The 60,937-nt window shown below is 37.9% G+C and overlaps 1 protein-coding gene across 1 annotated transcript; it reads right to left on the bottom strand.

Annotated features, from left to right (window-relative positions):
* Positions 1-932: 932 nt before the first annotated feature.
* LOC104457516 (phosphatidylinositol 3,4,5-trisphosphate-dependent Rac exchanger 2 protein-like) lies at positions 933-59,537 on the bottom strand (the record flags this gene model as incomplete). Its single annotated transcript, XM_010087708.1, has 18 exons — positions 933-1,123; positions 3,194-3,260; positions 16,650-16,764; positions 21,433-21,576; positions 23,812-23,914; positions 26,619-26,836; positions 30,432-30,473; positions 33,337-33,465; positions 34,883-34,973; positions 35,308-35,390; positions 37,372-37,466; positions 40,190-40,369; positions 46,885-47,092; positions 47,437-47,659; positions 51,483-51,644; positions 54,998-55,182; positions 56,029-56,146; positions 59,401-59,537. Coding segments are annotated over 18 exons (2,491 nt in total), but the record flags the coding sequence as incomplete, so codon positions are not given.
* Between the last annotated feature and the right edge of the window lie 1,400 nt (positions 59,538-60,937).

The following is a 60,937-nucleotide window of genomic DNA, read 5'->3' as shown; positions in this document are numbered from 1 at the left end:
TTTTTTTTTTTCTTTTCTTTTTTTTTCCTCCTCAAAGCTCTTTCAAAGAAAGGACATTACTTAAAATGAGGAAAAAGTAATGCTCATTCTAACACAATGCACTGGTAACCAAGTCTGCTAAAATAAGGATTTGCACAGATATTTTAACATGCTGCTACCTGTAATCTACAGTTTGGAGAGCAGATATTCAGCATCAGATTGCTTGTTGTTTGCTGTTTTGTTTGTTGGGGAGTTTTTTCCCCCTCTCCAATTGCAGTCTTTGCTGTTTTGGTATAATATATAAAAAAACCTGTAATCTGCCCAGATGGAACATAAACATATTGCTGCTGTTGATGAGTATCATTAAGTACTAGAGAGCTCTATAATGATGCTATTGTCATATAAAAATATATATGTAGCTATTAAAATCTCTTAGCATTGATGACAAAGATCAGTTGATCATGGCTCAGTTCATTTTTTCATATTATATTAATCACACCAACTATTCTACAGGCTGAACTTCCAGTTATCATAAAGTACACCTGCAAAAACACATATCTCTTCTGTTTCATTTTTTTCCTTGAAACAAGCTCTGCTAAGATTCCCTCTAGCATACAAAGCAAATTTCAGCATTTCTTGCCAGTAGTAAGAGTTTAATATGGTGTGTGTTATTCACCTAGAAACCTTCCTTTTTCTGCTTTAGCAATTACGATTTCTGCCTTTTGCTGACTTGAATGAGTCCATTACAACTGCACAAAACAGAACCATACTGCTCATTTCTGTCAATCATTGCCTACACAATTCTAGAATTTCACCACAAATCTTTCAAATGTGCTAGATATTTAGTCTAAGATATTAGACATTTAGTGTAAGATCTCTCTATAAATAACAAGCAGCAGTCTCCAGCCTGCAATGACTGACTGTAACAAACAGAGGAAAAGAAATTGTCATACCGGTGAACTCCGCTGTTGCACATAATGATGTGACAAGCTCCAAGCCTGCTACAGAGTTCAGATGACACTGAAAGCAATCCAACTCCGGAAGCACTGCACGCAGTGTATGCACAGGCAGCAGTGCGCTTGGATCGGATGAAGGACCCTATGAGTCGGTAAAGTTCATCCAAGCAATTGAGAGGCCTCATCAGCTGCAAGACAGGAAAAGAGAGAGAGAGATTTAAATATTTGCTACTGAGAGCACATGAAATGTTCTTTTAGAGCAGGTCATCACAGACGCAGATGGAACAGCAGGGCTGGCTGAGAAAGCTGAAGCCAAACTCATTATAACATAAATACAGAGCACATACACTTCTGTTACATGACCTATGACAACTTTCTAAAACTTTTACATTCTTACTGTCACTGACTATTTCATTCCCAGTCCCACCTACAGAAGTGTTTTTCACTTCAGTAAACTGAACAGAACCATCAGCGTCATTTCCATTAATGGTATTGGCAAAGAAGGGAAGCTGTGAATGGCAACCTACAACTGTACATACATACAGGAGGGATGCCAAGACTGATTAATTTACTTGCTGAGAAAATCAGCTTACAATTAAGACAACACTGTTCTTTATTTATGCAAATTTCTAGTTTCTAATACTGACTAACAACATGGAAAAAAAATTAATGGAAGTGGCAAAAACACGCTACAGAACAAGAACAGTTTGTAGCAAGACTTAAAATAACATCAGCATCACTGTATGGAAAATAAATGAGCCACTTGGTAAAGAACACAGCTGCAAGTGGAGGGCTACTCTCAGAAGAGGAACCTTCAAGACCAGCATAGGAATGAAAAGCACCATCTTATGGTGCTTTGTGTAAAGGAGACGTTCACAAGACAGTTTTGCCAACTTCATAATTCCATTTTCCACATTCTCTTTATTCCAGGAACACTTAAGGATTCCAACAAAATCCCCTATTACCCAAAGAATCAATCTTTTAAGACAGATTCATTCCCTAAAGACAGTTTTAACTAATTAGGGAAACGGCAGCCTCACTTGCTCTTATATGAAGGTCACTTTAGGTCAAGTAATCAAATTATAACAGCCAGCATATTTAAACCTGGGCACAAACAGATTTAACTTGGTTTAGGTCCTGTTGGTTTAACTTGCATCCATTTAAATTGATTTTAGCTGGTACCATTTACTAATGCAGAGCTATGGAGAATACAGCAAAAGGCACAGCCACAAACAGATCATGCACTCATTCTTAGCTTGCTTCAACTGCAAAAAAAATGCATTAGCTTAACCTAGCATCCCTTGATCAGATCTTATGATCTTATGATCTCATAAGCCCTTATGAGATGCTTATATCTTGCCCTTGACCTTTTCACTGAAATAGATAGGGAACAGGTTTAGGGGTAACAAGCACTCCACGCATAGATAAATGTTTCCTGCTGCATCTGTGACTGCTTAGAAAGTTGATGACTCCGCAGGCAAGGAGAGCCACAGGCCCATGTCCTCCACCCCTCTCATGCCATTCAGCATGGATCTAAGAAACAGGAACCATCAGTCTTAACACCCATGCTGGATGATACCGACACAAAATTTTAGTCTTTCACGGGGCTCAGCTGATGATCACTGTACGTCTCAAGCCACAGTAGCTCAATCACTTCTGAAGTCACTGTAGGCAATACCCAGGGAACTTCTTTTCCCCCCCATTAGGCTGCCATATGGGCATTAACACTCCAACAATAGGAGAGAGCATTAAATGAATTTTCATAGCCCCTTCGATCCCTCATTCACAGAGGTTTAAGGACAGATGAAGGCATTTGAAGAAAGCCTAAATGAGTGGGTTCAGAAGAAAGACTTCTGAGCAGGCTGATGAAGGAGTATTTAATTTGGAACAGCACTTCCAACTTTCAGAATGAAGAATTTCTGCCTGAACTTGCTCTCCCCCTACGTGATCCTGGGGCAACTGCGTTGCTCTAAAAGCACAATGAAAAAGGAGAGCCATGGTTCCCCTTCTCGGCCACACTGACACCCTCCAGCCACACCTTTTGTTACAGAACCACATGGTACCACATACCCCTAAAACACAGGTTGGACGAAATGCTATAAGAGTTCCTCCTTCCCTGCCCACTGCCCCCTCACCCCCACCACCCCAGCTTTAAATAATTCAATTTTTGATGGAATTAAGAAAACCTCAGAAAAGGATTACAATAACACAGTGTGTAACACGCAAAGTTTAATTAGGCACTTTACATTTTTATTTACCTTATCTATATAAGCCGCTTTAGATGTTGAATTTGGAGGCAAGTTTGACTTGTCCAGGTAGAATGCCCTGAAAGAATAAACAGGAATAAGGCAAAAACTGTTAATTGTTTAAACTCCTGAACAAAATGTATGTAAGTGGCTATTCTTATACACCATTTTAAGGTTGGATTTTTTTTTTTTTATTTCATGATGAAAGAGGATTAAGGAATATTACATGGGGAAATAGGCACTAACACCCCTTTAAAGTAATAAGGAACTTTTTTTTGGTCTGGAGACAAAACATGTCCCTCAGCCCTTTGACAGTATGTTGCAAAAAAAATTTCTAGTTAGTAGAAAAACAGGATCTGAAAGTGATTTTCACAAAAGCTATCCATGAGAAGGTTTGTGGCAAGTGTCTAGATTTTAATAGTGACTTTGGGAAACTTGGCATATAAACAGTGCCTGAGCCTCATGCACTATGAGCTTGTTTATATTAGCTGCATATAACTGCGATAATATAAAACCAGAATCGCAAACATGAAACACCGTACTGACAGAGGAAACACACACAAGCTCACAATGTGAAAAGAAACAAAAAAGCAAAAACCCTACAGGGGGCAAATATGCATCATACCAACAAAACAGTATTTGCAGTGTGTGCATTCATGCATATGTGCACAAATAAAAAGCAAACTGCCTTTCTTTACAATTTATGAATGCTTCTTTCAAAAGGAATTAGTGCATGAAAGGGAAAGCCAAAGAAAACTGTCATTTACCTGCGGAGTACAAATGTGATAGATAAACGTGATACAGTAAGTATGCTATCTCTACTGTGTACAAAAGCTCATCAACACACATTCTCCCAGTTCCTTCTATAATCTTTCACTTATCAATGAATAGTACCAGAAAAATTTTCTTAAAAATGGACAAATGCAACATAAGCACACAGAAAGCATGCAACTCTTCTCCTTGTCTCCTCGAACTCAGGAACCCCAGAAGGACTTTTTGCTTTCTACTTTATAAGCAAATGAATTGTTTACCACAGATGAGCTATCATTAAACATTTCACAGGCAGAGGAAATATCTTACATATCTGTGTGATAAGATCACAGTTTCTTTGCCTCTGCAGCACCATTTAAGAAAAAAAAAAAAATGTCCCTGCCCATGGCAGGGGAGTTGGACTAGATGATCTTTGAAAGTCCCTTCCATCCCAAACCAGTCTGTTAATTTTATGATCACAAAACTCAATCCGCTGGTTGAAAAGCTCCTAAAACCTGCTGGGGCAGCTGTAAATAAAAACACCCTGTAGTGTTCAATGCCTCCATGTGGCATCCAGTGAGAACTAGGCAACAGCTACCCCTGCAGCAATTCTGGTCAAGGTCAAAACAAAACAAAACAAAACAAGAAAAACCCCACTGAACCATGGAGCATATAGGAAAAAAACCTAGATATTCCAGTGGAAACTTCAAGGTTTCACTACGACTCAGCTCCAATGCCTGTGCACAAGGGGCAGACCTGATTAAAGGTCACAGCTGAGGCACGACCCAGGCTGGAACTACGGAGTATGGTAACCAAATTTCAACTGCAATAAAATACGAAAATAAACACTGAGAAGAATGCATCCTTGCATCTCAACTCTCAAATGACAGGTTCACCTGAATCCTCCAGTCATGAAAACATTGATTCATATAACATACATGGATATAAATCTCTCTCCCCCCTTTTTTTTCTGGTTTTATCCGTGAGTGAAGTCATTCACAGTTACATACTTGCAGGGCAGGTGTGCAGACTGCAAATTCCAATAGCCTTTTTTTCTTTAGCAATCTGGAATAACTGCACTGGTAAAAAAATCCAGCCACCTTTAATTCTAGTAGATTTTGCTTCCCATGGCTTTGCAGTTTTGAAAAGCATCCTCTCCCAAATTTAAGGTTTGAATTAATCCCCTTAGAAAGCACAGCAAAGCTAATCTAGTTCTGTTATTCCATTAAGCCTGTTGCACGATCCAGAATGTACTCTGTGTCAAAGGAAGCTGGAGCCTATTGGAAGGAAAAGAGGTTTGCAGAGAAAATTACTCATAAATCACTTTGAATGGCCACAGTACATAAAAGCTACCTCAGCAGCAACAGACCAACCTTTTTCTTTGTTAGCAAAGCTAAAAAACAAAGCATCAACCTGACATCCACAGGACATTATCAGACTGAAAGCCTATACTGATTTTACTGCCATGCCACAGGAAAATCTGCTGCATTCAGTGTCTGTTCAGCACTCCCATTTCTCTTTGGACTACTATTTCAGCAAATTCAGCTGCATTAAATGAAACCAGAAACCAAATATAGAAGAGTACACACATTAATGGAGGATATGGAAAATAATAAACTTGGGGTACAAAATGAAGCAACATGGACACTAGAATGGGATATACAATTAGAGGAATTACTCCATTAATTCAGTCAATTATTCATTAACCTAAAGAACAAACAAAAATCAACTATACACAACATTAATTTTAAATATCAAAATATCCTGTTACAAATGAAACTATTCCCCTCCCACACTCAGATAACACTCCCAGATGTTTCTCAAGTGCTTTATTTTTATTGCTTTTCATAAAAACTGTCTTCCGTATTTTACAGAACATGACAAACTGCGGACAGCATATAAATTTCCAAAGCACTTCACTTAATTACTAAATGCTTGTTAAGGTCCTTAATCATATTTTATGGGAAAAGTTAATGGCAATCTTGGCACAGTGCCCAATTTGGACAATATTTTCTAATCCATTTGAAATGAACAAGAATGAAATCACAGTTCTTTGTCTGCAAATGCGATGCTGGTTTTGCTTCCAAAACCCATACAATTTCTATAAGCTGTAGCAGAAAAGCCTTTATTTTAAAAAAAGATATAAAATCCAATAGGCACTAAAACTACAGGGGATTATTGTCATGTTCCACTTTGGAAGACATCCCCTATGTAACAATGTCAAACAATGGGACAAGTTATCTCAGGGAAAAGTTACACCAGAATGAGGCAACGAACATCTTAGGGTTCAAAAAGAAATATCTGTCTTCCCAGCACTTGAGTACAAAGGAGATGCAGAAGCACTGATGTTTTCTTAGTGAAGCATTTTACAGGGTACCCTCTAAAATTGAACTGGACATGTAAAATCCTGAAAATTTGAAATACTGAAAATTGAACACTAAGGACACTCCAAACCTGTAAAGGCACGCTTTCCTGGGTAACTTTGTACATGCACATAATTCAAGCAGAGCCAAGTTTTTAGTCTTACTCTCAGTTTGTTGTTCCAACCCCTCATAGTGTTATCCTAGATGTTGATCATCTTTTCTTTGAAATAAAAGGAGAGTAAAGAAGTGACTAGAGTGTGGGAGAAGGGAGAGGTCAGATAATCGGGTTATGGCCTTAAACAAAGGCAAGTTGGGAGTTCTGCTCTAGAAACATTTACTTTGGTGATTTTATAGCAGATAAGAATTTAGTCTTTTATATTTTCTTTACTGTTGCATACATATAAATAAATTTATACTGCCTTCAAGAAAAGGATGGAAACATATTTTAATTCTACCTGATTTTCAATCCCTGGTCACAAGATATTCAAGATCATGTAGGTAAGCATGGTAAACAACATGGCAAAGGATACATCTGTACAGAGGTGCACTCAGGAACTGTTAGAACTAGTGTCCCTAATTCTATTCTTCAGCTCAAACTACAAAGCACGTATTTATGACATAAACATTCAATTGTTCTGTAGTACAAAGTATTCATTGCAGAAATCCCTGGTCACAAGATATTCAAGATCATGTAGGTAAGCATGGTAAACAACATGGCAAAGGATACATCTGTACAGAGGTGCACATTCAATTGTTCTGTAGTACAAAGTATCCATTGCAGAAAACTATTTGCTGTCACAGCAAACAAATCTAAAAGTGTTTTACATGGTAAGTCTCAATAAATGATAAATTACCAAGTGTAACTACCCTCTCAGCCTACACCAAGACCTAACGATTTTAAATGATGTGTCCTAACATCTATGTCAGTGATACAATCCTATGTACAGTGTAATTAGTAGGCAGAGAAAGGTTTAATTAAAACAAGAGAAAATCTTCATGACAGTATCACGATTTTAAATTCTCAAAGAGCATACAGGGTAATATTCTGACCTTTCACAACTATTGTGCAAACCGAAGTGCAGAACAGAAAATTTTAACACCATGTGGCTTTGAATTTACCATGGGCAATTAATATTTGATGTATAAGCAACCCTCCTTTGTACTTGGCACTGGTGAGGCCGAACCTTGAATACTTTCGGCCCCGCACTACAAGGAAGACATTGAGGTGCTGGAGTGTGTCCAGAGAAGAGCAATGAAGCTGATGAAGGGTCTAGAGAACAAGACTTATGAGGAGGGGCTGAGGGAACTGGGATTGTTTAGTCTAGAGAAAAGGAAGGTGAGGGGAGACCTTATCACTCTCTACAGCTACCTAAAAGGACGTTGTAGCAAGGTGGATGTCAGTCTCTTCTCCCAAGTAACAAGTGATAGGATGAGAGGAAACAGCCTCAAGTTGCACCAGGGGAGGTTTAGATTGGGTATTAGGAAAAGTTTCTTCAGCGAAAGGGTTGTCAAGCACTAGAACAGGCTGCCCAGGGAAGTGACTGAGTCACCATCCCTGGAGGTATTTAAAAGACCTGTAGATGTGGCAGTTGGGGACATGGTTTAGCCGTGGATTTGGCAGTGCTACGTTAACAGTTGGACTTGATGATCTTAAGGGTCTTTTCAAAAACCTAAATGATTCTGTGATTCTAGGATTCCTGGCTTACTCTGGACACAAAGTGACAAAACAGCTTTTGTCAGTCTCTACTGTAACCGTAAGCAAACAGAACTGTGGGAAACAGTGTGGTCTATGGAGAGGAGGATGTGACTGTAAGGTAAGACAAGCAAAATACACAGAAAAAAGAGAATAATTAAATTTAGTTATACACAGAAACACAAGTGAGAAGAAATGTTAAGAAAACTTCAATAAATGAAACTTAAGGGCTTTCTTGGCAACTGTCTGCTTTAGTGAAGTAGACTCGGAGCATAGCTGGGACACAGACTTTCCACCCTGGAAAACCAAATTCCTAAGAAAGTTTCTGAAACAGAGGGGATAATTCTTCATAGTACTCCTTATTTTCTTGCAAGCCTGCAGCACCTGGCTAAACTACTGGTCTCCCACCAATTTAAACTCTCTCCAGTCTGTGAAGAAGGCATGTTGGGAAATTGGTGTTGCGATAAGTACAAGTATCTGACATGCAAACTGAGGAGCATGCTTGCAAAGGAACAGCCCTACTATCTCAGCACTGCACATTGCAGCCCTACTTTCAAACCTTCATAAGCACACAAAAGCAGGGGATCATAGAAATGTGAGCATGACAAAAAGTCATGAATGACAAAAGATGGAAAAAAATACCATTTGCTCTATGTAACACTGACCACTTTTCACACGCTACATTTTAACCCCTATTTTTCCAGGAATATACTCTCCAGCATCTCTACCTACTTCTAAGATCACTTGAAACCATCCTATTTGTCATGTGAAAGGGAAGTTATTGGGCCACAGACCAGTTACATCTGCCTTCCTGCTTCTCCCATCATTATCCTGTGTTGGTTTTGGCTGGGACAGAGTATTTTTCTTCATAGTAGCTAGTATGGGGCTATGTTTCAGATTTGTGCTGGGAACAGTGTTGATAACACAGGGATGTTTTAGCTGTTCCTGAGCAGTGCTCACACTGTGTCAAGGCCTTTTCTGCTCCTCACCCCACCAGCAAGTGGGCTGGGGATGCACAAGAAGCTGGGAGGGGACAGCTGACCCCAACTGACAAGGGATATTTCACACCATATGATGTCATGCTCAGTATATAAAGCTGGAAGAAGAAGAAGGAAATGGGTGACATTCAGAGTGATGATGTTTGTCTTCCCAAGTAACCTTTACACATGATGCACCCCTGCTCCCTGGAGATGGCTAAACCCCTGCCTGCCAATGGGAGGTAGAGAATGAATTCCTTGTTTTGCTTTGCTTATGTGTGCAGCTCTTGCTTTACCTATTAACCTGTCTTTATCTCAGTCCACAACTTTTCTCACTTTTACTCTTCCAATTCTCTGCCCCATCCCATGGGGTGGAATAAGCGAGTGGCTGTGTGGTGCTTATTGCCAGTTGGGGTTAAACCACAACACATCGAAACAGCCAAATCCACACTGAACCTATTAGTACTAAGTAATTGCTTCCATATTTGCCTTTCAGACAGTAGAAATCTCCTTTTTGGCTCCTGATATTCCAGACATGGAATATACTGTTAAAAAAGACAACATGCCAAATAGTCATTGGTGGTCTGTTGCAGCTACGAGCTGTACAAGCTGTAGGCGCTGTCTGGATTCCTATCAGTGACCAGGAGTGAAGGAAAAGACTCTACCTCTGAGCACTGCAGATACATGGTCTCTGCATTTGCAGAGGATAAAGAAAGCAGAATGAACCAGATGTCCACCTCAGTGAGCAAAAATCATACATAAACTATCAAGACACATAAATTTTCAACTTCAGAACACTATTTATAATAAATACTGATCAGACTTTGACAAAAGTCTAAAGAAAAAATGAACTTACATTCACAGAAAGACCACCGCACTGGAACAAAAAAAAAAAAAAAAAAGCTAAATTCAAGCCAGATGGCAATATCTTTTGGACCAACTAGACAAATTTAATTTACTTTGTCCAGGATCTCTCTATTCTCTCTCTGGTCTTGGTTAACTTAGATGCAATGAATCTTAATTTCTGTTCTGCCTAAAATGCTTCTCATTAAGCTCATCAGGTGACAAATTTAGCTATTATTACCTTGTTATGTCCTTCAGAGTGAATGCTTAATTTTCAATCTCTCCTCCATAAAGATTTTGCATCTACAAGGCATCAGATTTCCAATTTTTATAGTCATATAAACTACATGATAAAATTGTGTATATAGTATTGCAGTCCAGTTTTACTGTTGCTTTTTCAAACACATAGCAACGTATCAAATACCTGGTATTGAAAATAGGAAACCAGTTTTTCACCTACTTTATAAATATCCCACTGCACTGAAAAGAAAATATTTTCACAGAATCACTCTCTCAGGTTACTTTTTCCTAAATTTGATGACAATGACAGAAACTGTTAATGTCACAGAATTGGATAGATATGAGGGAAAGGAGAGTACGGCTACAATCACAGGACAACAGCAGCACATGGACAAACAGCATAAGCCTCTTAACCACATAAGCGATTTGGTTTGGAAAAGTATTCGACTGGTAACAGTGGGGGAGAGAATCTGCCAGTTTCAAGGTGGATTTTAATACATTTATTACAGGAATTGATATATGAACTGGTCTTTGTGATAACGCAGGTATTGCCTTGAGGGCCCATCAGTTTGTTCCAGAGACAGACAAGCTCTTTCTTTCATGTTAATTAGCTATCTTTAAGTTGATATGTCCTTTATGTCATTGTATCTCATTTATACCGAAGACAGTATTAGAGAATTTTAGTTCAGCCTGAAGCCATGAGTGCCATCACATCTATTTTCTGCATTGACTAAATTATACAGGATACAGAAAACATCAGCCTGCCAAGAAGACTTCAGCTTGAGATGCTGCTGTGCATGTATACATGTGTGTATAAATAAAAAAGATGGTGTATTCCTCAGACAGATTTTGTTCCATGCTTGCGTAAATTCTAGGGGCAGAAATAGTTTCCTCTTCTTGTCTTTTTAAAAATTAGAAGAAACAGGAAAGCCCAACAACATGAAAACCTCATGGATTATAACATCCCTGAATAAAGGATTAAATTTAATTTCCAACTGCTCTTTGGAGGGCTGCTTATGCCATAAAATAAACACAGGAGGCTTCAGACAGAGAAACTGTTTGAAGTTACATTGTAAATGAAACACTTTAAAATGACAAATATTACATTCAGCGTAATCAGATGCGCAATGTAATGAGGGTAGTTAGCTAAATCATTTGTCATTAGATTCACTGATTATAATTGCTTCCTTAGCATAAAAGACTTGCATTTACCTCCTAAAATGATATCCCAGAAAGCAGCAACACAGGAAAAGAAAAAAAAAACCCAAAAAACCAAAATGGCCTTTTCCCTTTACTGCTTGTTTTAACTTCTCTTCTATGACAGCTGTATAACAGGCTACAAAAGTAGCTGCCAATAACCCTGGACACAGCTGACTTCAAAGAATAGTTCCAAATCACACAGAATGGTAGGCAGGAAGGAAGGAACATTTTTTTCCAGACTTCCTTTGTCTACTGATGCACAGGCAAGTTAATTACTACACAGTGGTAATTAGCACCCGCACCAGCGGTGGGGATGGACAGCAATCCTCAGCTGTCTTTCCCACAGCATGATCCTATCTTTGGAGTGAAGAACTGGGTCATCATACAGTCAGGGGTGTCACAAGAAAGCACCATGCTGTGGATAAATTGAAAGTTATGGGAAAGTGGAGCTCTCCTAACCTCACCTTCATCCATTATTTTGCTTATTTCCCACTGAATATTCCCAATGCAAGCCACTATATCATTGGGAATCAAATTTTAAAGGTGTTCAGATGTCTAAATGCAAGCATAGGTACTAAAGAGGCATTTCAAATGCTTACTAATCTAAAAGCCAGTGATTTCAGTAATTTCTCATCAGGTAAAAATTAGCTGCATAGTTTTGGAATCCAAACAGGTATACTGATGTGTGGTTTTAGGCATCTACATTCCACCATAGTCTGCTTTTGCTGTTAACAATGTGCGTCAAAGCATACTGCAGACCCAGAAGCTGGAAGCATACTCGGTATAGCCACAGCCCTGCACCCCACTGATTGACCTGTGCCCCGAACATCCTCTCTGCCTTTGAAATACATCCTTCATGTGCACAAATGCGTCTAGGAAAACTCTTTAGAGCAGATGTGCCTGGACTTTTCTGATTAAGAAGCTAACCAAGAGCACCTGTAGAAAATTGCATTTTAATAGAATGCCATATGAGGAACACATTTTTTTTCCCAGAAAGAGAATTCACAGACACACACACAAACAAACAAACAAACAAAAACCCCAAACAAAAAAAACCAAAAACACACTAATCTGATCTGCCTGATATAAAATGTTAAAAATTCATAGCAAAAGGAAGACTGGAAGAGCAAGCTTCCTTCCTACTGTAAACTGAAAGGTCCATCCTGGGCCATCAAGTCCAAACCTCTGATAACTTGAACAAACATTATGTAAGTTCTAATTCCTACACTCATCAAGGCCCATTAAAAAAAAAAAAAAACAAAAAAAAAAAACACAAAACACTTACCTCTTGCAGGAAGATAATCTAAAACCTGATTTCTCTGAGGATAAAGCTAAATGTTTTATATTAAAATCACTATCAAGACCAAGGATTGGCTGAGTTATGACTATTAAGCTACTCTGTCTGTCAGGGCCTGTCCCAGCTTCCAACAGGCCTGCCTTGCAACCAATCTTTTGGTCACAGTAACGACCATAAGATTTATTTCTGTGCAAGGTAATAATAACTACCATACCCAATCTTACTCTGCAAGAAAGAGATCTTTACCAAATAGAAAAATCATATTCAAAGCACAGAACGTATTTTAACTAAATAATTCTTAAAGCAGTAATTGTTCAAAAATTGCAATTAAAGTTTACCCTCATGCTTTTGCAATTACATGACTCAAGATTTGCAAGAGAATACTTAAACCAACAAAGCAATCCAATGAAATATAGTGCACTTGTGAGTTTTCGTTATTGCTATCGGCATTTGTAGTAGTTATGGATCCAAACGCCATTGTGCCCTGCACTGTTGAAGCAAAACTGTCCCTGGTATCTGTAAAAGCAAAAGGACTGATTCAGGATGGAAAAATCCTATTTGAATGGCAAGGAGTACCAAAGGAGAAAGACAGGGAGAAGTGGGAGGAGGCAGAAGAACACAGAATGGGCTCATTTAACATCAGCCTCTGTACAGCTCAGATGCACAGGTTCTAAATTAGAAGACAACTGCTGAGCTATCACACACAGTAAAAAAGATCTTCAAAATCTCTGCTGACCTAACTACTTTCACTTGGTTGTACTGCATGTTTCTCATTAACAAACAACTTAATGAGGTTCAATTTACATTGCTGGCAACTACCAGCACCAGCTCTACTTGCAAACAAATTTGAGTATAACTTTTGTTTCCTTATCAGTGTCACAGAAACATAAGTGATGAACTATAAAAATAAGTGCAATCTGGCTGACTGAAAAAAAAAAAAAAATCCAGCACCATTAAGATTAATTACAGGCCAGATGCTGAAGATTTCCTTGCCGTTTCAGTAATTTCATAAATTAGGTATCCGGTTGGTTTGTTTTTAAATAACATCTTTATTTCGATAAAAGACTTCCTACATATTGCTGGGGTAGGGAATTTCCTCAGGAATTGCAGAAAAATTCAACTTCTGCTGGCCTTAGAATAAAAGTTCCCTTCTATCATTAATTAGATTCAAATAGCTAGGGTTAAGTCCATTACAAAAGACGGAGGAACTTTCTCTTTGCTCCACATAAGCATCAAATTCTATAACCACTCTTCAACTGTCATTCATGCATTCTCATAAAAGTTATAATCTTTTCATTACTATTTCATAGTTGAGGTAGTATTTGCAAAAGCCCCCAAGAAAGAACCATGAAAGACATAAGCTCTTATGATGCCTAATTCAGTGTCAAGGAGGACAATTTTGCACTTGGATTTATTGTATCACTTCTGATACTGTGGAAAAGCTGGTCACAGTTCCATAGTTATGAATGAATTTTGCAATAAAAGCAAGGATTCAGCTTCTTCACTTTATACGATGGATAAAGTTTATCCTTCCTGAAATCCACTGAAAATTTACTAATATATTTTTTTTATTCACTCAAGTAAATGATTTGTAAGTGAATTCTTTTAAGGCATACATCAGTATCAGATTTGTGACCCACAGGACATTGCATTCCGCAAAAACATTCTTTGTACTCAAACTTTAAGAAGACTTTACTGTAAGAAACAAAGAGGTAGCTGAGCAAAGGTAGTGATTTTAAAATTTTATTGTCCTGCTTGGGTACATCCCAAGTCAGGCCAACATGTCTGTTTCTAAGTGGAATCCCACACAACCAAAGGAGTCTCATCTGTTTGACATTATTAGAGGATTACAATTTAAATGTGTCAGGAATAAGAGAAGCTGAACTTGCATCAAGAGTTCTCATCAACGGATGGCTCAGCTGCAGTGTCACTGCCAACCAGGGGTTTCCTTCCCACTAATCCCCATCCTCTTCTCCCACCACTTTTTCCTTTGCTGTTGCTCCCATTTGCTTTCCACTGCTGTAGCAATGGAGAGATTACAGGATGGTCACAAAATGGTCCTTTGAGCAGCAAGCAATGCATTCCTTCTCTACAGAGAAAGAATGGTTTATAGATTGTGTCTTGAATGACTTATTTTATGACTGATTAGGTGGTGCTACGCAGAGGATTTCTTCCATGGGAAGAGTTTAAGATAGTATTATTGCACTTGATATGTCTCCAGGGAATATTCAGTTTCACTTTTTTGTCCTTCTTTAGAGCAATTATCCAAATGTTAATATCTTTTGCTGCTGTTGTTTCTTTATTAGATTCTCCTGACCAAACACCTACACAGGGTAGCAAACGGCAGAACAAGAACGAAGCATCTGCTTTTCTATTTTTCCTCTTCACATTATGTCAGTGATTCCTGAAGCTGTTTGTGCCTCATTTAAGAAATGGATAGAGTACAACAGAAAACAAACAAAAAAAATGAATTACTGAATGTTCTCATCAGACATTAGAAGGCTGGAAAAAAATCCAAAATTTTCCTATTCTTGTGACTAGACAGAGCTACCCATGGTAATTTTTGATGAATGATAACTTTTTCACAGTAACTTTTTGCAAAACTGGGCCTTGGAGGTTAGCAGCTGATCAGAGCTGTGTGTCACACCACCATGAGAGGAATGTACCTCATTAGAGCCACAGCATGAATGGACATCCCAACCCATGAGGTAAGCAAGGTCAGGGAACACTAGAGCATAAAGTCAGGAAGAATTTCTTTTAAGGATTTTCATGGGGGCTAAATTGGGCCTATTCACAGAAAAAAAACAGCGCAGAAAGTCTTCTCTTGTCCAACTGATAGAAATCTCTTTCCAACACCAGCTGACTTCATCTAGGCCAAATACCGGCATGACCAAAGCTTTCTGTCAAACTGATTTATAACATAAGCCTTGTCAAATAAATACCCAGGAAGAACATTCTTCCCAATAGGAAGTACTAATACAACAAGGTGGAAAACAGACTAAATAAATACTACATTTGTCATTAACATAGAAGTGCACTGACATAGATGTCACCAAAAAAATGGATATGCAGTACTCACTGAATACAACAGTCTTTAAAATCGCTTTTGCTGTAGTACTGCTTATATTAAAACAGAACGTAGAAATTCCACTGCTTTGATTACACATTAGAGAAATACTTTTGTAATATCCGTGAAGAAAACCTTCCAAAGACAGGAGTGGGCCAACAGGTGAAGGAATTGGAAAAAGAGACCCTCATTTATCCTCTTTCCCCTTCTCCACTGTCCTTAATATTTTTTTTTTTTTGACTCCTGTTCTCTGCTGCTTTTATAAGGTGCCTGACAGCTGTAGCAAAATGACAGTGTTTCCATCTGATTCAAGGATTTTAAAAGTGAATAGATGTGATTTTACTGCAGTTCTTTGCACTCTTTTCCTTCAACTCATGTGCAAATAAGTGTACTTAAACAGTTTTTCACAGATACAGTGAGATGCAAGAGCAGTCTATGTACACATCCTCATCTTTTTTACTTCACAACTACTAAATTATTTTGTATACCAAAAATTCTGTCTTCATGTGCAACTTCTTAATGAAATATTTACTGAAATACAAAGCTGCATAATCTTTACATATACTGGAAAGTATGCACTCTCTAATCCATACCCAAAGCTCGTGCAAGTATCCAAATATGTTTACATTCCTAGCAGTATGGGGGGAGGAGATGCTCAGCCTTGACAGTGACAACACTATTTTTTAAGTCCTATTCTGTAGAAATTAGGTAAATACGGTCTGAAAAATCTGACCATAATGTTTAGCAATTCTGATACTCTGTTTGTGATCAACTAGACATTTCCTTTTCTATATGCATTAGTAAAACAACTTGGAGGCAATTACAGACATAGTTTTCATGGGAAAACTATTTTTTTAAAAAGTAACTGAGCAGTGCAGAAATCAAAAGAGTCAGAACCATGAATCTTGTATCTTATTTAATCATGCACCAAAAAACAACCACTGTACAATGCACTTCAGTTTAAAGATGTGTCACAGAAACTGAGTTGAAAAGCAGAACTTGGTAAACTAATCTCAGAAATACTGGTTTATTACCCACCGTAGTTTCTGGTTATACTGCTTGACTTTTTCTAGTGAGGCTGCATTAACCTGAGCTTGAAATTCTTCTACTGAGACACTGTCTCTGTAGTAATATCCTTCCATGCTCTCCAGTGCTGTGAAAACAGAAAGGAGAATGAAACAGAGAAAAATCAGTATTAAATATTTAGTATTCACCTTCTTTGTAGCTTTGTTCACAGACTAGTGAATTACTTTTTAACCTTGAGGCTGTGACCCCACTGTGGATTGCTGAGCTGTTTCCATATGTCATCAAATCTGTACAGATCCCTCTTTAAGATTTCATTTACATGAAAAATTATATTTCTTGCCCTGTGGAAAATATGAAGGAGAGAGCTAGTCTGAGTTCTGTTGCTCTAATTAAAGTACTCCTGCCCTCTGAATGTAAATGTGGTTTTAACTCTGTTATATTCTGGAAGAAAAAAATAGAATGATCTGGGGTGGAGGAAAGAAACAATTAATGTACCAGCTACTTTCACAGAGGGAGACCTAACAACTTATGAAGCCTGATTTTGGGAGATGTGGAGCACTTGAACCTCTAGTTATTCCCACTGACACTCTGAATGCTTTTTTCTAGATCAAGTAAAGAAAACTTCTCTGTATCTCTGGAAATGCCCTATAAGCTCCTTTTCAGAGAGCTTTTCAGGTAAGTTTCTAAAGCCAAATACTTGACTACGTCCACCTTTGTTGTATTCACTTCATCAAAGCAAGGATGAATATCGCCACAAGAATTCAGGAACTAAATAAAGACTTCCATTAAAGGAAGGATCATTATGTCCTTCTCATATGATCATTGCACAGAAACTGAAAGGAGGAAAAAGTGAACGCACAACCACTGCATTATGGCATTCTCTTTCTAGCAATAATTTTCAAAAAAAAAGAAAGGAAAACAAAAACATTCTCCCAACCCTTTAACTTAGATACTCAGGGAAGTTTAATCTTTTCTTCAGCCAAGCCCATTCAAGTGTTTGAGAGGTTCTCAAGAAAATCTGGACTGGAAAAATCAAGATCTTAATATTAAGAGGTTAACCTTATTATAACATAAAACACAGGCTCTGGATGAAATAGGGTTTTTGGGGAGAAGCATTAAAGATTTTACAATTAGGAATATTGCCACTTTAATAATCCATACACATTTTAAGAATTCATCACCCTGCAATAAGCAGAGTTCTGATGCATACTGCCATCTTACAGCTTCAACTGCATACAGAATATTAGTTCTGCTTGTACTGCTTAATATGATCAGTTAAGAAATTCATTCATTGTGAAAGAACATGCAAATTGCACTCCCCTTCCATGTTTTCAGAGTTTGTAATTCTACTTCTGTGGAAAAAATATTAAATTTCAACAGTCAGACTTGTTTCTTAACTTCCTTGGTGCTAAGTCATACAGAAAGCCCACACAGAAATATCTGCTGAACTCCATTTATAATAGCATGCCAGTGCAAACAGAGCTGATAGTCCGTACTGCCTATTTTACTGGCATAAAGTTGTTTTTATCCAATTAGATTATCCAACTGGGAAACTCAGTCACCTGTCAGGACTGGCTGGAGCACACAGTTCTGCCTCTACAGGCACTGCGCGGGCCATGCTCAGGGGCGCTGGCAGAGTGTGCTTTGGCTCTCCCCTTTTGAAGGGTGTAACTTTTTTTTACCCAATATATTAGAAAGCTCTTTGGCAAGGAAGCTTTCCTTACAAACATGTCTTCTATGGTATTCTTGAATCCTAGTTAGGATATTATGATCTGAATGCACAGAAAATTGAATGGGAAAAAAACCTGGAGGGATAAGTAGGCTCAAAGGGTAGGAGCTAATGGGCAATGGTCTACCCAGGGGCCCGTTACAAGCAGGATACCACAGGGATTTATATTGTTCAACATCTTTATCTCTGACCTGAAGCAGGTAAGCCGAGTTTGCAGCTAATACTAAACTGGGAGAAGGAGTGGATATACTCAAGTGCAGGGCCACCTAAACAGGCTGGAGGAATGGTCCAGCAGGAACCTTGTGAAATTGAACAAGGACAAATGTCATGTCCTGCACCTGAGAAGGTAGAGCCTGAAGAGCAAGCTGAACACGAGCCTGCACTGTTTTCTGGCAACCAAGAAGGCCAAGAGCATCTTAAACTGTTTTAACATAAGCATGGACAGCAGACTGAAAGAAGTACTCGTCCTCACTTTACTCAACACTCACTAGATAGCATCTTGAATCCTGTGTCTAGTTTTGAGCCCCACAGTACACAAAAGCTGTTATCAACTGGAAAGAGTTGAGTAGAGGGCCACCAAGATGGTCACGGGGTGGACCACATGCTCTGTGAGGAGAGCCTGAGGGACCTGAGCTTGTTCAGCCTGTACAAGTGATGGCTTTGGGGGGGACCTACCAGCCAGGTGCCATTAGCTACCAGGAGGTCAACAAGAAGACAGAGCCAGGCTCTTCACAAAGGTGCATGCTGGCAGTACAAGAGGCAATGGACATAAATTAAAACAAGAGATGCTTCAGCTCAATACAAAGAAAACACTTTCACCACTAAGGCAGTCAAGTAGAGGAACAGGTTATCCAAGAGGTTGTGTAGTTTCTGTCCTTGGGTGTTTTCAAGATCCTATTTCATAAACATCTGAGCAACCTGGTCTGATGTCATACCTGATGCTGCTATGAGCAGGAGGTTGGACTAGAGACCTCCCTGCCAATCTGAATTATTCAAGGATTCAATGAAAAAATAAAAAATTAAAAAGTACTACATAATTAAGAGACTAAGTAGCAATTTTAAATAAATTGAATTTTAATTTTAAAGAAAGTGTCTTTTAATTAAGGTTATTTATTCCTGAGATCTCAATTCTAACTTAGGAAATAGAGAAACCTGAATGCCAAGAGAAATATCTTCACATTCTCAGACCCCAGTCCTGCAAATCAGAATCCTTTTGAATGTACACACTTAAGTACATGGTTGAAGAAAACTGTTTTTACAAGTGGAGAGATACATAATATAGCCTGGGTAAACATTTAAAAACACTTAAAAATTACTACAGTCCCAATCCTGCAAATATATAGACTCGTAATTTTAGGCACGGAGCTACGCAACACAGAATAAAGCAACACAGAGATAAACAGACTGATGTGCATCGCTTGTGTCTTTAATAAAGTATACTAAATCCATGATTTTCTAAACGTTCCATCTGAAGACATCACAAACCATTGTATTTTAGGCAGGAAACAGCTTAGCTCTGTCAAGCTTAGGAAGCAAGAATTCACTCCACAGAGGAACTTACAGAAGATTTCTACATTTGTAGCTAATAAATTTCAGTTAAAGATGGGGATCTACAGAGTTAGTGGGATGGCAGCTCAGCCAAGCCTCCTAGGAATGAACTGAAAAACAGAATCCAAATTCACTCATTAATGAGGGAAAAAAACACCAAAATAATGCTTTAAACACTACGATTTAACTTCTTATCCAGGACTTCTTAATCTTGGAGTCTAATTGTCTATTTTGCAGGGGGATCCTTGAAAATTAAAGAAATTTGGTATGATAAAAGAAGAAATCTTCTATATTACTGAAAATTATTGAGCAGATCTAACACTTGAATGAATCTTTGCTCTTTTCCTTTAGCTGACTACAAAGATGCTTATCCTAAGACTCAAATATTTTGGGCTTCTGGAAACAGAAAGGGAAAAAATTCCACAAACTAAACTCTGTAGCACACTGAGTCCCCTCCCAAATAAAATTTTAAGAAAGTATTTCCAGGATTTCAACTGAACCAAGGTATTTTCTGGTCTCTTTCATGTGCCTTTTTGTCTGTTCTACTGAAATGTGTCTCCTGCTCAGTGTTCTCATTTTCCCCTATGATTTAAATAAATCTGTTCAAAAGAAATCCACTGAAGTCTGTCTTTATTACTTTTTTTTAAAATCAGACTTCAGAGATCTTATTTTTTAAAAACTGTGTGTTTTAAGATTACTATAAATTCAGCTATTTCTTCATGTATCTTACTGCTTGCTATTTCCTTTTACATCCTCCTTATCTATCAGAGACCAAACCCTCCTCGAAACCTTCATTTCTATGCCTGACTATTCCACATAGACCCTGGAAGCCTTTCGCAAGGTACAGAGTACTTTCAGCTCCCTCTAAAATCAAAGGCGATTCAAGGCAATCAGCACCTGCATTAACCATTTCAGTGAATCAAGCTCCACGCTCCTGATGATGGTAAGGACACTGCAGCTAATGCAGGCTGCCTGCAATTTATGAACAGTCTAAGCATCAGCACCACCATTCATCACTTCTGTACTGTTTGCAGTGTCATAACTACAGAAGCCTGAAAATGTTATTTAAGTCTTCATAACATTTTAAAGAGAGAGAATTCTCAGGGGACAACAATTTACTCCTTAAATTTGAAGTAACAGGAAAAGATTACAATAGCATTTGGAATGTAAAACCCTTTTAAAAGCAAGTTTCATGGTCTGAATATTGTCCACTAATGTCTACAAAGAACAAAACAATATTGATGAAAGAACATTATTTTTTTGGAGTTGAAATCATAATAGCTATCAACTTAGAAATGTACACCCATACCTCTATTTTTTCTCACAAATCTCAGTGTTGCTTTAATTCACATTTTAATTCACAATTCTCAATAAATGTCCAAATTAAACAACATATTTAAAAATAAGCTTTATGCCCTTATCATTACAAAGTATTTAAATCAGAGGAAGTTAAATACTATACGAAAGAGTTAAATACTATATGAAAGAATTGGGGGAAAACATTAAAACTCAAGTTACCTTGTGAAAAAAGTACTGGATGGATTTTAAATCCGCCTCCATTCTTCAGCCTTTGAGGAAGCTGTTCAAAATGGTAACTGTCAAGGTAGAAGTAAACCTTCAGCGTTTGCCGGCTTCCTTCTGCTTGGTATGTGATTGGTACATCTAAGAATACAGTCATTGTTACTGTTTCATTAAAAGCAATGGCATGTCCTTTCCCAGACACTGTTGCGCTCAAAATTTGTACAGTTAGATAAAAATCACTGCAGACACAAAACTAATACATGCAGTAGTTTACACTATAGTCAGTGTTGCCATGGCCACTTTTGGCCTACCCTCTTTCAGAGAGCAGATAAACAGAAAAGCAGTGACTGTCATCCTTGCCAGCCTGTCAATGACAGCAAAAATACTAAGCAAAGAATGTAGTTGTCAACACCCTCCTTATATTCCCTGTGAGTCTGGAGAAACGTCTACGTACAGCACATAGTTTGAAATCACTGGAAGGATAGTTTCATCCACATTTCATATGCCTTGCTCAGGTGTGATATATATCACACATAAGGTCTGTGTGATATACAGAGTCAGCACCTCCTCAGATTTGTGTGGGATAGAGCACAAATAAATATACAATAGCTACCAGCATATTCATTTAGTTACTATTAAAGTCGGGACTCAACTGAGAAAACAAATGTATTATGGTAGAACATATAAAACTGTAAGTACACTTTGACAAGCTACATATCATAATACATCAATTGGTGTCAAGTTCAGTGCAACTAGCAGTATCATTTTGCAGTTACAGTGATTCCCCAACATATTTTTGAGTTATGCCAGCTGATTAACATGCGATGACCATTATCAAAAGTTGGTTAAAATTTTCCATTCAGCTAAATCTCTCAGAGGAAGTCAGAAGTTAATTCAATTTGAGTTTTATGTGTATTTTCTTTTTAAGTTTCCATGAATAAGGCTCCAAGATGAAAACAGTAACAATAAAATTTAGTTATTAATAATCTAATAATACTATTATGTTGTTTTTACACTGCGTGCATAAATTATCTATATCTAAATGGAAAATATTTCAAAGGAACATTTTCCACTATTTTTGGTAATAAGAAAAAGACTTTTTCATTAATTATACAGAATCATAAACAGAAAAAACACAGATTTGCCAGTTCCTTGTCTTCTGTAACCACAGTCAAGATGACTGTCAGGATGACTGTGATGGCAGGACTTAAACCAAACGGAAATATAGAGTTTATTGCAATCCTAGAACACAGGGACTCTCCATTTATCTTTGTTTTAGCACAGACACCTCAGTTGGAAGATACAGCAACATAAACAATTCATGACACACGCATAGGCTTAACTCCCCATCAGGAATCCCTCCTGTAACTCCAGTTCCATGTTGTTATCTGGCCTGGTAGGGCATTTTTTTAAAACAAACACTCCAAACAAGGTCCTTACTTGAATTATACAGAAATAAAAACGGTCTTATATAGGATACCTGACTATCAGCCCTGCATTACCGAATTCTTCAGAGCACAGGCAACCCCTCACTAGTAGTTTTGTGGAGGAACTCTGTGTCTTCTGTTTTTGGTTACTGCAGGAGTTGTCTCATGTGTGGTCTTGATCCAGCAAGGGAATTGTTTTAGAAAGGCTTGATGTGAAGCAGACATGCTTTCCTCCCTTCCCAAGGGAGTTGTGAGACTTAGGAAGAAATGAGGGCTTTTTGCTCACTATACAAAGTTCACTGCAGGAAAATTTCTGCTGGCTGAAAACATTAATAAAGGAGTGGCAGAAAATGAGTGAAGGGTATAAACAGCAGACTGTGAAGATAATCCCTTCCCGCAAGTCTGGTGAGTACTAGAGGAAGGGTTCAGGACCCTGACCGTCTGCACTGGCAGGTCTCAGAAATTTTCTTGCACAATTTCAAGCTATCCCAATAGTGTTTGCTGTATCATTTAAAGGAACTCTCTCAAGATCTACTGTGTCTTTCAGATGATAAGATGAAATGTTTTTTAATGCTTCTCCATCTCATCTCACTTGCATTTCTCTATTCAGACCTTCAAGTTTATTTTATACATGACTCTTCAATACCAACTAGATCTTCCAGGAACTTTCCTGTTGCAGTCACATTCTCACAATGGAAAATTCAGTTAAGCAAACACTTTTCCCCCCAGGATTACTGATGTTGACAGATAATATCCTGCATTGTCATTGATGTTAGCTGTATTTTAGGAAATCTACAAATATTAGGAGGGTTACAGATCTACTAATTCTCCATAATCACAAGTTATATAACACTCCCAGTAGGAGGTGATGTTCTAGGAGAGAAAAATGTTACAAATACAGAAAATGTTTCAGAACAGTAAAACCCAGATATTAATTATAATTACTCACTTGCAACTAGTGGTTCTGGCTCCGATTGCCTGAAGTAAAAAGTAACTTTTTCCAAGTCAAACAGTGCAACCAATGTATCTTCTAGCATGGCTTGCTCATCAGCCTAAAAAAGGCAAAAGAAAAAGTGAAATGGTAATTTCAGCCAGATGTTTTCCCTACCAGAAATAATATGAGAGCAAGACATTAAAAAAATAACTACAGAATGGTGCACAACATTTCACTGATGCAGTGTATAACCTAATTAACTCCTAGATAATGTAAATATCTTTGTTTCTATTGGCACTTTCCCTTTTATGACTAGTCCAAGATTATTAAAATAAATGTTATCATTTCACATAGTAAATTAATAGATAATTTATAGCTACCATTACTTCTCACGGCTTTTAATCCAACAATACTGCAATTATTATTTATGTAAGATACCAGACTTCAACAGCTTGTCTTGACACCAGGTCTAGTTTGTAAATTAGCAGAGGGGAAATGTGAAAAACAAGTTCTTCTTTTTAGCAATTTTCTTTAAAAAATGGCATGACTTTAGCATTTCATTTATAAACAGATGAGAGTTCATTGTGTCCACTCTAAGCACCAATAATTAAACCAGTAGCTCAGAAGGAGTACAGCTTAGGGTGATTTGCACCTTCACCTACAAAACTCTAGATGCAAATCAAGTATGCAGATATGCCAGTATTGTGATTTGCACATATGGCTCACTGTGTACTCCTGAGCTAAAGAGATAGCTAAAGAGATCCAGACTAATTTACCAAAAAAAGCTTCAGGAAGTAAATTACTAACTTCTCAGGACACTTTACTGAACTTTTAAAAAGGCAACTAGTCATCTATAAGTATGGTTATCTTGAGTTAAATATGCAGAGCAATTACAGCAGAAATCAATACAAGTAATTCCATTCTTTATACAAACCTCCCCTAGCACCTTAAGCTAGAAAGATCAAATTGAAACCTGAGGCACGCATTTTTTTCTCCTCTAAGAACTGAAACAGTAAGAAGGCAAGGAATAACAAATTGGTTGCCTATAAAATGTGAATAAACTATATCTTACTGCCTATAGGAAGGAAAAAAGAAAACCCACATGATTTCCCTTATCTAAATAGTGAAATAACAATACCCCTTGTATTTCTGAAAAAGCAAAGCTACTAGAAATATTTTGTCTCCTGGTTCAATTTATGGAGTCTCTATGTACAGAGCAGTTTTATGAGCAGAATAGTCTGAAAATCATTCAGTGACATGGGAAATCTTTGCTCAGCTGCTCGTTCTTCACTGAACTCTGGCCATAATGAGTGTAATTTCCTTCAAATACCCTTGTTTAAAATAATACGGACCATTTGTAAGCAAAATAGTGCTGAGAAGGTAGTGAATAGGTTGCCTTTACTTTTCCCTTGGTTAAGAACAGTTAGACAGAAGAGACAAAATTTAATTTTATTTTCAACAGTGCATACTGCTGGTACCTGATTATGTGAAAATAGCTAAGTAGCCATCTTGAATGAAAAAAAACCAACGCATTCAGTGCTGTAAAGACAACAGTCATTTCATGATAACATGACAACTAAGCACGTGGGAAAATACAAGACAGGCACCAATTTAATTTACTCTTGAACTCTGAGGACTCCAGCAGCACCAGGACATGTTGGTGCTACTGGGTGCTAAAACGCATCCAAGACTCAAGACACGAGCCCAAGCTGCCCTGACCATGCTTTCTTCACATAACTCCTAATGTGGATAAACAGCCCTCCTGTTTCTCTCAGGCACTGACTTTATCTACTTTTAAGCTGCACATCTCATCATGACATACGCTGTCCCATGCAAGCCCACACAGGCACGTAAACTACCTGGGATGTAGCTGCTCACGCTGGCTTAAGTCAATGCTCTTCAACAATATGGTAGACTAATACTTTATGACTGTGATTTAGAAATACCTTTATTTTTATCGATCTCTTATGCTTCTAAAGTTTATCAGGTCAATTTGTCAGCAATTTGCTGCTGAGACAGACAAGGCAAGGAAAGAAGACCTCTGATATGAGGAACATCATCTGTTATTTGCGTGGACTTTTATACAGTAGGATGTACCAAATCAGTTATTTCCAGTGAGCAGCTCCAGAAGCTGAGAAGACTGCCGCAGAGCAGACCTCACAGACTGTTTCACAGTGCTTCTGGTTCACAGGAAACGGTCTAGTGTGAGAAGCAGCTTAAAAAGCTCAAGAAGCACTTTAGATAAATGAGGATTAGAGGACTACAAAGCCACGTCTCTTTTTCAATTGTTTCTTTAAGCCAAGCCTTGTGAAGTAACAGCAGATTTCCAATTACCCTGACAGGCTATGAGGATGTGCCCTATGACAGGAACAAAACAGAAGCATGTCTAGTCCTTCAACTGCTACAGACCTGTTGTTTTTTGGGGGAGGGAGTGATAAAATTATCCAAACCAGGTATTCTATTTATCTTGCACTGCTGCTTATTGCAAACTGAAGTTCTGGTTATTACCTAATAACATTCACTCCTAGGGAACAACTACAATAGCGGTGGGGAGTCAAGGGTAAATTCAGTATCTGCTAACTCAAACATACCACTGTCTTTCTAGAAAACATATTTCCTATATCACAAACATTTCCCATATCTGTAATCATCTAAATCACAAACTTTTGAAACAGCAGCCAATTAAGTAACAAGCTAAGCACAAAGGACACAAGCTAAGCACAAAGGACACAGAAAAATCACACTTATAACTAAAACTTTGTTTAATTTGTTCCGGGAACAAACATGGGCTATGACCAAGCATGCCACATAAGGAGTCTTACCAGGTTCGGTGAGAGCAGGGACTGGAAATGAAGGAGAAGACCCGCACTGGCTATCTGTTCCAACCACCTCCTGCTGGCCTCCGGCGTCTCCATTTCATACTCTTTGTTGTTGTCAAACATCTGATTTAAGGCCACCATCAGTTGCTCTGAAAAAGCGCAGACTGTGGCCACTAGGCTCTGACAGAAGACCATGTCTCGCCTTAGTTGTATCTCGCTATCTGTGATGGGTAAAAGCCAAAAGAGGAAAAGCAAAAATGGATCAGGAGATTAATTAACAGCAAAGGAACTGGGCTGGAATTTTTTTCTTTGTCTAAAAACTGAGTAATTTTAATGCAAAGTAAATTACAAGTTTACAGCCTAATGTTATTTACAGTAAATAGCACTCTGCAACAAAAAATGTCATCTTCCACATGAAATGATTATTGTATAATTATAAAATTATATAGAAATGTATTTAAAATATTGAATTTAAAGTAGCTCTTCATAAACAATGTAAGTTTATCTTGTAGATTTTAATGTACATGCCATCAATTCTATGTACTTTTGATGTTACAAGGTGACAGATGCGAGTCAGATCTCTTTGCTGCAATGTGAGAACCAGCTCAGCACAGAAACAATTACTTTCCACAGGAAAGTAAGGATAGTCAGAAGCTCTTAATACAACTGCATCATCTGGTCCACTCCACAGCTACCAGCTGGGTACGGCAGATGAAGACTGCCTGCTGTAAACTGCAGACAGTGCCTACAGGAGTGTTTCCATACAATATATATATGAATATGAAATCTATCACATAAGCACAGAGCAGCACTGCATATCCAGGAAGCAGCAGAGATTTATGGTGCCAGGAAACTCCAGGACAAGTCCCTAGGTAGAAGTCTATGGAACCATTAGCAGCTGATTTAAATCACGGACTAGCTAACCTACCAATTCATTCTGGAGAGCACAGGCATTAGATTAGCTAAAGGTCAAAAGAGTTAGAAAGGGAAACATGTTCTCAATAAAGCACAAAACTATGGTGATAAATATTCAGTGCTTTCTTCTTCTCTTTTCTGAAGGTCTTCAAGTATTTTTATCATTATGAGCTGCTAAGCAAACATCAATCACAAATGATATAGGTAGATTTAATCTTTCCCAGAGCAAGAGAAGAAGATTAGGTGATCTCAAGGTCTTTCCAAAACCTAAAATCTTTGTCCTCACTTTTAGATTTCTCTACCTTTAAGAGGCTTAGCTCCTTTTCCACTTTTACTATGGAGCTGGCAAGACTTTAAATGACTAGAGAAGTCAGTAGAAATAATTCTGTACTCACAAAATTAATACTAACTTTAAAAATATGCTTTCCTTGGACTCCCATTTTCCTTCTGAGACCTCCTTCAATCTTTTCCACGACTATTGATAATACTGACCACACTTTTGCTATCATTTTCAATCCATCTGCCAGCCGGTCAGGACCTCAGGAATGTTTTCCATAAATGGTCTAATCACTACTTCTTCTGCACTATGACTCAGTGCTTTTTATTTTGATTATTAAAATTAACCTCTCTCTCTCTCTCTCCAGTCTCTCAAGTTGTGCAGAATCTGGTACGAACAGAATTTTCCTCTTTAAAAACGCTACCCACCTCCAGCTTCTGACATCCCACTGGCTTCTCCATGGTCAAAAACCCTCCAACGTCACAGCAGTGCTCAGGGATTTGAGCCCAACACACATTCTGTCACCTCGCCTTGCTCAATTTTATCTGTTTGTCTGACAGCAGCTGATTTTCAGTGCCTTCCTCTGTACTGCCTGCTTCTGAAGCAGCCCTCTTTTATCTTCAGCACCTCATTTCCAAATCTCATCTAATACTACTTGAACATCAGATACTGCATATAAGAGCACCTTGGGTTCTTTTTACAAAAATATTTTTATACAAAATAAACTACAGAATTTACAAACTTACGAAACCATGTAAATAGGGAAAACTGTTTTTAAAAAGATCAAGTCTGGGGTATTTTCTCAGGTCACTTCTTATTTTAAAACACCTGAGGAATTACTAAAAAAAAACTTTTATTATATTTGGAAGAAATTTGACAACAAAGAAATTTTATATTCCCCTTCATAAAACTGCTGTTGTGTAGGATTTGATGGACGGACTACTCGGTGGATAAGGAATTGGCTGGATGGTCACACTCAAAGAATTGCAGTCAATGGCTCGATGTCCAAGTGGAGACCAGTGATGAGTGGTGTTCCTCAGAGATCAGTACTGGGACCGGTGTTGTTTAACATCTTTGTTGGGGACATGGACAGTGGGATCGAGTGCACCCTCAGCAAGTTTGCCGATGACACCAAGCTGTGTGGTGTGGTGGACACGATGGAGGGAAGGGATGTCATCCAGAGGGACCTAGACAGGCTTGAGAGGTGGGCCAATGCAAACCTCATGAAGTTCAATAAGGCCAAGAGCAAGGTCCTGCACATGGGCTGGGGCAATCCCAAGCACAAATACAAGCTGGGAGGAGAATGGATTGAGAGCAGCCCCCAGGAGTGGCCTGGGCTGCGCCAAAAGCAATGTGACCAGCAGATCAAGGGAGGTGATTCTCCCCCTCTGCTCCGCTCTCGTGAGATCCCACCTGGAGTGCTGTGTTCAGCTCTGGAGTCGCCAACATAAGAACCATGAAGCATAGCAGAACATAAGCACCTGCTGGAGCAGGTCCAGAGGAGGGCCACAAAAATGATCAGAGGGATGGAACACCTGTCCTGTGAAAAAAGGCTGTGAGAGTTGGGGTTGTTCAGCCTGGAGAAGAGCAGGTTCTGGGGAGACCTTATTTTGCCCTTTCAGTACTCAAAGTGAGCTTATAAGATGGGGACAAAGGTTTTAGCAGAGACTGTAGAGATAGCACAAAGGGTAACCAAAAGAGAGTAGATTCAGACTAGATACAAAGAAGAATTTTTTTTATGATAAGGGCAGTGAGGCACTGGAACAGGTTGCCCAGAGAAGCTGTGGATGCCCCATCTCTGGAGGTGTTCAAGGCCAGGCTGGATGAGGCTCTGAGCAACCTGGTCTAGTGGGAGGTGTCCCTGCTCATGGCAGGGGGGTTGGAACTAGGTATCTTCAAGGTACCTTACAAACCAAACTATTCTACAACAACAAAATAATGAAAAAATAATAAATTCATACAGTGCTGCAAGATGGTTAAAATAATCAGCTTTTACAGTCAAATGTGACTGCTTACTTAACACTAATGCACCTATGAACTGTAGAGAATCTAATGCCGTAAGTATTATTTTCTAAGTTTTGATTTACTGACATGTATTTTGCAGACACACATGCCTGTTCTGTGCTTTTGAAGCTGTACACTCTATGGAATGATGATCGAATAACACACAGAAAAATCAGACCCCTTCCAAAAAGGAGGGACTTATAAAAAGGTATTCTCTAAAAAAAAAGATAAAGGGAAAGGAATGGGTTAGAATAGTAAGGTAAGTCTGGAAACAGATGGAAATGAAGAGAAAATAAAAAAGATGGCAAATAGGAAAAAGCCCAAAAGAAGAAAGACAGCAGAAGTACTGTGCACAAGCTCAGTGATTTAACAGTTACTTCATCTGCCAAGATCCAAAGCAAACGACCAGAGAAGGTATTTTCCATTAAAAAAAAAAAAGCGCTGTGTTTGTTAGAAATGTCTTTGGAATTGTTATGTCCTTCAGGAATGCTCACTGTAAAGAGAGGTAAATCGTATCTGAGATTTTCGCCCTTCCTCTAAACATAGTATTCTGTCCAAAAGCAAAAAAAACTCAAACCATCCACATTGACATTACCCACTCCTCAAAGAAGCAAAATTACCTGTATACTCAAGCAGTGCCAAGAGTATTCGTGCCTTCACCTCTTAAAGAAAAAAGAAAATATATTGAGGTCATGCTTAAAGTGTTTTCACCAACATAACAATGCATTTGCAGTTTTTCATTTTATACTAGCTTAACTCCAACTTCTTATGTTATTAAAATATTGTCTTTCACTTATAAACAAACATAAAGATTCTTCCAAAATCCCAAGACTTTGTTCAACTTGTTCTCATAAGCCCAACCAAACAGTCAAATTAGAGGACATCTTTTCTTTTTTTCTGAATCGGGTGAAAAAGAGGGAAAACGGGGAGGTAAATCACCATACTATGTGTGAGGTTTTCATCCAGAAATAGCTCAGAACAGTACTAGCAGTTCTAGGTATCCTGACCATTTGTGAACACAATGCATAATGCAAGAAAGGAGAAAACAAGAAATGAAGATATGAAGGGAAAATTTAAGTGCTAAAGCATTTTTACACCTGCTTTGTGCTCATCTGATTTCAGTTAGATCCAGCTGCTGGTTGTGTCTCAAGTTTAATTTATACAGCCCTAAGCCTGTCTAAATCACAGCAGTCTCCCAAAACTGCCGGAGGGGCACATTTCTGCCGTGACTCTTTTCAACACTGAATTGCATATACCTGTCCAGACACGCCTTAGAAAGAGCATGAGAAGCTTGAGAAGCAATTAGTCACTTCCATTCTCCTATTTCTCCTTCATGCTATTTGTCCCAGAGAAGCCACAAGATCCTGGGCTTTCAGGTATCCTTTACAACACAACAACTCCTTGGTCCCACAGGCAAATCAAAACTATGACAAAGATGTGGATCATGATTCTTCAGAGTACTTCTCAGGAACAAGTATTAGTGACAACAGTTTGGAGGAGTGGGGTGGTGGAACAGAAATAAAATTAAAGAAAAAAACTACAAGAGAATAGAAAGATGTGATAGTGATAGAAAGATAGTGAATAGACAATGTAACGTGATAATTTTACATACAGAACATATATTTACATAAGAAGATGGCACAGAAGCCAGTTGCTGGAAGTCACTAACAAAAGCTCAGATGCCATGGATGGAAAGGGAGAGCCAAGAACTTTTAAAATTGGCAGACTTCTGAGACACAATGATGAGAGAATGTAAGACAGAGTGTGTGCTCTCCTTGAACAGCACAAGAATAGTGCCTTTTACTATTTAGCGCTCTGAACCGTGCACCATTCACAAGCACGGCAGTTGCAATATAGTTACTATAAACTTATTACCAAAGAAAACCTTTTTTAATCCTAATTTCTAAAACACCAGAAAATGGCAAATTTTATTGTTCTGTAAACAACAAGATTGCTTCTGATAAATATCACCATTACATTCCAGTAATATTGTAAAAAGAGTTCTGTATTATAGAGAGGCAGCAAGACATTTGGACCTTGTTGAACTCTCCCAGAAAATTTTGTGGTAGATTTAAAACCACATTTATCTGAACAACCTCAGCTCAATATTGAAGGTATATGACTAATGTTGAAATGGATTAAATCTATTAATTCTATTTATGGGCAAACAAGTTAAATGAAAATGGTCTGTTTAGGCTTGGCTTCAGAAGGGGGGGGCAATGAAGGACTGTTAAAGACACATTTCCATTCCTCTTGATTTGTGGAAGAAACCATGATTAATACTTGAATGTAATCTGGTTTACGCTGAAGACAGACCTGTAGAAAAAAGGATCCAAAAATATTTACTCATTTTTCAGTCATCGACAGCCACCATTAAACTAAAAGAAGTATTAGTGTTGGAGAGTCAACTCACTGTGATTGACTCCAAAAACAGGAGATATTTTTGTGGATACTTTTATAATTTTCTAACCCAGAGTCTGAAAATATCATTGTATCTGAAAAGAGAAATATCAGAATTCAGAGGAGAAGGAGTTTGTTCGGTTTGGCCGGTTGGGTTTTGGAGGTTTATCTTAATAACACTTATCACAAAGTTATTTTACAGTGATCTGAAATTTAGCAGTTTCTTTACAGGACACCATGGAAACTAGCCAGCAAAACAAAAGAAGCTAAACACATACACAAATCAATTAAAGCTAGCTCTAATGTAAGTTTTTGTTCCCATGTAGTCTCCTACTGTAAGTAGTTTTATAAAAATATTTTTTCTCATTATTTCTGTTTCTCTATCAAACAGCACAGGAAGAAAAGCAGAAGCTATAGGCAAGATTTTGTAGAGAGGAAATCCCAGTTAATTTCTTATGAAGCCAGGGGACAGAGCAGAAAAGTTCAGCTCACCTTGTCACTTGGTGGTAAAGAGGAGTAGCGTACTAAGGTAACTTTTAGACAGTGGTGGGAGGAAGGTGGAGGAGGAGGAGTGACAGGATCAGTTGTGATGGAGTGAGTAAGTGAGAACCAGTGGAAGACGTTTGGCTTCATGGCAGAAGAGGGAGCATGATTTTAGAGGGATAACGATTCCAGATCAATGACGGGTAAGAGAAAGATACAGGATAAAAGTTGTCCTGCAAAGTCTTCATTAAGACAGAAGAAAAAAGGGAGTTTAATTTCAAGAAAAGCTCCATTTTGGTGTTATCAGTCCCACGAAGTTCTGTGACAAATTAGTGAAGCCCACTGGACTCCAGCAGCAACTGACATGCAACACATGGTTCATTTGTTTTCTCTCGTCAGAAGAGACGATTTTCTCTTCAGTATCTGAAGCCAGTAGGGTGAGCATGAGACAGCTGAGATATACTCCACTAACCTTGTTACTAAGAACACAAAAACGTCCTGAAATTCAGGCATTTCCCACAGACTGTGTTCATCAAACCTTGCCTAGCAGCAACATCAAGCAGTTTTGTCTTTCTCCTTCCCTTCCCTTGGCTCTCTATCAGTAACAAAGTGTTTATTTATGCTCATATTGTTCTTACTAACCTTCAACGAATTTTCTGATATTCTGGGCAAGACTCCGGACGCTGCTGGGGAGATTCCAAGGGTCTTGCTTGATATGGAGTCGTAGCCTCTTTGGACAGTTAAGCTTCGGTTCCATTTTCTGCTGAAATTCTAAGCAAGGACAAAGATAATATTCTTCTGCTTTTAAACATCCTGAGAAAAGCCACTTTATTTCTTCCTAAATTTTTCACAGCTCAAGGAGGTGTGAACATATTTAACTCTAGTTAAAGCTAGGGTGACAGGTCTAACAGTTATCTAAGCTCCCTACTCAGACAAAGGAGAGAGAAAGCAGCATTCCCAAACACGATTATTTCTGAACCAGGTACATAAGACAGAAGGTGGCTGTCTCCATGGAGGAAGCAGGACCCTGGAATTTTTCAAGGGAAAATTAATTCAATCAGAAAATTAAACCTAAAAAAAATTTACTTTGCTTAACCTAGTCTATATTTCAAATCATTGAAGTGCTCCTTGTACAATTCATTAATAAATCAAGAATAAAACATCTGACTTGTCCATATATTGTATCAAACTGAACTTTTATTATACCACTGAAGGGATAACATTTTGTTGTGTGAGCCTGACAGATACTCAATATAAAACAGTGAGAAACACAAGAGAGCTGAAATGCTCTAAATTGGTCCTCAGTACCTTCGTCTCAAAACAGGAAACAAAACAAAACAAAACAAAAAAAAACAGAAAAGAAAAAGAGGAGGTTATGTGGTCTTCCATGCAAATTCAGTGAGAGAGAAGTACTTCAGGCTTTGTAAAACCAGATTAGTTTTCTTTGCCAAAAGACATATGCTAGATCAATAAAATCATAACCCAACCTACTATAAATATTAATACAACATTCAATCTCCCATTGAGGTTTTTTCTTTTCTTTTTTCTTTTTTTAAAAAAAACACCTTGGTTCACTTAAAGAAGCCCTTTGCATCACAATCTCATGGCTACCACCAGATACTTATTTATGCATTTAAGCAACTATGTGAGTGTTAACAGAGTATCTGAAATTACATACAGGATTTTTAAAAAGTAATTAATAATACTTATATAAGCATATATTTGGCATAAATATTACTGTGACTATAAATTTACATTTGCAAATTATGTATAAATCAACTTCACAAATAATATATCTACAAAAATAATAAACATCTGGCATTAGTAATGAAATAGATCAGAAACAGCTTCAGTAGTTGAGACAAAAATGTGATAAAAACACCTGCAATATAAAAAAACCCCGTTTCTTGCTTCAAAAACCTCCACAATTCTATAGCCAGTTCAGAGTCTACAATTTAAAGCTGACCTTCCAACAAACCTGAAATTCTTTCTTATGTTGTGCAGTAAAAGTGTAAGTCAGTTTTTAACTAAGAATAAGATCTACTTAACATGAATTTACACAATTATTGCAGAATACACCAAGGTTAAGCAATGCCAGTTCTTTAACACCCAGCTCAAGGACCAGACAGCCATATCCATGTACTCTTCAAACTGCCTTTTGGTTCTCATAGAGACAATTAAATGTTACCTTGGAGGCCTCGTCCTGGTGTGAAGTATTTTGTCTGCTCAAAGGCCCTCATCACAGCTGGTCCTTTCAGAAGACTGACAATTGAATCGACCTGTTGGGATCAAGGTTCTGTGAGAAAGATGGTTTTTTTACAGCAACAATCAGAAATTCTTTCTTTAAGAAATATGGACTACAGAAAAGCAGCTTTGGATTCTTTCTTACCTAATGGTTCTAGTAACATGCTAGGGAATGTTAGACTAAATCTAATGACCTGTTTAATTCACAGTTTTGAACTATTTACAGAAAACTGAAGGAGAATGAGCAAATACATACCATCCCAGTAAACATTGGAAAGCAAAAGTAAAAAAGAAAAAGAAGTATTTGCTGAAGATATCTTAGCTCAAACACGGACATTAATATCAAAGCCAAGAAAAGTAATCCCGTACTTGACCAAAAAGATGCTCCAAGCAGCTATGGAGCTTGTCCTGTTTATCATGGGAGATTCGAACACTTATGGGAAGCTCATCGCCTGAAAAATATTTTTAAATGAAAAATTGTTTAGAAGTTTCAGCATATTTTCCAAAATCTCTGTAGTTTAGATAATCTGCTTTGTGCACAGACTGATGCTTAGGCTTTCAGGATTATAGTAACAGCTCTCCCTGCATGTTTTGCCTTTAGTAGTCACTCGACAACACAGAAATAGCTCTTAGAGAAATTACCATATTCAAAACCCAACTGGACGTGGTCCTGGACAATCTGCTCTAGATGACCCTGCCCAAGCAGGGGACTGGACTCGATGATCTCAAGAGGTCCCTTCAAACCTCAACCATTCTGTGACCAGAACACACAATTCTTCTATGCTGGAGAACATCCTAAACACCAGACTAGATGTATAAGCAGTGTGAACCTAATACAGCAGACCACAAAGTCACTGAAATGCATTGACCATACATTTTTTTATAAGGTCTCTACAGACAATTCACAACCTTAATGTTCTTACTAATTAAGTGGTGCTGATATTTTAGTAATTCAACAAAAATACAGCATCCAAATCCTGTGTTTGACGAGAAGCTTTTAGAATCACATACCATATAATTTCCTAAGAGTACAATGGAGAAAGACTCTCTTCGGTCGTTGCCCTCAGACACTCACTCTCTCAGACAACGGGTGATGAAATGGACCTCTCAAAAGCTGTGAAAAATTGAGCTTAAAACTGTTCATCCTCCTTGCTATTGCAGTGACAGATAAGAAGTAGCCAGCTGATAATTTATAATCCAAATTTATTCATGGCCAAACTAGACTCATTTTTCTTATGTCAGTGAAACACTTAAGTAGCACTTTTCTCTCCTTTTTTTTTTTTTTTAAGCTCTTTTAGGTGTCCTTACAGCCAGTAGTTATAACCCTTCACAGGATTTTAATTGCAACAGACGGAGCATGGTGCCAAAGAGCCCTGATCTGGAGTTAACCAGGTTAGCTTTGGAACTAGAAGAAAATTAAGTCAACAGGAGAGTGGGAGTTTTGCTGAGCAGCAACCAACTCGAACACTGTATCTGCACTTGGCTAGCACAGACATATTCTTTTAGGCACCTCTGTTGATACTTCAGCTTGATGCTGCACAAGTTTGTATCACCTCATTTATAAGATACATACCCTAGGTCTCCTCTTCTATTAACAATTCTTTATGTCCTTCAGCCTTTCCTCTGTATCTGCTCAGGTCTCTAAGTATGTATCATTTCTGGACAGTAGCTGCCCAGAATTGCGTTATTCACAAGACATTTCAGATACCTTGCATAATGTCATCAATACTTTCCTGTCCCAACTCAAAATACCTCTCCTAGTACAACCAGCAATAAAATTTGCCTTCTCTGTGGCCAAGTCTCATTGGTGGCTCATATTCAACTAATGTGCCCAGTTCTTTCTTTTTCTAAATCATTCCCAAATTATAAACTCCCATCTTAGAGCAAATATTTTTTACTATTAGCCTCTGAGTATATAACCTTGTACTCCATGCAGTTAAATCCCATCACATTCCTATTAGCAGCTGCAATTATTTAAATATAATTTGTCATGGCATAAACAATAATGTGCTTCTCTCATATTCCTTCCTACAAACATACACAGCCATATCCTGCAGTCCGGGTGCTGACGCAGGCTGGGAGAGCATTCCGCACTCATCTAAAATGCTCCTTACTCTGTGCAACATAATGCACTGTCAAGGTCAAGGCATGAAAGTGGTTAAAAGCAGCGACTCTAAGAGCTCTAACTAATTCGGTCTATTCACAGAGATGCTGGAATGTTGTCTCTCTTTCACAAGACTCTTAAGTGCAGCACTAGTCAGGCAGAAACAAAACGATACAATTCTGTCGTGGGTTAAGCGCTAACCCACCACAATTACCAAGGAAGATGCAATTCTTATAAACAAAACCAACAAAACTGACAGGCAAATGAAAAGAATAAAACTGAATAAAAGGAACAGATGACAGATTCATAGCTGAATTTTCTAAACATACCTGAATCCATTTCATCACTGTGAAAATAAGAACTGCACTGACTGCTACAAATGCTGGTGAATGAGGCAATGGAGTTCCTATTGCTGTTGCAATCGCTTGGAAAAAAACACAAAACAAAAAAAGAAATAAAGTCATATCCTTTAACACAGGCTCAGAATCAAAGTTACGGGAATTCTTTCCCTTTTCCCCTCTTAAATTTAATGTTGAGATGGTCTGCACAATTCTTTACCAACAATAAAGATCTCTATACTTAGGCTATCGCATAATTTGCAATCCTGGCAGGACTCAGAGGACCAAATTGCCAAAATACATGATTCGATTGTCTCCCTTCACCTTGCATGTGAACAACTACTTGCAGAATGATAATATACACCTTCAATGCAAAACAACCAGCTTTTCTTACACAAGTGACAAGTTTTTGAAACTGTGTCCTCAAATATTTTAGTAAATCCATGTTTATATTCCATAATCCTAGTCCATAGCTAATACAAATAATGAAATACTGTGGTGAGAAGAGATTTGATCCATTTGAGTAGCACCAAAATTCAAATTGCAAACTATTTTTCCCTGCCAGACAAAATATAGTTTATGTTCCCATTTTTGTTAAGAGTTGTGTAGACATTTACATCTGTGACTTCAGTGAAAACTTTTATGCATACAAAATATCACCCACACCAGGAGATCTGGGGATGAAAATGTGTTTTTTCTGCTCTCTTCTCTCAAAAATAAATTGTTCTGTACAGCAAATAGATGGAGAACACACCTACTTCTGCAGCATAAACAGAGTAAAACATAGCCTTTGTAATAAAAATCCCATTAAGATAAACTTGAATTCAAAGTCTTCAGAGTCATTTAGCCACATGAGGATAGTTTAGTTTCAATGCAGGAAATGCTTAAGTAATTATCCAGCAGTAGGAATCTTAAAAACCCAAGTGTGTATAAGATAACGTAGAAGTGTACATAAAGGATATTTATATATAATGATCTAGTTTTGGTTTTATTATTTGGGTGTAGCCCGTCACCAAGATATGCATATCTATATTGTATATATAATGCTACAGTTATACCTGTATCCATGCAGTCTCTACTTGTTTTCTTTATTTTTGTATATACAGAAGTGATCTTTTACTAGTTTTAGCATACTGACCAACATTTCCTGCTTAAGGTTTTGGACCTGTAGCCAACCAGGTAAATGCATGGGGAAAACTTGTAAATGAAGCAATGTGATATAATTATAATCATACCCACTAAAGTAGGTAAAAATACATCAGTAACAACATGTTCCTAACTGAGGGTGAAGAGTCCCAAGGAGCATTAAGAATTTCTGGCTGGATATTAAGAAACGTTTTATAACTAACTCTATTCACTCATTAAAGTCTCCAAAGGGAAGACGAAGGTTATTTAAAACTGGTTTGTGCAAAGCATGAGAAAACAAAACACAGGAAAATGAGAAACAGATTGGATGTATTAGCTATTATCATTCTGCATTTTTACTCTGTTGTATTGTAAGAATGAAACCCTACAACACAAAACGAGAGCACTCTAGCAGCTGACATTAGCCTACTAGTTCTAATATCCACAGTGGCATAATGGGATCTGGAGATTTTAAGTACTGCCTAATGTAATTATTTAAGCAAAGAAACAAAAAACACTCCAACAACTGTTTTAAACTCTGATTTTATGATTATTCTACATACAGAATCCTAGATTTTATCATTCCTAAACAGCCAGAATGGACTTTAAATGACTGGAATCAGAATAAAGAAAACATTCTAAACAAAGAGACACTCGTTTCCTAAATCCCATCTTCTTTCTTCTTATACAAATCTAGTACCAACTGAGGAACTTCCCAACTGGAACAGGCGCAGGCCACTGGAGCAGCTCCTGCACAATCAGTTTGACACATCATAGCCATGCAGAAAACCCTAAATGCACTTCATCTGGAACAGCACTTTGCTTGTGTGTTCACCATGGTTAGAACAAGATGGAATTAATCTATGTAAATTAATCTATTTTTATTTCTGTTCAAATTTATATGCATATTTCTGTTTTTACTGTGACAAAGAGTTCCCATCTACCACACTGCAGAAATCAAATATTAGTTTACGAAAGAGATCTCAGAAACACAGGGTTCTGTAGAAAAATGATGATCCTACTGAGATTCTACTTCCTGAGCATAATAATGAACCATTATAATGAACAAATAATGAACCCTTATTTTACTTGCAGCTAAAATTTTAATTTAGATTTTATATTATGTAGTTAACCAATTCTCTCTAAGCAATGGAAGATAATCTTTATAAGACCTATGCTTGCTATAATTACTCCTTCCTTTTCAAAACTGTATTTTAATCCACAGTAAACGTGATGCACTACAAATTCTATAGATGTGATCACGCTACAGTATTTTGAACGGAAAGTAAGGCATCTATGTTGAGAAACAGCTTTTTTTTTTACTTTAGATCAGCAAGAGTGGTGGCTCTGGCATGTTGCTTTCCATGGCAGTTACTCAGTTTGTTGTTGGGGAACATAGTAACAGAAATTATTTCTGGTTTTTGTAAGACAGGTAATCTAAAGTAAAGCTTTACAGCTCTTGCTATGATATCCCACAAAGCTTAGGGATACTGAGATCTAATAGCTAACCTCTACTCATAAAAGAGTTTATTTTACACACCTTGTAACACATCTTGATGCTAGATATTTCTCTGTTAGAAATATCAGAAACATTATATGCCGATATTCTTCATAGCCACTTGAGAGTCTACAAACCCACAGGTTTGATTCAGTTGACAAATAAAAATATTACTAGTAAAGTTACCTGTAAGAATCCCTGTTGCTGACAGTATCATGACCAGAATCTTCTTGTTCATCACCTGTCACACTGAAACAGACTTTCTTCCCATTCCTTTCCCCCTTTTCATTGTCACTGTCTGCCGGTATTAAAGGCTCAGGCGTTTTACGTTCTGATTTGGGAGAATATGTTATTGAAGAAAGAAGGCTGCGAGGAAAAAAAAAAAAAAAACCAACAACAACAAAAAATGTTTTTCAAAAGTGAGCTAACAGGATAATACTTCCCATCAACGTCCTCCAACTATTATTCTATTATACATGAATAAAGCATCTTAATTCAGTCCATATCTATTTGAAACAAGGGAAGAAAGTGACTGTAACTGTGAAACGCATTACCATCACCAAATACTCAGTCTTGTACAAAGGCAATGATTCTGGCTGGTGAAGAAATACAGCACATTCTTGATCACTTGGGGTCAAATTTTATAACAACGTATCTATTTTTAAACACAAACTATGTATTCTCAGCACAAATCAAGAAAACAAACCAAAGAAGCTACATCTCTGTGAAAAGCATATTCTTTCTCAATTATTGCAGTACCAGATATGCCAGCCTGCATCACAAGCTACTTTACTAAGGCATTTTAAGAATCTTTACTAACATATCTGTGTATTTCCTGACATTCAAAGTGTCTAAGCCACTAGCACTAATAAAACTGATGATTAATCTACAAGCTTCTGTGACAAGGACAAAAGTGACATCCAGTCAAGAAGAAGGAACAGTGCAGACTGCTACATTTAGAACATGCACAAATATTGGAAGCAAAGGATTCATATTTTTGGGTGATTAACTTGTGCTGAGATGTTCTAATTTACTTTCAAGATCAGAACAGCTATAATGAGCAATTGTCCTCTAATTCCTAATACTCAAACACCCTGTTAGAATGACATTTTCAAACTAATATTTGGATTTGAAAGGCAGTATCTTTCTTGCAAAAGCTACTTTCTAACTACCTGAAAACACAAGACACTGAATTAAACTTTTTTTCCTGTAGAGTACTTAGCCACAGTCGCAGCGTTTTACTGTAGGAGCTGCCAGAATGATCAACTGGCAAGTTATTTACTAAATACATGGCAGGATTCAAACATTTGTTAGAGCTTTCTGTTACACATAATTCTTACTTCTGAAGGAAAACTACAGGAGATGCATATCTTTTGCGGAAAAAAAAAATGCTGCCCTAAAGGGTAGCAGTCAGAATTCCTTCCTTTACCCTTATTCCTCTCCATATTAACATTGTTACATCATGCAACGGGGGAATTCTGTAAGTGTTTTAGAGCTCCATCTTAATTTATCGGGGCTCTGCCAGTCGAAGCAATTCATTCTTAATCCTAACAAAGTTAAGTTTGTTCAGCTACAGTGACATCAGTACCGAGCTATCCATTTCTCTGTTCTTCAGACAAAGATATTCTACCAGAAAACAACCTGATCCTAAATTGCTCTTGAAAGCTGAAGTTTCTGGGCTTGAAGCAGTGACTTTTTGCATATAAAACAGACAAGGTGTTCGACATCATGTTCAACTATAATGTTTTTGAGTAATTTCCTGAGTCTCAGGAAAGGACAGAGTTTTAAGGAAGACATTAAGAGGCCATATTCTTTGGAAACACAATAGGGTAGACTATCCTTAGCACACTGTCTGTTGACTGCATTAATACATACCTCAAATGGTGTATGTATTGGGGTTGTGTGGTAGGGTTTTGGCAGCACGGCAGGGGGTAGCTACAAGGGTGGCTCCTGTGAGAAGCTGCTAGAAGCTTCCCTGGCTCCGAGTCGCGTGACAGTGGGAGTGCCTCTGTGACAAAATATTTAAGACGGGGAAAAAAAAACCAAACCTGCTGCAGACCAGCAGCAGAGAGAGGAGTGGGATGTGAGAGAAACAACTCTGCAGACACCACTGCCTGTGAAGAAAGGAGGGGGAGGAGATGCCCCAGGCACCAGAGCAGAGATTCCCCTGCAGCCGGTGGCGAGAGGGCAGCCTGTGCCCCTGCAGCCACGGAGGGTAACAGTGGAGGAGAGATCCACCTGCACCCGTTGGAGGACCCCACGTGGGAGCAGGTAGCTGCACCCAAAGGAGGCTGTGACTCTGTGGGAAGTCCGTGCTAGAACAGCCTGTGACTGAGGGACTGCACCCTGCCAAAGAGACCCACACCAGAGCAGTTTGCAAAAAACTGCAGCCCGTGGGAGGGACTCACACGGGAGAACATTTGTGGAGGACTGTCTCCCGTGGGCAGGACCCCACGCTGGAGCAGAGGAAGAGTGTGAGGAGCCCTCCCACCCTGAGTAGGAAGGAGTGGCAGAGATAACGTGTGATGAACTGACCGCAACCTCCATTACCCATCCCCCTGTGCCACTGACAGGGAGAGAATCGGGGTGAAGTTAAGCCCGAGAAGAAGGGAGGGGTGGGAAAGATTATTAAGATTTGGGTTTGTTTCTCATTATCCCACTCTGATGTGACTGGTAACAAATTAAATTTATTTTTTCCCCAAGTCAAGTCTGTTTTGCCTGCGACCATAACTGGTAAGTGATCCTTCCCTGTCCTTGTCTTAACCCACCAGGTTTTACCTTTTTTCTTCTTCTGATTCTCCTCCCCATCCCACCACGGCTGGGCGTGGGGGGAGAAGGGGAAGGAGGAGTTAGTGAGCGGCCGCATGGTGCTTATGGCAGCTGGGCCTACCCACTACAGCATTTCAAGCTTGGTCTCACTGAAATCATGACCTGATAGATGTTAACACAGGGTTTGATATTAACTTTAGGGGAACAATGAAGATAAGTAAGGCTCTTTAGCAAATCTTTTCACCATTTCTCCGTGACTTTCTCTGGCTGAGTTAACAAGAGATGGACAAGAGACCATCTCTTGCAGGATTCCATGAGGATGGGAAGAAAGAGGGGGCCCATATTTTACAGCAGTGTTCAGTTTTGATCTACCTGCTAGAGCATATATGATTTTGAATATGTCCGGAAATAAATGTGTTACAAAAATGTAGACCTCAGAAAGTCAGTTCTTTGTGCTTGTCAAACTGATTAGTACTGAACTGTCTGAATACGAAAATAGAAAAGGGGTTCAAAAAAGGATTAGATAAATTCATGGCAGGTAATTCTAGCAGTACACTTAAAACAAAAAGTCCGTTCCAAACACTGCCTGCTGGAAGATAAGATGACGTATGGACAAGGTTTAATCTATACTTTTGTTTTTTCTTTTTTTCCCATTATCATCCTCTTCCAGGAAAACAAGAATGGGCTTTGGGCAGATTCATTCTGGTAACTTACTGTGGATTTTGTTGTTTCAAGAAAACAATCAAGAGTAAGAAAAAAGTACAAGGAACTGCAATTTCAGCTCCTGAAAATATCTTCCCCTGAGTATTTGTCAAGATGCAGACAGACTATTATATCCTCTTCTTTTATGTGACTGTTTAGTCATTGCTGCCAAGATCTCAGTAAAAGACTGATGAAGGTAGCTGTAGCTTTTTCTAAGGGAACTTTTCTCTTTCTCGCAGCAGGAAGGCTCTTTTTCTGAGGACAATTTTTTTGCTGAACTACTATGAACGAAAGCTGGAGCTGTGGATAACAGAGCTCTGGAGCTGGTAGTTCCTGAGGTCACTGGAGTGCTGTTAGAAACTCAATTCAGGGAGTCTGAAACACACAAACCCAAGCCTGGACTCAAAAAACCCACAATAATCATGCATAAATAGACTTTTATTTTTTAAGTCTTTTTTTCTTTTTAAACAGAACACATGCACATTACATATACTTTGGAGATAGGTCTACCCCGAACTAAGTTATCTTAGACACCTATCTCTCAGAGAAGAAGTATGTGTATGAGTAGCAATTAATAGCTAGAAGGTCTCTGTAACTATGCAGAAAATTTCCATAAAACAGAGAAATTTAAATCTGGACCACAAAAAATCCTCACATGTGGAATTAATCCTATATGCAAGTCAAATCAACGCAATCCTAAAAGTATGTCAGAAACAAACAAAACCTGATACGGTCGATCAAAGCATTAAAAACAGATAGCCACGGACAGTAACAAGAAACCTATGCAACCTGTGAGCTGCTTTGCCTTTTCCTCACTCCCTGCAGGCTCGGAAAATGTTCAAGCCTCATGTATACTCCCAACAGACATCCCTCCAGAAAACATCTGGGAACATGGGAGCACACTGACTGCACGTGAACCAAAAATACAGCAGAGTCACCTTATAGAAAACAACCTGAAGAATTTTTTTCAGTATAACACCTAGCATCGATGGATGGTATCTGGCAATGGTACTAAAGAAGTACTGGGACACCATTAAAATGTTTGAATGAGGAGTTAACGGAACTTTGAGAGGCTGTGGAAAGGGGATATACTTCCTTTTTGTGTGTATCTCTCCTTCTCTCTCCATTACTACTGTACTTCTGATTCAACCCAATGTCCCCAAGAAGCCATGATGGAAGTTGTTATGAAGATAATGCCAGTACAACACAGTCTTTTCTTAGACATCCCCTTCCCATAATCCACAAGCTCTCTCACACCTGCTCTTCAGGTGAAACACACTCGTTCTTCAGTTCTCTTTTGTTCACTAACAGATACGAGAGGTTGGGAAGACACCACTGCCCCAAGATTTTGAGGGTTGAGAGAGAGACCACTGCTGACCTTAGTACAGAGCAGAAACATCTAGTAACATGAAAGAGCAACAGCTTTTTCAACAGTACCATTATAAAGAGTACCACAAAATCATTCAGTAACCTAATTTTTTATCATTATCATATAAATTTATAATTGTGATACTGTATTCATATTTTATAGCCTGAGTAATAAGCAATTCAGTAAATGAAGACATCAATGTCGTTGTTGCCCTTAACATAACAGAAAACAAAGTTCTACAACCTTTGTAAAAAATTTCAAGGATGTTTAAGCATGTACTCCTAGCTGATGAAGTATTAATATTTCTAATTAAAGCAAAGCTGTTCGATTATCCTATCTTATATACTCTTCTTTTGTTTCTTAGTAGTCCTAAATTTTCTCTCAAGAGTTAATTAGCAGCTATAAATATGTTCTAATATAGTACACCACGTACTGTTGAACTGCTCACACCCACATAGTCCTGACTTCCCTCTTCCCTGTTCAGCACTTTTGAGTAGGTCCCTTGGCTATCCTGTTTCCGGTACAGAACCGCTTTTCTTCACAGTAATTACACACTGGCAGTCCACTCAAAAGTCCATGAGGAATAAAACAATGAAAAGTCATCACTGTTACAAATAGCAAAAGGCAAAATCTGCTAAATAAATCTGTGCATCTTACAAAAGCTCTGCTACAAGGTCAGCATACAGGAAATTTATGAAAGAAAAAGTGAACCTTTGTGTTTACTGTGACAACTGTGTGACTCTTAAAATTAATATATGTATATATATTTATATACCTGTACACACAATCTATGTGTGTGTGTATTTTTATATAAATGTGTATGAAAGAAAGGCTCAGAAGTTCCTGTGCTTTTGCATCACCAGCTCATGGGAGTGGAAAGGAAAGGCGTGGCAGACTGGTAAGTGGAACCTCCTGAAATATTGACTGAACTTCCATATATAATTTTCTGACTTCCTTGAGGAAGAATGACAACACGGGCTTCACAGAGTAATTTTTTTCTGAGTGCACCTAAGCACTGAAATTATCTTCAATCTGACTTCCTCTTAAGCATGATAATTAGCAGAATTATGTAAAAACACAGAAAACAACCTTTTCTTTAAAAAATTTCAGGCCACTCTTACTTTCATTCCTATTGCAGCATGTAATACATTCAAGCTACTTGTTACTGTGCAACTATTACATTACATTACTACTAGAACATTGCCAAAAAACCCTACCACTCTGAAATAACTATGAAAGGACAAATCATTCTACAGCCTTCAAAATAACAGAAGCAGCAATGATACACCACTTTTCCCAACTGGAGATCATGAACGACTGGCTTCTAAACTCAAAAAAAATACATTATTTGTATTTTCAAAATGAATAATTTCTGACATTTCCATTACATATGGGATCTTTCAAAACTGAAAGGCCTATCATCCTTCCTCATGCAAGACAGCAGACAGACTAGAAGTCAACCCACTTACCTCACCAATGGAAAAGCAAGTTTTAAATCCTTGTCCTGAATTAGGACAAACTGTGATGAGACTCTAAGTCTCCAAAATTCAAGACAAGTGTCCTAATCACTTAAGAGTGGCTCACCCTGGATCTATATTTCTTCATTAAGGCCAATTTCATTTTGAAAAATGTCAAATTAATAATCTTCCTACAGGTGAAAAGTGCTTTACCTACAAACTCGTTTTTGGGACTATCCATCAATACCCAAAGAGTTAAATAAAAGCAATTTTTATACCTCTGCCCTTTGTTTCCATTCCTAGTGAAATTTTAGAAGATTTAGGCCTCATATTTCCCTCACCTCGAAATAACTAGCAATTCCAAATTCTAGAGAAAAGCTACAAACTAAAGTGACAAAAAATCAGGGATGCTGTGAAAGAGAACAAAATATAATTTTACCTACACTTAAATTCTTTGCCTTATTTCAATTCTATATGAACTCAACATTGATCCCACACTACACAAAAAGGCTACTCATATTTATTGAAATTGAAACATTACATGGAAAAATTAAAGGCAAGTCCAGATGGTAACATTTACTCACTCATCTATTTGACAGACACATGTTTCCACCTCTTTCAGTGCAGCTTGTAATTTGAACAGCAATTTTTGATAGACGTCTTGTGTTTCTAAATCTTCTTCTTTTAAGAGGTACCGCAGACCATGGCCCTCTTGCTGGCCAAGAGACTGTCCTGAAGGGGCAGCCATAGTAGTAATGGTATGTTGGACATAAATCATGGGATTCAGTTTACCTGGAATAATCCAAAGAGGTTACAGCATTATCTTATTTTTCAACATAAAGTTAGTAAAATACCTAACAGACATTGAAATATTTTCCTGCTTAAAGCTTCAAGTAATTATTTAATTTTGCATTTTATTTTGCATATCAAAGTCAAGCTATGTAAACAAAAAGTTATTGTAAAATTATGACTAGCCATTATTATGCTCTCAAATGAACCTAAATATCAAAAACAGGGAGATTTCATAAAGCCTTGTCCTTAATTTTAATATCTGGGTCATAAACCTCAACCAGGTACCTTTTAAGACTCTATAACAGAAGCATTAGAAGTAGTTCTTTCAAGCTCAACTGACTTACCGTGATCAGTGTTTTTATTTTCTTTTTCATGGGAAGAATGTTTTCTGCTGTCTAACTGCACACCAAAGGCACTACCAAGGGAAGTTGAGGTTTTAGGGTAAGACACTTCCATCACATTGATATGGCAATTGGTTGGACAGAAATCACTGCTGTGAAGTGGTGAAATCTTTGACTTCGCTTGTTTGAAGGCAGGCCAAGCTCTGTTTTTTAATACTCTTGAAAACTAGAAGTGAGAAAGAAAACAAAATTTTGATTAACAGCTTTTGATGTACCAGCATTTGGCTGACAAAACTCGTGTACCTGACTAGAAAACAGAAGTTTAAAATATTTCAGGCATCCTTAACTTCAGATGCCTTGACTTCGTAATTTCCGTGTTTCTCTAGAAGGTAAAGAAAAAATAAAAATTCCATTTACATTTTGGAGAGGTTGGGTTTTGAAGTAAATGATACATTTTATGAATGTAAACAGCTTTGCAAAAAGGAGACAGAATTTATTTTCCTTGCAACACTAATAAAATATTAAGTGTCTTCCTGAGGAGAAAGTCTGGAAATGCTGTATGATCCAGTGCTGTACTGCACATGACATTTACAAACACCTGCTGACACAGATGTTCTCAAGTCAATGTCTTGCAAAACTTTCTGATTTTTTTGCCTGGAACTGTAATAAAGATGGAAACTGAAAGTATGAATTACCAATTTGATATTCAGGAATGGGGAAGCCTTTTCTAATGGTTTCCTGGGCTGCATTAGAAGAGGCATTGCCAGCAGGTGGAGGGAGGTGATCCCACCCCTCTACTTAGCACTGGTGACACCACACCTGCAGCGCTGTGTCCAGTTCTGGCCTCCCCAGAAACACAGAGACATGAGCATACTGGAGAGAGTCCAGCACAGGGCCACGAGCACAGGGCCACGAGATGATGAAGGGACTGGAGCGACTCTCGTCTGAGGAAAGGCTGAGAGAGCTGGGACTGTTCAGCTTGGAGATGAGACGGCTCAGGAGAGATCACATCGATGTATTTAAGCACCTGAAGGGAGGGTACAAAGGGGACAGAGCCAAGCTCTTCTCAGTGGTGCCTAGTGAGAGGACAAGAGGCAATGGGCACAAGCCAAAACACAGGAGGCTCCCTCTGAACATCAGGAAACACTTTTTCAGTGTGAGGGTGACTAAGTGCTTGCACAGAGAGGTTTTGGGGTCTCCCTCCTTGGAGATACTCAAAAGCCATCTGGACATGGTCCTGGGCAAGCATCTCTAGGTGGCCCTGCTTGACCTCCAGAGGTCCCTTCCCACCTCAACCATTCCGTGATTTTGAGTGATTCTGTGAAGCTGACAAATATTAGAGCATAAAATTTGCAAATACCATATTTTACAGACTTTGTTACTCCATCACCTCTTCTCTCCCCCATATATCAGCTCAGCAATGATGAACATTTTTTTCCCCTCTCTTTTATGATCTAATTCTAATACAGTGCTTGGCCACACCTCCTTCACTATAACACCCAATATTTTGTGCATGCTCTTGAACAGGCTTAGAGATATTTGGTTTTTAAGATGAGAAGATGTCAACTCAAACTGGCTAAGACTGAACTGTACTAAATTTGGACACTTAGAAAATACATCTGCTTCAGAATCATAGAAGTCATGAGATCAAGCTCCCCCACTGGAAAAGACACTTGTCAGTCACAAGTAGGATTTTTGTCAAAATGTGTCCTTTCCAGTTGTTAGGGGAGATTTTTTTTCTGGAAAAGATGTAATCAGTTCAAAGTCCCTGGTATTTTAATCACAGTATCTCTCCAGTCAAAATATTGCACAGGCCTACCTCAGCTATGGAGCATAGCTCCTGCATAAGAATATTTTCAAAGTTAACTTGCAAAGTTCTTTCCTTAATAAATGTCAGTACAAATTCAACCAGTCAAGTTTTGACTAACACTTCAGTTGAACAAAGGTATGTCCCTTCTGAGTAATAGCAGGTTTTTGTGCTGGGATTTCAACTTCTGTTTATTTTGGTGTCATATTACTTCAGCCTGATGAACATTTGACTGATTAACTACATGTAAATCTTTATATCAGAGCAAGATCTGGAAGGTTACAAGAAATCCAATTATGGAATTGTTCAAAGGCTGAAGAATGTACAAATAGTTAAGAAGGGCACTAAGGACATTCAACGATGAAAGTGTTTTTGCCAGCAGTACATATTTCACATCTCAATCTCCCACACATTCTGCTCCAGAGAGACCAAATGCCTGGCTACGATTTATTCAGGTCATAAGTCAGGCCCAAAATTCTTTTCATATATGTGTTGAGAAACATCTGGGACTCATGGCACTGGACTTGAGGTCTATCATGAGCAAAATGTTCTGATGATAATAATAATAGTAGGAACTGCAGAAATCTACAGGATTTCTATTTATAGAATCCAAACTTTCACAGTGAAACCAGGAGCCAAGTTGGGCTCAGGCACTCTCAAAGTCTTCTGTAACTATGGTTACCTTTACCTTGCCAAGAAAATGACATATCTATTCCTGAAATTCATTGCATTAGTAATTGTCATTAAAAGTTCTAACTGTGAAACTACTGATTTTCGAGCAGATGAGCTTGAAAGTGCAGTTTGTATCAGCAATCTGCTTCCAGATATTATAAGCACCAAGAAAACTTCCCCGAGGCTGTTCATTTCATACCCAGCATAACACAATAAAATGTCATTTTTTGTCTTGGACTCCTATAAAGAGACTGTACATCATGCTCAAATTTTCTGGCTACAGGAAAGGTATAAACCACCTACATGTTACTCAAACTCTAAATACACTATTAATGTTTAAACTAATTAACTTGTTTTTTAAAAAATATACATTGATTTTGAACCAATTTTGAAAATATGGACATTTATAATTCAGGTCAACAACGGAGAGATCAGATGTCTGGTAATGCAGTATCAGAATCCTTTTGATGTCTCCTTCTGTGACTCAGCTCCTCAGTTTATTCCATTTCTTGTCAGAGACCACCCCGAAAAGTCATTGGAAAGCTGCTTTTTGGCCTTCATGCTACTGAAGCTACAGGTTTTCCTTACAGTTTCCCTCCTTTTCCTTTGAAAAACAAGAAAAATGTTATCTGTTCTTTTCAATGCAAGTTTTAGAACCATGTGAAGCTTCTACATTAAACCTCTTTTTCCTTTTCTTTTTCCTTTTCAGTTTTTTGCACATCCAGTGTATAAATGTCACAACTCAGATCCCCAACTGAGAGAAGACTGGGAAGAGACAGTTCTATGTAGCCATTTTGGTCCTACTTCAAACAAGTTCCAAACTCCCAAGAATTAGGTTGTATGGGAGAGGAATCAGAAGCCAGGATGAGAAAATAAGCCCGCATTAACAAATCAGCAAATGGTCGATTCATTTATGGCTTGCTTAGCTGAACAACTATCGAGAAATACGCTGACAGTAACCAGAGTTCATACTCCAGGCTATTTATTCATACACATCTCATTAATTTACATCTCAAGTGTATGAAAGTCAGCACCTTTTTCCATTCTACATCTTATTAAACCAAGTTAATCTATCAATTTACAGAGCTATTACTATTAATAGTCATGCTAGAAAAAGTCATACCAATTTGAAGGGCATAAAAGATGAATAAAAGCGTAACAATGTGGTATTTAAAATTAAGACACATTAGAAGAAAAAAACAATTCTGCTGTTATTGCTTCATCTTTGGTTAACATCTGCAAATTCACTAGAGTTTTGTTTTAAGGCATTTACAAGAATGCTCGGCCTTCTGTGGGAAATATGCAGTTGATTTTATCTACAACTGAACACAGCAAACATGAAAGGATACGATCTACCCATTGTCTAAATAAGGGATAATAAAGATCACTGTTTGAAAACAATTTATACAATTACTCAGTTTAGGCATTCATGCCTCAAAATAGGTAAACTGTCAGACATATTTTTATTATTGCAATAGACATTTTGAAGAGTGATTCGAAATGTACCACATCCCTCTGTTTTTCCCTTACAAAGACAAATATCACCAGGCTTAGGACATGCCGGTCATACCTTTTTATAACTAGAGATTCTTCGGTAGATATGCTCAATTTTCTCACTGCAAATGACACTGAATTTACTTTGAAGCTCGGTGGGGATTACTTCATTTAAGGAATTGAGGCTGTTGCAATTCTGCACAAAATGTTCATCACTTTTTGCCAGTGCTTCTAGAATCTAAGACAATAAAAACAAGAGCAGTACGTTATGAAATAAGATGACTAAGATAACCCCTTACTTACCATCCCTTATAATTAAAGGTGAAGAGCGTGCTCATCAGTTGCCTTTTAACATTACAGGCAATGCTGTATAACTGCAGGGAAGGGAAGAAGTTTCTTTAAATCTATCCCCTGTCATATGTTTAAGTTATACCCATAATAAGTATCTTTATTTGGCTTCTCATTACATTGTCTGATAATGGATTTACTACTAATTTCCTACTAATGTAACCACTATGGCTCCTCTGAAACACATTGTCTGCTGTATTTACTTGAACAGTAATTATGCAAAGCTGATGTATTAATTCATTACTTGTAGCAAAACTTTGGTCTGCTAGTATAAGTGATACTAACACATTTTAAAAGCGTATGAGAAAACTGAGTGTTACCCTCCTGTATATTCTGCATACATAAGGAGGGAATAGAGAACAGAACAAGCCATACCACCCAGCAAAGAATGAAGTCTTGCTATGATGAAAATAACACCAGCAAATAATGGTGACAGAAAACTGAAAAGAAGGCATGTTGAAGATATGAGGGAAGCATATAGCCTTTTTGTTTTTGGAGTTAGAGTTACATTGAAATTCACTGTGTTATGGAACCTGGGAGATGCCTATGGCTGGTTGGGTCCAACTCTAAAGACGTGTTTGAAAAACACACCCACAATAACAAAGGCATCCAAAATTCAGATTAAGGCATAAATAAGAAAAAAACTCACATTTTAGTGAAACTTGGAGAAGTCTGGACAAACAACACATACAGTATTAATCCATTACGGTACTTACATCTGTAATTCACTTCTGCTACAGCTAGTTCATTATTACACTATCCACAATCACAGATGCAACATACATTTTATAAGCTTGACCAAAGAGTTTAGAAAAAAATGAAAATGTACAGAAATTCTGGAGTGCAAAATTTGAAGTTTTTAAGAAGTCACAGACCATAAATGACTCAAGGAAAGCTTTATAATCTTTTGCTATTGTGTTTAATTATTTTATTAAAACAATCTAGTCACTTTGGTCATACTTTTAAATTTGCTTTATGTCAGGCTCAATTAAAAATGCAAATTTGAATAATTCAAGGGGTTTTTTCATCTGTACATTAAAATAAGTGCATTAAAAACCAGTAAATTTGCAGCACAACTTTGCATACTTTCTCATCATAATAATTAACACAGTAATTCTCATCATAATTAACACAGTAAAGATTTGCACAATATAGGAAAGTAGTCCAGGATTACTTCACTCCCCTACTACATATGATGCAGAATAGAGAAGCTTAAAAATGCAAAGCAACAATAAATACGCTACAAAGAGTGAAAGAAGCATATTGAGAGAAGCACAAAACCCCAAAGAAAGCACAGAGTAGTTTATGTTTAGAGTATTTAAAACCATTTGCAGACAGTTCTATTTGATGAAGTTTCATATTTGATGAATTTTTACTATTGCCTTTGAGTTAAGGGATCTGATTTTTCTACTGATGGACCTGTTAGAATGGAATGGAACAGAATTGAACGGAATAGAATAAAACAGATAAATTTAGTTGGAAGGGCCCTACAATGATCATCTAGTCCAACTGCCTGACCACTTCAGGACTGACCAGAATTTAAAGCATGTTATTAAGGGCATCATCCAAATGCCTCTTAAACACTGACAGGAGTAGGGCACCGACCAGCTCTCTAGGAAGCCTGTTCCCCTGTTTGACCACCCTCTTGACAAAGAAATGCTTCCTAGTGTCTAGTCTAAACCTCCCCTGGTGTGGCTTTGAACCATTCCCCTGCATCCTTTCACTGTATCGCGGGGAGAAGAGCTCAGCACCTCCCTCTCCACTTCCCCTCCTCAGGAAGCTGTAGAGAGCAATGAGGTCACCCCTCAGCCTCCTTCTCTCCAAAGTACACAAGCCCAAAGTCCTCAGCCACTCCTCACAGGCCATGCCTTCCAGCCCTTTCACCAGTTTTGTTGCCCTCCTCTGGACACACTGAAGGACTTTAACATCCTTCTTAAATTGTGGGGCCCAGAACTGCACACAGTACTCAAGGTGAGGCCGCAGCAATGCTGAATAGAGTGGGCTAATCACCTCTTTTTAGACCACTATCACTTGACAGAACTTTTATATTATTCTAACATAGTGACATTACATATCCGTATTGCTTCTTAATCATCTCTAAATATTTAATTAACCAGACTCAACACTAAGGGTGACATTATTTAAGGCTAGAAGTAGTGTGCTAGAAGTATTTCTTTACTTAACTACTCCATATACAACAACGGAAAAATATTTCTTAAGCAGTTAGGAAAGAATACCTTAAATATTTTATATGAAATTGTAAATATAGCAAGAATTAACATCTTTCAGGTCAATGACTTGAAGCACTGACTAGAGCAGGTCCATCAAATCTCCTGATGTTACTCTCCCATCAAGAAGTTAACTCTCCCATCTGTCAACCTGACCTCAGGGAAAGGAACATGTGTCCATATCTCAGTCATGTCAATAAAAGATCAGCACCTTAGCTTACACTTCTATAGAAAGATCAACAGAAAAATAAATGTGCAGATATCAATACACTCGCTAAAAGTTTGGGCTTTCATAGTTTTATTAAGTGTAGGTTGTTAGTATGCATGCGTGTGAAAAGATAAAAACAAACTTAGTAAGAGAGCTGCATTACTACACTAGTTGTCAATCTGACCCAGACAACACCAGCTATAAATAAAAAATTTTCACATCCCGTTCATAGCAATCCCTGGTTTTACCATTTGGAAATAGTCACAAAAAAAAAAAAAAAAAACACCAAAGCAAACTCAAAAGTTACACTTGTTTTTTTCTTCCTCTGTGATTTTGCCAGGGAGTGCACCTGTTTTATTTTCCTTTAAGGCACAGAAAAAACAGCTGTTGCGCTACTCCTGTTACTCTTACTGAAACAATTTTTACAAGTTGCATATGCAATTCTGATGAGGTTAACCAATATTTGGAAACTACAACCTACCTTCACAAACTTTTGACATTTCAGTGAGTCTTCTTTCTTTGAAGCCTTACTTGATAATTAAGAAAAAACAGGAGAGAGGCAGAAGGAATGGAAGATTTTAAAGTTCTTTAACATCTATTCAGTTTAGAGGCTCAATTTGTAACCACACTATAACTTATTTCGCTTCGTGAGTACACTATCATCCTCAAAAATGTCAGAGGGACAAAAGTGACCAATTATAACGTACTAAATGAAAAACACATAATGCTAAGAATCAGCAGAAGACAGATGTTGCTCCACTGGATTAAGCATAGTAAGAATTAATACATACAAAAATTGCTTCATACCTTTGCAGTCAAGCTGAAAAATCCCTTTGGCTCAATCATTTTTTCTAACACATGGCACTTCATTCCAGCTGTGCTGTCATACTCGTAAACCACTCCATACTCCAAATGAACATTGTCTACAGTGAGACTCACATGATCCTTCTTCCCATCAATTATTGCCATAGTGTTAAACTTGTCAATTACCTCTAGAATAAAGAAAATCACATTAATTAGTTGAGGAGGGTTGGCCATTAAACAAAATAAAAAGGACATAGGCAAATGTTCTAGAAACAGATATGATCTGATCATTCTATTCAAAAACATTCATCAAAAACCCAGTTACCAGCAGAATGATTTAAAAAATCATAACACCAGTAGGTTTATGAATGCTAAATTACCAGATTGCTAAAGAGGCATCAACAGACAAGTCACAGTAGTCTCCCTTCACAAGCAGTTATTGAAGGGGAGTAATTCAATTTAATTTATAATCCTGAGATACAAAAAAAGGCAAGTAAACATGGAAAACATAGAACTTCTAAATAAACTAGAAGAAAATTACTATGAAAAATGTCAACATTCAGAAATGAAACCACAATGTCAGCATTTACCCAGTGAACATAAATACAGCTCACATGTTACCCCTCTCTTTAATTACCATGATGCATATTGAATGCAGTTTTATCTAAATGTTAATTGCCTGAAAATAATCTGAAGGATAGCTGATTTGTCATTTCTCATGCAGCAGTGAGTAACATCTAATTTAGCCTGAAATGACTACTGGTGGCGAAAATAAATTAGGTAATTCCTAGGATTATGTATCCTACAAATGAAAACTGAACAGAAGCTTTTTCATGAAATGGGAAATAGAATTTTCAGACAACAGCATGTTAAAGTTGCATCTTTAGAATACATAAAAATGCAAATCCTTATGTAAAATGCACCCTGCAGTCTGCTTGCAGTTTCCTCGCTGAGAACAAAATCACTGCCTATATTTTCCTTGCTACTACATCAATGTTCTGAGCACCAACAAAATTAAAGCAAGCATCTCATACCTTCCACTTTGCAGTCAAAGGCATCTCCTCCATCCTCTCCAGAGGGCTTGGTGTTTGTTTTCTGAAGATCTTCCTGTGCACTTTCAATGCTGTTGTAAACCCACTGTATAGAATCTTGCTAAAAACCAACAAAAAAAGACAGCTAGGAAAAGCTTTGCAAGTGCAACTGATAGCAACTTATTTCACTACTCACAAACATGAAATAGTCGTTTTAATTCCCTGATTATCAGCTTTATTGCTTTCTGAGCTACAAGTTAAAAATAGTATTTTGAAAGTTACAGAGAATTTTGGCTTTGTCTACAATCATTTGAAGGATTTTGTCAACTTATTTTTCATTTCAAAGTATACTGTCATGAGACAGTATGAAATCTTTGACAGTATGACACCCATCAGTTTCATGTCTCTGCCAAAAATAATTTACGACATTTCAAATCAAACTGCAGATTCAAAAATATTTGAGACAAAAAAAATCACAAAAAGAGAACTGATTTTTACCTTTCTGTATCTGCTGTGCATTCACAAATCTGCTGGCGAACATTATGGAACACCAATCCAAGATGTACTATGTCCAGTTAATCTATCACCCACGTGTCACTGGCAAGAACAATGTACACTACAGCCTTCATTACTTAGATATGCCTTTACTACAGTTATTTTACTAGATGTCCTTTATTTTTCCCACAAACTAGCAAAACCCCCAAAAAGGACAGAAACACAGCCCCCAAAAGTCCAGCATCTTATGTGACTGAGTAACACGTGAGCACAGGAATGGTGGCTTGGTCATGCAACCTATGAAGAAGCCACGTGTATGCCTTAGATCTTGTTCCACCCCCTCACTTATTCAGCCAAATGCCCATCACATCCCTGCGGAAGTGCCTATCGAGCATGGCATCTCCAGACTACTCTTATCTTCCCCTTACACTTCAAAAGAAGCTTGGCAGTCAGTTAATCACTCCCTCTCCAACAGCTACAGCAGAATAAATGACAAAATTATGACTAATCTGAATTCAGAAACTTTAAAAAAAAGTTTAGAGGAAAGAATTCAAAGTTAAACAAGGATAGCAGAAGTTTTTACTGAATGTTAGCGATTTTCACACAAAACGCCAAGTACATCAGATTATGCTTTGCTACTATACAGTATTCAGCCACTATCTTTAACCCATTGACCACAGATAACTAAATTTTTGTATGATTAAGGTACTATCTCTCTCCAGGTTTCCTAGATTCATCTATGCCTTACATTTCACTCATCAGCACTGAAATATTTTAACAAGGAAGCTTAACTTTCAGAGCTCTTTGTTGACACCTGTGTACGAGCTGATCAACAGAAACACTTCTGAAACCCACACGTCTTTGCAGGCACACCTGAAAGCTTGCTGCTTATTTATGGAGTCCTACAGGTTTGCTTGGCAGCATTAAGACTGACACGTCAACCTCTAACAGGAGATATACATTATGTCAAAGGCTTCCTTCATTATTTGAACTTAATATGGCCTCATAGAAGGACTAATTACTTAAACTGGAAGTCCCTCTTTCAAAAGTTAACACAAGATATAAAGCTACATGATTTGGAGCAATGTTCTCCAAAAGCATTACAGAGGCACAAACTGAGCATAAATCTGTCACACCATGATTGGAATCACTGCAAATAAATTCTATGTCATTCCAAGAAGTAAAATCTGCTTTCAATTTTCTTTATCCAGACAAGAAAGAAATAATATAAACATTGTCCAACAGAAGTTACAGTTATTCACATTGCAAGAATCTGAAATTAAACTTCACACTCCAGGCAAGCTGAAAGACTCCTCACCCTGAGAAGCGGAATATATAGGATACAGAAAGAGACTGCCTTTCGATTATGCAACTGGCAACCACAAGAGAGGCTGCGGGATTCCTGTTAATTGAATGACAGGCTAATGCACAGCACTGAGAAAATAGGAGAATTACACAGTCATTTTCCAAATAATTAAAAACCAAAATTTCTGAATAGGAAATGAAATTTTAGCTGTCTTGACACCAGAGGGAATACTGCCATTTATTTCAGTCTAGACAGTTCTCCCATAGCATTTGATGAGCATTACATCCTCAATGAACTTCTTGTCAGTCTGGGGGATTTTAGTTATTTGTGATTTGCTAAATTATGATCAGCTACATTTTTAGATTGAAATAAATACTCTCTTGGACTTATGTACTCCAACATACTATACAAGTGGATAAAAAGAAAAACAGAGTAATTTTGCACGCCAAGGCGTTCAAGCCAGCCAACATTAACCAATCCTCTTTGTATGTCACTAATCTCTATACAAACTCCACACTTACATATCGAGAGAACACCACTGCTATGAAGAATTTATCTTTTATTATAGCCAGTTTTGCTACTAGTCCACAAAGCACCCTCTCTTTTACTAGAGTGCATCTTCCTTTAAAGAATAGGTGAGCTTGATCTTGATATGCTATGTAAAAACTTCAATCCTGTATTAGAGTTCAAATACAAACAAGCGGACAAACTTTTTCAGAAAGAATGTATTTGCATGACACAGTTCTAACTCTTACTTAATAGTTCTTATATCTATGCAGTAGGTGTGGGTGTGGGAGAAGGATTTCACTCTTTATTTTAATTGGATTTTTCTCCTCAATTAACATTCACTGGAAGAGTTTGTGAAGTTAATTAATGATATTGGTTCACAGTTTACAAAAAATGTGCAGGAACATGGAAAATTTACATTACAGAATCCAGGTGGTTTTGGTTTTCTTCCTTAAATTTGTGTCTTAGAAGCCTTAGATTGTCTCACAAACTAACGTGAAAAAGATAACAAAAATTGCATGCTTACATTAAAAAAAGGGAAATTTAGAGTCCTTGAATGTACGTTTATTCCCAAGATTGGAATGCAATGGGAACACAGAGACTTTTATAGGTGGAATATGTGCACTCTGCTCTCTATGTGCTGAAATGTTACAAAATTCTGGAAGAACAACAGCTTTTTGCATTGCTTTCTGATGGTGTTGAGCAGGCAGCGAGCTGTGTAAATCCCTCTCCATCATGATGGCAATATACCTCGTAAAGTTTTCTGCATAGAACTGCAGAAACACTTGAAATAATCCTTTAAAAATATCATATGAAAAAAATTAGCGATAAGCTTAGATTTGTTCATGCAGAAATTAAACAGACCTTAAACATCAGCAGTCTACTGAGCAATCTTCAGCTTTTTCAACTCAGCTAGCTTGCCTTCACTTTTATTCACCACTCCTTTCCCCTTATCACACTCAAACACAATGAGTATGTGAACAGAGGTACACACCACACTCTTTACTTTGACAAAAAAAAAAAAAAAAATTAGAAGAAAATCTGCAAGGGTACCAAGTGAGACATACCTGCATTGGTCGCCTGTACTTCCTGCATGCTGTGACATGAGCAATAACACTTGCATGAGTCTCTTTGCTGACATTAATTCCATTCACTTTGATTATGCATTGGCCAGGGTGGAGACCTCCCGCAGCTGCCACCGTTCCTATTAAAAAACAACACAGTCAACAGAATTCTCTTCCTAAACATCTCCTTTAAAGCTTACAGTCCAAAAGCCTAATTTTTAAAATCAGAATATGCTCTCACCCATTCTTACACACTTCCCCTGTTCATGGAGGGCTTCTGAAGTTAGCTGGACCCCAAGAAAATGGAGATCCCCAGCGTATGATTCCATAAAGAGAGACCAGCCTGTTTTCTAAAGGCTATTTTATAAAACAAACGTTGTTTGGTAATATGAAAATGTGGAAAATTTGTCTTAACTAAAAGGATTTTAAAAGGATAAAAAGGCTCTAGCTTGAAACTCACTAATTACAACTTAGACCACTTTTCTGCTGAATTCCTTTATATTCCCTAAGCTTATGAGCTTCCTGACTACTTCAGGTGTCTCAATTTTACATACAAAACAGAAGCTTTCTGAAAATTCTTAAAGGAGTATCCACACTAGTTTCTTGCTAAACAATAAGTGAAATATCCAAATCCAAAGAAACTTCCAAGGATCTAGTTTTCATTTTAATCTTTTTACCAATTCACTTACCAACTCAACAGAATGCCTTACAGCTTTAATCAAAATACCCAAAGATAATCAAGTAGGAGACCCCAACAATTTGAATTATTTAGGGGAAAAAAAACCCACAAAGCAACATACTCTTTGAGCAACAGAAAATACATGGCTCAGCGATTTATTTTCACAATAGAATAACCACCTTGGGAAAATCCTCTATCCACTGAACAGGTACTACAAAAATAGCAGCTGTCTGCAGGTCTTTTCAGTGTGACTCAAGCCTACTCCTGAAAGACAGCCTGCTGGAGTATAACATTAGTTCCAGCTACCTGAATGTTCACCTCCTTATGTCTCTCTTGATACTTCCACAGAAGTGCCAGGGAAGTCAAAATCTATTGCCTAGAGGCTGCAAGGCTGAGGTGCAGAAGCTAGCTGATTTGAAAGAAAAGGTTAAAGTGAATTTGCAGGGCTGACAAAGAGAAAAGCTACATCATGACTTGCTAGCTGAGCATATAGAACAAGGAAATAATAGAGAATATAATAGAATCACAGAATGGTTAGGGCTGGAAAGGACCTTAGAGATCATCAAACTCCAACCCCCCTGCTATGGCAGGGACACCTCCCACTAGACCAGGTTGCTCAAAGCCTCATCCAGCCTGGTATATTAGATTAGATTAGATATAGATTATATAGCTAGATTTCTCTCATTTTAGGTATTATCAGGTTTGGGGTTTGTTCAAAGGCAGTGACTGGGAGAAGGAAGTAATGCCAGCTGTAGGAGAAGATCAGGTTCGAGACCATATAAAGAACCTGAAGGTGCACAAGTCCATGGGACCTGATGAGATACATCCGCGGGTCCTGAGGGAACTAGCAGATGACGTTGG

The sequence above is a fragment of the Pterocles gutturalis genome, unplaced genomic scaffold, assembly GCF_000699245.1.
Source record: "Pterocles gutturalis isolate BGI_N339 unplaced genomic scaffold, ASM69924v1 scaffold25226, whole genome shotgun sequence".
NCBI classification, from domain to species: domain Eukaryota; kingdom Metazoa; phylum Chordata; class Aves; order Pterocliformes; family Pteroclidae; genus Pterocles; species Pterocles gutturalis.
The sequence above is the reverse complement of the archived record's forward strand: the minus strand, read 5'-3'. Positions and strand labels throughout refer to the sequence as shown.